Below are 72,089 nucleotides of genomic sequence, written 5' to 3'. Positions count from 1 at the left end.
CAGCGCAGGTGGGGCAGATATAACATGTGCAGAGAACGTTAGAGTTTGGGTGGGGTGTATTCAAACTGAAATCTAAATTGCAGTGTAAAAATAAAGCAGCCAGTATTTACCCTGCACAGAAACAAAATAACCCACCTAAATCTAACTCTCTCTGCACGTCATATCTGCCTTACCTGCAGTGCACATGGTTTTGCCCATTAGAGAAAGATTTTGCTGTTGCGATCAGATCTGAATTAGGCCCTAAATGCTGCAGAATGAAAAACACAGCAATATGTAGTTTCTATGATGAGGTGTGCGCATGCGCTAGTGTACAGTATTCAGCACAAGGACTTGCTGAGGTCAGACATGGGACATGAGCATTATGGGAGGACAGCTGCCATTGCATGGAGGGTCACTAGGGGACCCTAGCGCTGTCCCAGAGTCTACTGTGCAGGTTTCCGGAAAAATTACGAGGCGGCCATTTCCCAGTGATTTTCTTATTACGCATGCGTAAAATTTGGGGAAACTGGGCGCAGCGCCATTTTCATGTGATTACTGCAGCACTGCTGATGCTCATGCAAGACTCCAGAGCATAAGTATTGAACAAAAATGGGTGTAGTGTGTACAAAGTAGGCCCCCCTGGGCCCCGGGGTCCCATGTTCACTGCACACACTGCACCCATTATAAATACGCCAGTGGTACAGAGGTAAGAGGTATCAGACGTGCTGCTGACATGTAGATGCTTGCTGCTGACATGTATATGTATGTCATGAAAGAGGTACATGAGGTGACAAAATGTCGACCTCATGAGGTGACCAAACATCAACCTTCTGTAATATTGGTCATGTTTTGGAGGAAGTGAATCTGTATTAAATATCTTTTATGTGCAAAATTGATCAGTGTCCCCTAGACAAATAATAATTATTATGATTTATTTATTTGGTGCCACAAGGGTTTATATGTTCTTTGTTGCCCCTTTTTTATTTTAAGATTTATTTTAAATTGTATCATTATATTCTATGTAATGAATAGAAAATTTAAAAATATATTTTTTTTATTTTACTATCTCAGACAAGATGCATTGAAAACCCTTTGGCCTTGATCCATAAAAATGAATGATATTTATTTTTATTTAAATTTTAAATTAGCAACATTTTTGCTACATTGATCATTATTAGTCATTGTTTATGTATTTATTAATTCATTATTTTATAGAGAAATGTCACAAGGACTTGATAAAATAATTATTTAATGGTATGTAAACAATTTTCATATTTTAGTAATTTTAACAACATATTAAAGTTTGGTTAAATTCTTCATTTTATAAAAATCTCTCAAATCTAAATATATATAATGACAGTGCAAGTAATATTGATAAATTTTATTATATGTTTTTATTCACAGGCAATAGCCTCTAAATGCCTGTTTGCTAGTGCTATCGGTCTACCAAAAATCATCTTATTAAATTACATTTCTAGGCAAACATAATATTGCTGTTCAAAAAAACTGTGTTAGGTATATGTAATGTACTAGTTGTGTTCCTACATTGGCCTGCTAATTTAAAAGCTACATCCAGTCCTGTTTCTCCAGCTGCAAGTTAATTATAGCTGCTAAATTAATTACCTGCTTTTTTATATATTAATATAGTAAATTGAACTAGTGAAAATTGTACATGTTAACTTGGAATTTACCTCATATGAAGTTCAAAGGGTTATTGAATTATCACAGTGAAAAAAAGTATTAATATTTAAGTAATCTAATTGCAAAGTAATATTTAATTTTATTTATATATTTTAGAAATGGCAAAATAATTTTGATTACTATTTTTGTTTATGATGCAAGATATGTCAGAAAACATTCCACTGAACTGAAACAGAAGTTTTGCTAAAGTAAGATTAATTTAGCTTAAATATATTACTTTTATTTTCTCTTATAATCCTCTTTTGATATAAAAATACACATTTAAATAAAATTCTATAGTAAATTTTAAGAATTATAAATAATAAGCCCTACAAAGATCTCAAAATACTTATGATTGCTCAAGCAATATTAGAGTTAGTAGTTAGAAGTATTTAAAAAAGATCTATATTATTCTAAGGAGACAGGTAATAATCTCAATTAATAATAAAATGTAAATGCATTATACAGTAATTCAGATTTTGTTTGAGTGTCTTTTAAAAAAACAAACAACCATATCTTTGTAATATCATTCAATCTATTTATGTAGTTGGCACAAAAACCATTAAAAAAACTATGCTTCAATCAATCTTTGTAAAGCCGGACTTGTAAAATCCACTGAAGATAGAAGTACTGCTGAGTCAAGAGCAATTGCTTCAAGTGTTACAAGGCACAGGTATAGTTGAACATACTGTCCTAAATATATTATTAAGAGAAATTTATATAGCTCTTGTGCTGATTTAAATTACTGTTACCAAGCAATGAATTCTAATTGAATGAAAATACAACACTTTAAGAAAAAAGATCAGTATCTTGATTTTAGAAGCACCCTAAATGTGATTATAGTTATTTGTTTTTATATTTATGTATGACTATTGTGTTTAAAATCACTTTTTATGTGGAAAACAAAAAATTTAAAATCCAGATACTGATTTTTCATCTTAAAGTGTTGTATTTTCATTCAGCTAGAATTCATTGCTTGGTAACAGTAATTTAAATTAACTTAAGAGTCATATCAATTTCTCTTTGCACACACATGGGAAGCTAGAGGTCCATTGAATTGGACCTTTGAGCTGTCCTGTTTATTGTCAGTGTTCACACAGACAAGACTGGGCTAATTGCTGCTATTTAAACAATCTAGATCTATAATCATTTGTTTATTATATTCTTATTAACACCTGAAAATTCCTTTTTACTAAATATATTATTGCCATAATTGATTTTTTTCTGATTTTTAATTTATATATGTCTTATCTAACCTTTTCTATTTCAGTGAATCTCAATTTTGCAATCTTTCACAGTTTGTTTATTGTTTTTTGAATGGACAAGTGGGCTATTCAGAATGCTATATTTCTATTCTGATATTCACTATTTCTACTTTATTTTAATATAATTTAATAAAGATATGTGGAATATTACACATAACTTCTTTAAACTTGAAATTGTAACTTTCAATGATTACCGACAATATACTTACCTGTAATGGGACCTTTACTTGCATACATGTCTAGAATTTTTAAACATGCATATGAGAACTACCGTCATCCTAGATTGGATATATGGATGGAGCCTCTGTTATCTTTGCTGGCTGAGCTATTAGTCATGATCAGGCATACGCAGCATGCCTGGGCTCAAGGAGGTTTGCCTAGTCGTAGGGAGGTGCACAGAGCATTTGGCACTACCTTTGAGTGGAATACCTGCAATCATCCCCCAGATGTTGCTTTTTAAAATCACCATTGCGAATGTGTGTGGTCTCCATTAAAATACAATACTAAACTACAGCATAAGAACTAGTTTACTGGTATGTCTCATTATGCTACAATATGTTACAGTATGTCATACAGAATATTACAGTATATAGAGTACAGACGCAAATAGCACAGTATAAACAGATGCAAACAAATGTGATAAAGCCATAGTATATTCCATTGACGTTAGGAATATGTGAGAGCCCAAGTCCTGCAGACAGATCAACAAATAAAAATAGTGTATAAAGATGCAAACGAACGTGTTACAGGTATGGTCTATTGATGTTAGGGATATGTGAGCATCCAAATACCGTAGTATTAAGTATAATGTGGAGAGATAAAAGCTCCTCCCTAAGTTCCTGGATGCCAAATCACTGTGCTTAGCATCTCTGTACAGTATTTTCTATTTGAGTACTAAATAGCACGAACAGCTTGTAATGTACTCTGCTGTAAAGGCTACAGCAACAAGTGTTATCTTTCTACGTATAATGGGGAGAGATAAAAGCTCTTCCCTAAGTTCCTGGATGCCAAATCACTATACTTAGCATCTATTTACAGTATTTTCTATTTGAGTACTAAATAGCACAAACAGCTTGTAACATACTCTACTGTAAAGGCTACAGTGGCAAGTGTTATTTTTCTAAGTATAATGGTGAGAGATAAAAGCTCCTCCATAAGTTCCTGAATGCCAAAACACAGTGCTTAGCATCTCTGTACAGTATTTTCTATCTAGCCAGAAACCCCGTACCCCGTACAAGTTGGAAAGACAACTGGAGGGGACCTGACACACGGTTGCTTTCTGTTTCCCTTTGCAGTGTCACATAAACTAGTGGTTGGTCTGCCCCGAACTCCAAGAGTCTCCTCTTTTGTATGGTATCTGTCTCGTGTCTCTGGGACACCCAGAATCAGAGATATCAGGATGCAAAATGGACCCATTTTCCCATAGACTATAATGGGCCCGTTAATTCAGACTCACCATGGGTTCCAATGTTTGCTGTTAGCCTTGTGGGGGTCACAGAAACTTGGAGTTGGTATCTTCTGGTATCTATTAATCTCCTCTACCATTCCAACACAGTTCTGAACCAATTGGACCACCAGAACGAGAGATACTGTATTAAGCTTTAAGCCCATTGCTTTAACACATTCATTTGTGTCTGTATACACTATTTTTATTTATTGATTTATTGGTTTATTTTTGGGGTTTTTATTAGAGAATTAATATTTTCGACAGCATCTCTGAACTCTGCTGGTTAATGAGTTTGCTGGCTGGCCCATTTGAAGTTTTGCAGAGAGTCTGAGGGGAAGAGATAGAGAATTCCTGAGAAAGGGAGCAGCACATGCAAAATCTTGGAGGTAGGAGGAGGTGATCAGTAGGCAGGAGAGACAGCATGCATTAGCAGAGCAAATAGGATGGGCAGGAGTATAAAGGGAGATAAGGTCAAAGATGTAAATGATAGAGGAGTGGATGAAAGCTTTGTGAGTGTGAGAAGCTTGAATTGGATTCTGAATCAGAAGGGCTTGTAAGTGAGGGGAGGTGTATATAATACATTTGGTATGGAATATAAGCATGGAGAGAGGCATTTGTCAGGGATTTCAGATAGGAGACTACAGTAGTCCAGTCGGGAGATGACCAGTGAATGAATAAGGGTCTTAGTGGCATCATGGGTGAGAAATGGTATGATCCTTGAAATATTTTTAAGATGAAAAGTACAAGAGGTACTGAATGTGTGGTTTGAAGGAGAGGGTGGAGTCAAGGATAACTCCAAGACAGCACACTTGGTGGCTAGAGGAGATAGATAATGAAATTGTGGGAGGAGAGGTTGTTTGAGAGGATGGGAAGAAAATCCTCTAAGTCTTAGATGTTATGTTTAATTAAGTGTGCATGGACATCCAAGAAGAAATAGCAAAGAGACAGTTGAACACTTAAGTGAGGAGAGCAGGGGAGAGGTCAGAGGAGAAAAGTTAGATTTGAGTATCATCAGCCTAGAGATGATAATGTAAGTCAAAAGAGATAAAGTGTTCATGTAAAGAGGACATAGAGAGAAAAGGAGCTAACTACCTTGGGGACACCTACAGTTAGTGAAAATAGGGGGGAGGTGGAGCCCTGAGAGGAGAAAGAGAAAGAACGATCAGACGGGATGATGATGGGATTCCTATTATAAAAGAGAAAGATATAATATTCAAACAACACAAAGGCGGTACTTGAAGGTGAGGGTGTTCCAAAGAATAAATTGATATAAACCAGAAAATACCTACTGTAAAGGTCACAAATTTTTAAACATATAGGTTTTTTTGGGGGGAAAAATATCAGTTTCAATTAAAGAGGCCAAAAAAATCAAGCTAATTTCTAGGAAATATGTGAGGAAATATATCATGTTATGGTTGAGCAAGCAAAGACTAACAAAAAAAATGTAAATAGAAGTAGAAGATGGGAGCATTGGTGGTCATTCCGAGTTGTTCGCTCGCTAGCTGCTTTTAGCAGCATTGCAAATGCTAGGCCGCCGCCCTCTTGGAGTGTATCTTAGCTTAGCAGAATTGCGAATGAAAGATTAGCAGAACTGCAAATAAATAATTCCCTGCAGTTTCTGAGTAGCTCCAGACCTACTCCTAGATTGCGATCAGCTCGGTCCATTTAGTTGCTGGTTTGACGTCACAAACACGCCCTGTGTTCGGCCAGCTACTCCCCCGTTTCTCCAGCCACTCCTGCGTTTTTACCTGGCATGCCTGCGTTTTTTAGCACACTCCCGGAAAATGCTCAGTTACCTCCCAGAAATGCCCCTTTCCTGTCAATCACTCACCGATCTGCAGTGCGACTGAAAAGCGTCGCACGAGCACCAGCAAATCTACAAAGTTTTGTGTTAAATAACTTAGCGCATGCGCGCTGCGTACCATGCGCATGCACATTTTCCACCTAATCGCTGCGTTGCGAAAAACGGCAATGAGCGAACAACTCGGAATGATCACCATTATCATGGAATCCAATGATAATAAATCAAGCCCTACAGATTTGCCCATAACAATTTTCTAGACAGAAAACATCTACTGTATAAATAAACCAAAAAGATAGTTACAATTTGTAAATTTAACAGGTTAAATTTGACTTATTTTAAAGTCAATATTGACTAACATTGCTAACATGTTTTTAATAAATGTTTTATTTACTATTTTATCTTTGGAGTTGGCATCATTTGACAGAGAACTATCATACCTTCACTTTCCTCTTGTCCTTTTTTATTATTGACAGGTCCACATGTTACAGTTCAATGCAGCATAAGGATTAACATTGTCAAAAATATTTAAAGAGACATTTCTTGAAATATGGGAATTGTGTGAAAGTCCAAGCAATATAGCACATACATTTATAATTTGACATTTGTGGTCATACACAACTTGCATATTCACTGAATTAAAATATTTCTTATTCATACAAATTCCTCCATTTCTTGTTTGGTCCTAAAAAGCAATATGGATTCAGTCTCTATCACCCATACTATGTAGACTGTTTCAAAATATGTAGAAGCCTTTCTCTATATCCTATCTCTTGGGCCTTGTGGGTAGTCTATAAATCTCAAGGTATGCTTAAGAATGGCCTTTAAAACAACTCCTAGAACTCAACTACAGATTAGCTGAGAAAATCCTACTACTGCAAGCACTGTAGGTTGTAATGACCCCAAAGCTAAAAATGAAGTGTACTCAATAGTCCACTGCGACAAGGAACAGCTTTACAAGATTCCATTTTTATCATTGGTAAGTTAAAATTGCAACCATTGGTAAATTAAATAACCACACTATCTCTTAGTATATCAAACCATCTAGGGTTTTGCATGGATGAAAAGCATGAGGTTGTGTAATCACTCTTCCATAATATATATGTACACCCCTATGAACTCTGCTTGCTGTATGGCAATTCTAGGTATCTATACCATGTCCAGAGTCTAATATATTTTAAGACAAATGCCATGTTTCTGTTGTGAAACAAAAATAAAAATAAAAAAATTCACAACCATAAAAAAGTAATAATAATAAAATAATGAATTCTTAAAATATTTATGCAACAGCACAACAAACAACTAATCACCAGTGAGCTAATGATGTGTCCCCCAGATAAATTCAAAGGAATTTAATTTAAAGTGAGTACAAAAAATCTTCATTATTTTGAGTGAGCCACTTTAGGTAGATACTGTAGGTAGGTTGGTAGGTAGATAGATATATTTAAATAAAAAGAAGACACACACCTTTTTGGGGAGCTTAAAGTCCAATATTTTTCATTATGTACCACCTAGTGTACTTTACAGTTAATCACAGGTTTGTGAAGGTTTTGCTCAGAGCCGGCGCCACCACTAGGCAGCTTTAGGCAGCTGCCTAAGGGCGGCGGCTACTGGAGGGCGGCAGCTCACGCTGCTGATGAATGCTTCCCTGACCCTTGCTCAGCTGAGCTCCTCCTCTTCCTTAAGAGAAATATGTCGAGTGTTACCGGGGAGGCGAACTGTAACTATAGCCGGCAGCATGCTGCTTACTCTAGGTGCAAAGAGTATTACAGGTGCTACTGATGGGTTACACTCACACTGTCAGCGCTGGTGGCGGAGAACAGTTGGGCGGCCGCGGCATCCCTGCAGCGCTGACAGTGTGAGTGTAACCCATCAGTAGCGCCTCTAATACTCTTTGCACATAGAGTAAGCAGCGTGCTGCCGGCTATAGTTACAGTTCTCCTCTCCGCCTCTCCGGTATTGTTACAGTTCTTCTGCTCCTCTCCGCGCTGACATACTGTATTCCCGCCCCGCACCACAAGAACAGACTCTGCATGTGGGAGTCCTGTGGGGATGATTGCGTTGTGCTTTGTGAGGGACTGGGACTACACTGCAGAGCAGACTGCAGGCGGCTCCCCTGCTGCTGTTCACTGTCTGAGTGGATCACAGTCCCCTTCTTCTGCAGCCTGCAATGAATCTCTTCTTCACTGGGACTCCTTCTCCTGAAGCCATAAAGGTACCCTTATATTGCAGGCTCAGTACTCCATTCCTCTACTGTAGAAGAATTTGGATTTGAGGTTGTGATTTGGGATGTGTGCAGATATATATATATATATAGTATATATATATATACACGCATATATATATATATATATATATATATATATTCAGTTAATATCCAGCACTCAATTACATAGCATAAATACATGCCCCGTTGCGCTCCGCTGTATATTGCATGGCAGTGAATGTATAAAGATGCAGTTCGGCTGCACTCAGGGGTAATCTATCCTATGTCCAGACACAGTACAGCCTGTCTGGGGGTCCCCGCTAAATGTCACACATAGTGGGGGGTTTTAAATATAATTTTCAGAGCCTGGGTGTGGTTTTTTTGGGGGGGCAGGGGGGGGGAGTGCAGCAGGCACATGTTTTGCCTAGGGTGCCAAAAAACCTTGCACCGGCCCTGGTTTTGCTCTTACTGTATCTCCTATATAATAGCCCAGATCTGTGACTCCGTGACTGTGTGGGTAAAGCTGGGCATGGCTAGGAGCTCTCATTGGGTTAGCAGCAGTTCTATCACACCCAACCCACAGCTGATTGGGTGAGCAATGCCCTCCCACACAGGTTACATCCAATTTCTGCCCTTTGGCTGCTGTGTGCTCACAGAGCAGGATTAACAATGGGGCTGATGGAGCTGCAGCTCCAGGCCCACACCCCAAAATAAGCCCACTGCAACTGCAGCAACATACCCTCCAACAATTTACACATAAACATTGCACAAATGTGAAAAGGGGGCGTGGTCACGGGTACAGTGGCGTGGTCACGCCCCCTTTCCTATGCTTTCAATGCAAGTTTGGAGAGCCAAAAACCGGTACTGACCATAAAAAAGGTACTGTACCTGCCAAAAAGGTACAACTGGAGGGTATGCCACTGCATCTGCAGCAAGCCTGTATATAGGGGTAAAAATCCTTTTATTGCAGCATCCTAATTGGGGGTCATTCCAACTTGATCGCACGTAGCAACATTTTGCTGCCTGTGTGATCAACTAGACGCCACCTATGGGGGAGGGTTTTTTTCATAGCAAGGCTGCGAACCCTTGTGCAGCCGAGCTATACAAAAACATTTTGTGCAGTTTCTGAGTAGCTCTGGAGTTACTTACCCACTGCAATGTCTTCAGCCTGTCAGGTCACAGAATTTTTGTCAGACACCCGCCCTGCAAACGCCTGGACACAACTGCGTTCGCTGCACCACTCCCAGAAAACGGTCAGTTGACACCCCAGGTGGCTTCCTCCTGTCAATCTTCTTCTTTCTTCGTTCTTCTTATTGTTGCCCCGCGACGGCCATCGCTGGGCAACAAAGTGCCTGCGCATTGCGGCCACCGCGCATGTGCAGAACCGACCCGTTTGCACCTCTACAAAAAACAGCAGCGTGCAAACGAGTCAGAATGAGCCTCTATGTCTTGCTGCCAGTCCGCCTGCCCCCACTGGCATCAACAATTCCCACTCCCTAGCCGCGGTGCAGGTAGTTCAAAAGCTGCTTCGGCCACTGGCATAGATGTGTATGAAAGCGGCACAGCAGAAGGATTTCATAGCCATCCCTGCGCCACATACTCTCTGAGCCCCGGAGCCTCCTCTGCGCATGATGTCACAGAAGTGCCTCCCCGCCACAGCCACGCTCCGATCCCCTGAGGCCCTGACTCTGCAACACAGCACCTGGGCTGCTGGCCTGGAAGCCCAGAGATGGCTAATGTAATGTAGAATGGGTGATATCGCGGCAGGTAATGTCTAGACGCTGAATCAATGTAAAAGGTGACAGTGCTGTGTAGTGCAGTGGGTGTGCAGTGTCACTGACACTGCACAGCACTCTCACCCGGTACATTGATTCAGCCATTCAGTCAGTTCTGCCAGCCAGTCACTATTGTTATCGCCGGTGTCCCAACGCGCAGCATTACAGGGAAGTAGACGCACTAAATAAACTACACCTCCTAGCAGCCCTTAACGCCAAAGCATTCTGGTGCTAAGGCCTGCTGGAAGCTGTAGTTTATTGATTGCATCTTCTTCCATGTAATGTGGCACGTTGGGACAGCAGCACTAACAATAGTGACTGGCTGCTTGGCTACTGTGCGAGTCTCCGGGAGAGCCACTGCCAAAGGGAGGACAGCAGCTAAGATGCTTCCAGGAGGAGAAGCAGGAGAAGCATTTCCCACCCCTCCACCACTCGCAGTACCTCCGGGCCCCATCCGCGGCACCCCCACACACACCCCTCCACCACCCGTAGTGGCTCCGTACCCCCACCCACAGCACCCCTGCACCCACCCCTCCCCCACCTGCTGCACCACCACACCCACCCCTCCTCCACTTGCGGCACCCCCTCACCCGCGGTGGTTCCGGACCCCCACCTACAGCACCCACCCATGGCACCACTCCACCAGCCCCTCCGCCACTCGCGGCACCCCTGCAACCACCCCTCCCCTATCCGTGGCACCCCCGACCCCCTGCACCATCCGTGTCTCCCCCGCACCCACCACTTTCCCAACCACAGCCCCCTACTAGATGATTCATCAGGCCTTGCATGCGCTGTTCACACCGTTGCAAGGGGCTACGACCCCTTAACCATCGCAGGCCCTTTGTCCATGCAATAATTAACCACTCACACAATTATGATTGGAGGTACTACTCCATATAATACAAATATTGCACGCCACAAGGGAATGCAAGGGTTAAGGGGGCATAGCGCCTTACGACGGTGTGAAGAGCGCCCGTAGGGCACAATGAATCACCTAGTATTGAAGATTTGTCAAGGTTCTCACCAGGAAAAATCATGCAATATAGGAATGAAATTTCTACTAACTATATGTTTTAACCTGTTCTTTCCTGTGAAATAAAAGTTAAGGAATGTAATTACAAATATTGGCCTTAAGCTGACTAAACTGATGACTGCTTTCATTTTTTCATGCAAGTCCCCATGATCCATTGTTACAGATATATCATGTGCTCAGCTTAGTGACTTAAAAATTTAGTTCAAGCCTTTCTTTTTTCAAATGTCATTCTTTTATATGAATATATTTGTTCAGGAAGATAAAATACTAATTTTAATAAGAAGATACTGTAAGTGCTATTAATTTAGAATGAGAAGAGTCCTAAAGAGAAAAAAGTAAAAGCCCAAGAACAAGGACTTCAGAATTTCCAACAGATTACGGGACAGGAGTATATGCCAGAACTAGGGACACTGGTGGTCATTCCGACTTGTTCGCTAGCTAGCTGCTTTTAGCAGCATTGCAAATGCTAGGCCGCCGCCCTCTTAGAGTGTATCTTAGCTTAGCAGAATTGCGAACGAAAGATTAGCAGAACTGCAAATAAATAATTCCTTGCGGTTTCTGAGTAGCTCCAGACCTACTCCTAGATTGCGATCAGCTCGGTCCGTTTAGTTACTGGTTTGATGTCACAAACACGCCCTGTGTTCGACCAGCCACTCCCCTGTTTCTCCAGCCACTCCTGCGTTTTTACCTGGCACGCCTGTGTTTTTAGCACACTACCTGAAAACGCCATGTTGCCGCCCAGAAACACCCACTTCCTGTCAATCACACTACGATCACTCAAGCGTTGAAAAAAAATTGCTCAAACTTGTGTAAATCGCCAAAGTTTTCTGTTGAATAACTAAGCGCATGCGCGCTGCGTACCATGCGCATGCACATTTTCTACCTAATCGCTCTGTTGCGAAAAACGGCAACGAGTGAACAACTCGGAATGACCACCACTGTTGGGATTAGAGATGAGCGGCTTCGGTTTTACTCGGATTTACTCGAATCTCCTTATTGGCTCACGGACGTCACCTGTTTTGGTTAGCCAATAAAAAAATCCAGAAAATAAGAAATGGCGATAATTCTGGCGTAAAGAACCGAGTAAATCCGGACCCGCTCATCTCTAGTTGGGATGGTTAGAAGGACGCGCCTGACCATAAGACGCACCTAGTTTTTAGAGTTGGAAAACTGGGAAAAAAAGAGCCAGCATACACACACAGACACACACACACACACACACACACATCAGAGCCAGCATACACATAGACACACACACACACACACACTCATATTGTAGACAGTACCAGTGGTTCCCCGCGTCCAGGCTCTCAGCTAACCCTGCCCGCGGTGCACTCCTGAGGAGGGAGGAGGTGTGGGGGAGCGGGGGGAGTCACATGATGCCGGCTCTGAGATGCGGCGCGCTCTGCTGATGACGGCGCAGCAGCAGCATCCAGGACCCGCCGGTTCCCCGCGTCCAGGCTCTCGGCTAACGCTGCCTGCAGGGAAACTCCTGAGGAGAGAGGAGGTGTGGGGGAGCGGGGGGAGTCACATGATGCCGGCTCTGCTGTTGGGCTCTGAGATGCGGCGCGCTCTGATGACATTGCAGCAGCAGCAGCATCCAGGACCCGCCGCTACCCGCAAACTTCATCTGCATTGGCTCTTATTCGCTCCATAAGACGCACATACTTTTCCCCCCACGTCTTATGGTCCGAAAAATACGGTAAATGGTGCGCAGTGGGTAGTGTATAACTGAAGATATAGTGCAAGAGAAGTGACCATAAAACTTAGTTATGAGTAAATAATTGGTCTATTTAATAGAAGCCCGTATGTAGAGGATCAAGGAGGAACTGAGATGAAAGGTAAGGAAAGATAAGTACATATAGATGAGACATGTTAAAGAGGGGATATAGGTGCAAACAAGATTTAAGGGAAGTAGCAAAGGGGTTGGGAGGAAACATTATCAAGGGGTCAGGTTAAGGGAATGAGGAAGTGAGTAATATAAAGATCCTGTCCTCAGTGACAAGACAGAAACAATTTCCATAGTGTTTGTGTTTATACAGATCATCAGTATGGTTCATTGGTCATCTTGACAAAGATACCACATGGGGACTGATGTAAAATTCTGTATCAAATTAAATACTAATGGTTTGTAGTATATTAAAAAGATCAATTATTTGCTTCAAGAAAATGGTGAGTGCCCTTTTATTTTCAATGTATTGAAGTGGAATTTTGTTAAAGGCTGCATGCAAGAAGTTGTGCTAGATATAGAGTCAATATATGTATTTATGTATGTAATATTATTTATGTACTGTACTGTACTGTACTTAGTGTACTTATGTCTCTTTGAAAAATCTACTAGCTGCACCTCTTAGAAGATCCTTGTCAGTTCAGGACCTACAAAAATCAACACTGGTACTAATAGTGTAGTCCATTAACAAAAATATCAGTTTTACTGTAAATCCTCATAATATGTGTGTACTTTTGAATTTCCTGTTTATTTGCTTACCTGAAATACTCTAGATAAGATCCTCCTTCGAATCACCACCTTGGTGATCTGGAAGTTAATCAACAAGAGGAGGTCACATTTTGCCAGGTTTCTCCTTCTTACTGACTATTCTGTTATACCTTTGCACCAGAAACATCCAAAAAATGACAGCCAAATGTCAGTCATTGTGTAATGTACAAATACGTTGTCATTTTTGTAAATTGTATACTTTGGTATTCTTGCATAATAAAAAAATAAAAAAACACAACTCCATCAGTGACTGATGTTCTGTTACGTCCACCTCACCCTACTAGTGGGTGTGAACCCTCTGTAGAAGTGGAAGTTGTTTCATAAGTTTAGGCAATCAAGAATCACCCATCGTATTTTGTCATGCATATTACGTCTTCAGGAATGTGGTTTTCAGAATGATCTCCTCTTTTATATCCAACCACGTGTCTGCATAGAGCAATATATAGAAACATTGCTCTATGTAGACATGTTGGGGATGGTTAATGCTATCCCTTTTAAGGTTTGGCATTCTGTGCATTTAGAAATGCTCTTATATATACCAGTGTGTTAGCAAATGGTTATTTGAGTTACTGTAAACTCCCTGTCTGCTTGAACCATTCTAATTATTCTCCTGAATCTCATCAACAGCGTGGTTTTGATTAGAGAGCAGCTGCTCACTGGATATTTTTCATTTTGTGCACTACTTTCTCTAGGCTCTAAAGACAGTACACGGTTAGCATACCGCCCGTCAGTATCCTGTCTGTCTCAATACTGACACCAGGATCCTGACGGGTGAACTGTATCCCCACCGGAATACCGGCGAGGTAGGTGATCCCCCCTCTATGGTTATCCACAACACCCATAGAGGGAGAATAGAACGTGTGGTGAGCAAATCTTGCTACCAAGCCCACAGCATGGCGAGTGCAGGGAGCCCGCAAGGAGCTTTGTTGCGCTCACCACTCTGCCAGAATTCTAGTGCCCGGGATGCCGATGTCGGTATACTGACATTCGGAATCCCCTGCGGCGGGATCACATACTGTACCACTGTAGTATGTGAAAATCCAAGAAGACCAAGAGTTTCATAGATACTCAAATCACCCTGTCTGGCATCAAAAACAAATCTATGGCCAGAGTCACATTCTTACCCATTCTGGTGTTTAAAAAATGCAATACAGTTTGATGGGCGCAAATTAATATCCCAAATGTATGTATATATATATATATATATATGCAAATGAGCAACAATAATATGAATCTTTTGCACTTGATAAGAATATAAATATAAATGATAAATGCAGCTCGCAAATTGGGTGAGTTGGATTATCACCCCTAGTAAAGAACAATATAGCGAACAGGAATGAGAGTGCAGTAATAATTCATATGAAGAGAAACAAATAAAATAAATAAATTTAATTAGCACATATAAACACAAAACAATAAAACACATCAACTAGTGTGGTAACTATTATTTAGTGTACTCCTGTAGAGAGAACACAATGCAGTCCCTTTAAAAAGTCCAATATATGAATTCCAGCCTGACATTAAGAAAAAGGTCCACTAGCCAGAGCCCGCAGATGTTTAGGTAACTGTGTGATGCAATATTGCAGCAGTCAATATATAAGAAGCTGGTGTTATACCCTCATAAATAGAGTATTGCTCACTGCTGGTAGGGGTACCTTGGCAGGGACTCCCAGTATTGCTGAGCCGCGGTGATCTCACATGTACACCTGCTCTGTAATGAACTATGCATACAGCTAGGTGAAGTTGTAGTAAGCTGTCAGATCCTTCCAACAGCCGGAGGGGGAAGTTGGGTAGTGACAAGCAGCTGTCTGCTGCTGCGGATGTGAAGAAGCAGTGGTGCTCGGCAGAAGAGGACTGCTAAACACTGAGCCTGCAGTGTGGAGTAGCGCTGGTAGAAGCAGGCCAGACTGTATGGTGATGAATAAAAATCCTTTACGCGTTTCTCCGCTGTCTGTAAGTTAGCGGTTTCTTCAGAAGGCATAGGTAGGTTTGAATTAGACCAAGTATTTAACTGATCTTGCCACCAATCATCAGAGGTCAGTAATTAGTGGTTTCAGGAGTGTGACTGCAATCAGTATAAGTGCTATGGTTTTAAATAGCATAGTTCTTTTCAAGTACATAACAGAATAATAATAATATAAAATCACATACATACTAAGTAAATATAAGTAAAACTAATGCAATGCATACATAAACAATATAAATTAAATAATATTAGACATGGTGCAGAAATGGCACAAGCACGGCACTAAAATTTAAAATTGCATTAAAACAGCTCTAAATATTCAAAGCATCCTGCAGACAGCAGCAGAGGAGCTGTGGCTCAGATGGTAAATGCAGAGGTCCAAAGATCCATAGACCCAGGTTCAAACCCAGTGATTCACATATTGATTTATTATCAACCAACAGTATAGAAGCAATTTTAATGTTATAAAAAACCTATTGACACACTTAAAGATATATAGCTCATATGGTAAATTTAGAGACCCAGAGTACGGGAGACTTGGGTTCGGATCCAATGTCAAGCAGAATAAACAGAATTTTCCTACTGAACGTTTTTAAGGAAACTAAGCAATATCATAACTTACATAGTAGTCCCTATTAGTAACCATTGTAGTAACATTAAGACAACTTTAAAGGTAGACAATAAAAGGTAAATCATTATTATATTAAAAATGCTGACAAATAGCCAGATGAGTGATCTAGAAGGTAAAATATTATATTGTTGAATCCCGTTTGGGCACCAACATGTATAGAAAAATAGAGAAGGAACAAATGATTTATAAAGAATACAAAGAGAACATCACTGGTGCATATAAATGGAGAACAGCTGAGGCATCAACCCAGAAAGCACTTAGTGGACTCCAGAAGGGGAGATGATTAAATATTATTAAGATCTATGGATTCGTTCAATCCCATTGTAAAAGAGTACCCAGGGAATGAATCCAGAAGGCTTCCCTTCTGTACAAATAGCTATTCATAACCTCCCCCCCTGGATGTCACCTTAATGTTTTCAATGCCTAGTAGACTCAAGACATGAATATTCCCCTGATGTTTCAACTGAACATGTCGAGACAGACTATGTAGTGTAGAGCCTCTAAGTACATTCCGCCTGTGTTCAAGAAACCTAACATTCATGGTACGAATAGACCTTCCGACATACTGCATTTCACAAGTACACAAAATAAGATAAATAATAAATGTAGAATTACAATTGATATGACTAGTAATGTCGAAAGTCAGTCCCAAGGACTTAGAGCTGAACTGGGTACTTTTATTAAGTAAGAAAGTACAAGTGATACAACCCATTCGGCCACACGTAAAACAGCCTTTTACATTAGATAGATTCTCTAACAAGGAAGGGTTGGTGGTCCTTATTTGAACTCCTTTAAAATGGCTACGTACCAAAAAGCTCTGGAGATTTCTATTCTTTTTAAAGACAATTTTAGGTTCATCAGTCATACATGTAAATAGTATGTTGTCTATTTTCAAAATGACATAATTCTTTCTAATAATTTTTTTAATATCCTGAGAATATGAGTGATATTTAGAGACAAAAATTGGTTTGTAGTCACACTCTGAGGATAACTTCAAAACTTCCCGTGAGGTAGTTTTCCTCAGAAGTTCCTCTCTACCTTTTAACCAAACTTCCTCCAATGCAGATTTGAGAATATGCCCAGGATAACCCTATTCCATGAATGAGTTAGTAAGATCTTTAGCATGTAAGGTAAACTGTTTAAATTCTGAACAATTTCTCAAGAGTCTAAGACTATTGACTCTTGGGGATGTTATCCAACCAAGGCTTGTAGTGACAACCATGATAATTTAAATATTTATTGCAATCAACACCCTTTCTAAAGGTGGCGGTCAAGAGCTTACCACTCTCGATATTAAGGGCAATATCCAGGAAGGTAATATTACTACTGTGTACTGTACTGGTGAAAGTCAAACCAAAGATGTTCATGTTAAGGTATGTGAGAAATTGTGATGCTGATGTGATATCCCCATTCCAAATGAAAAACATGTCATCAATGTACCGCCCATAGAGCACCAGGTTCATCTTGAATCGGCCTCCCCAGATATACTGTTTTTCACAGCGGCCCATATATAAGTTGGCAAAACTCGAGGCGAACCTGGTGGCCATGGTGGTACCAAGTATCTGTAAATAAAAAACACCATCAAATGTGAAAAAATTGTGAGATAGTAGGAAGTGTACATCATCCAAAATGAATTTGCGTCTCATGTCAGATAAATTGTGATCCAAATCTAAATAGTGTTGAAGTGATGATATACCTGCTTTGTGTGGAATATTAGTATATAAAGACTCAATGTAACAGGTCATTAGTAAAAAATTAGGTCCCCATTTGACCTTTTTAATCAAATTCAAAAAGGGAGTAGAGTCTTTAATATATGATCTAAGTGTCATAAAATGTGTTTGAAGAAAGTGATCAACAAAAACAGAAAGGTTCGTGGTTAGGGACCCAACACCCAAAATAATAGGACAGCCTGGAGGTGAGTGGAGGGTTTTGTGAATCTTAGGTAAGTTATAGTATGTGGGGATAATGGGATATGGAATAAATAGAAATGAATATTCCTTCCTGGATATTTCCCCGTTTTCAACTGCATCTTCCAAAAGATCTTTCAATTCACTCAGATAGCTGGAAGTAGTGTTACCCTTCAAAGTAATATAAAATTTGGCATTGTTTAACTGCTGATAGGCCTCAGTAAGGTAATCACTCCTATCTTGAATTACCGTGCCCCCGTCCTTATCGGCTGCCTTTATCCAGATAGATTGATCTTTCAATAGTTTATTAAGGGCTCTATGCTCGTTTGAATGCAAATTATCATGTTTACTGTACCTTTCTTAGGCATCTATTTGGTACATAGATCTTTACTATCATTTAAAGCGTTTGAATAAAAAGCTTCAATACATCCCTTCTTATATTGTGTTGGATAAAATTCGGATTTTGATTTCAGTTTCATTAGATGTTCTTTATAAATATCATAAATCTTTTTAGCTCTCACAGGCTCAATATTACCATTTTCTTTCTCTAATTCCATAAGAATACTCAAAGCTTCATCATCACCTCTATCTGGTGTTTTAGCCTAAACAACAACTAAATGCATTGCGTTACATCCACGTGTCTGGCTGATTAGATATTTGAATTAATGAGCAGATGATTACTTGTATTTATTAATGGAGTCACTGAGTGCATATGTCCATGTGTTGGTCTGTTCACAATTGCACAACATGCCCTTATTATTCACATCCTATGATAGAACATCCACCCCACCCCACCCTCTATACCTCCATTCTCGCTCTCCAGCCACTTGCAGGCATGCTAGCATCACCAACATTAGCATGGTGCATCTGGGCATGTGCATATCAATTTAAAGTTACAATATGCAAACTGGTGTAGGCCTAACCCCTATAACTTTGAGGTGTTAGCTTTTCACAGTTTTCTCAGCATGTTAGGGCTGGGAGACCGGCGCTAGCGACCCCAGTGGTCAGTATGGTAATATCACTTAAATTATCACTTTTATAATGTGAACCACAACTTCATATGAAATAGCAGCCACTTTAATGATGCCATGTTTAATGTGTAAAATGGACAATGCTAGCCAATGCTGTATTAATGAGCCCACAAGCTTCCAGATTGTGACAGCTGGTCTATTTAATTCCCAATTACCAGAATACACAATTACGGTGTGTGACTACACTTGCCAGCCCTTTCCCATCCCAATCTCACCTAAGTGTAAATTGAGCCACACTCTATATACTGTACAAATGTATACATACTTCTGTTTTAATCATAAGCAGTAAGACATTTATCCCCCATTTTTCTAGATTCATAGATTCATTATTTTTTTTTGTACCCGGATCCAGCTTCAGTGTTGCAAATTGATATGTGACCCTGGTATATCTGAGTCTTTTAATCTATACATGAAGAGCTATGATGCAAGTTCCATTTTGCTTTATATAAAGACACTTAAGCAGATGTACCTAGCCTTGGGGAGTGATAATGTGGAGAAAGATAAACTACCAAGCAATCACCTCCTAACTGCTTGTAACATGGTGGTAAGGAGCTGATTATCTGGTACTTTCTTTCTCTCCACTTTATCACTCTCCAAGGCTGAGGACATCTGCCCATAAGTCACACATAGATGTACAAGTATTGCATATTGTCAGGGACTTCACTTTATCCCTGACTTTTCAGAAGGACCCTGAGCTCAACTATCAGTCAGAGCACAGTAATTCAGCACACTCTATTGCCACCACCTGTGATAATATTGAAAAAGGGGTCATGAATCCCAAACATCTTTATATAACAAATGCACAATACAACCCCAACATACATGCAATATGCTGTTTGCCTCCTGCTTAAGCAATTAATAACAGTCTATGCATAGTCTAGTGGTCTCACAATCTCTTATAAAAAGGTACAATGCTTGTTTAGAAAAGAACTGTTAACAAGAAATGGTTACAAATGTACATACAGGCAAGCAATCAAAATAAAAATGATAAACCTTACAGTCAACAAGCAGCTAATCTGTACCAGAAGTAATGGAAGGAAATTGCAGAGACTGCAGATTTATATAATGGTAGATGCTCAATAAGCTTAATGATATCATTCAGGTGCTCAAAAGGGAGGGGTATTTCTAAGCAAGAAAAAAAAAGGAGAGACATTGTTTCCCCCAGCACCCTGAATGATAACAGTAACCAGATATAAATCCCACATAATATTAGAATTAAGAGATCTTGGTTACACATATTTACACAAATGTGTGAATAAGCCCCAAAGCCACTTCAAGGTGTCTCTATATATTTGGGGTCCCTAGAGCTATATCTAGATGCAGGGTGTGGCACCCCAAAACACCAGCATAAGCCAGAAAGCCCAGGGCAACATACCAGTGAAGATAATTATAGTGTTAATAAATTACTGTTTAGGAAGCCAAAGCTATAAAGAAGGTGATACAAAAAATGAAATGTAATTAAAATATAGAAATAGTGTTAAAAAATGAATAAGTAAAAAGTGTTAATAGAATGTAAAGGTATGCCACACTAAAGCCATCCAGCTCAGCCAGTCCAGAGGCACCACACCCCACACCTCAATTACCCCAAGATGGGTCTATGATTAACCAGCAAGGAGCCACATGATAATGGCTCTTTACTATGATATGTCTAAGCTAAGAGCTACCTACCTTGGAGCAACCCCATAATGCTCCATGTGGCATGTCAAGACCTGCACCTCCTCCTAATGCAGGAACCTCTCTGCCTCTCACAACACACATATATAATGGTAGATGCTCAATCAGTTTAGTGATATCAATCAGGTGCTCGAAAGGGAGGGGTATTTTTAAGCAAGAAAAACAAGAGAGACATTGTTTCCCCCAGCACCCTGAATGATAACAGTAACCAGATATAAATCCCACATAATATTAGAATTAAGAGATCTTGGTTACACATATTTGCGCAAATGTGTGAATAAGCCCCCAAGCCGCTTCAAGGCGTCTCTGTATATTTGGGGTCCCTAGCGCTATATCTAGGTGCAGGGTGTGGCACCCCAAAACACCAGCATAAGCCAGAAAGCCCAGGGCAGCATACCAGTGAAAAAACTATAGTGTTAATAAATTAGTATTTAGAAAGCCAAAGCTATAAAGAAGGTGATACAAAAATGAAATGTAATTAAAATAGAGAAAAGGTGTTAAAAAATTAATAAGTGAAAAGTGTTAATAGAATGTAAAGGTATGCCACACTAAAGCCATCCAGCTCAGCCAGTCCAGAGGCACCACACCCCACACCTCCATTACCCCAATCTGGGTCTATGATTAACCAGCAAGGAGCCACATGATAATGGCTCCTTACTATAATATGTCTAAGCTAAGAGCTACCTACCTTGGAGCAACCCCATAATGCTCCATGTGGCATGTCAGGGCCTGCACCTCCTCCTAATGCAGGAACCTCTCTGCCTCTCACAACACACATATATAATGGTAGATGCTCAATCAGCTTAATTATATCATTCAGGTGCTCGAAAGGGAGGGGTATTTCTAAGCAAGAAAAAAAAGAGAGACATTGTTTCCCCCAGCACCCTGAATGATAACAGTAACCAGATATAAATCTCACATAATATTAGAATTCAGAGATCTTGGTTACACATATTTGTGCAAATATGTGAATAAGCCCCAAAGCTGCTTCAAGGCATCTCTGTATATTTGGGGTCCGTAGCGCTATATCTAGGTGCAGGGTGTGGCACCCCAAAACACCAGCATAAGCCAGAAAGCCCAGGGCAGCATACCAGTGAAAATACTATAATGTTAATAAATTAGTATTAGGAAGCCGAAGCTATAAAGAAGGTGATACAAAAATGAAATGTAATTAAAATAGAGAAAAGGTGTTAAAAAATTAAGAAGTGAAAAGTGTTAACACTATTTCTCTATTTTAATTACATTTAATTTTTGTATCACCTTCTTTATAGCTTCGGCTTCCTAAATACTACTGCCACACCCTGCACCTAGATATAGCGCTAGGGACCCCAAATATACAGAGATGCCTTGAAGCGGCTTAGTTACCTTGTGTGGGCGTTTTAATACACATGTGGTCTAATGACACCCCACTAGTTTGCTTTCCTGTAGATTGAAACAAAGACAAAGGACTGTCCTAATAAATAGCATCTTCCTTTGAATTCAATTACCTTTAAAATGGTCCCTTCCAGCAGACTGGACCATTTCGCTGGTGTTGTGATAGTCAGATCAGTGCCATAACTAGGTGTGTGTGGAGGTGGCACCGTGCAGAGCACTGCAGTGTAGGGGGTGCTGTCAATTATCTGTTTTAATTACTTTCACTTGCAGTTTCCCCCCTTTTTGAAGCCTAGCATCTCCTGACTGCTACTGTCTCGTACCCTGACCCCTTCTGTCGCTAATACCTATTCAACATTTATGAACTCAAATTGAAATTTCTTTGTTATTTAGTCACACTGTCCTTCATTACATTTCAAGATGCTGACATACCCAGGATTTGAACCCATTGCCTGTGGTATTGCAGTTAGACAATCTATTAATTCAACTATCTGCCCTTGCATAGAAAGGTAGATAATTCTAAGCTAGAGAATTCTATTTGAAGCTTACCTTGTGAAAAAATGATTATCATTGCAGCTGAGCAGATCTATGTAATATGTGGCTGTAAGGAATTGGATGTGTGGCCACTGGTGTATCTATAATGGGTGCATAGTGTGTGGTGCACGTGGGCCCGTGGGTCCAGGGGGCCCCACACACCTCACACCCTGCACCCATTTTCTTATACTCACCTGTCAGTCTATCCGGTGCTAGCTGCACGGCAGCAAAAATTACTCAGAGAATGGCCACTAAGGATATTTTCCGGTGACTTGCACATGTGCAATAGAACTGTTCCCAGGAACGCAGTGCAGGCACCAGGTTCCTGGAGACCTGCGCATGCGCAGTAGATTCTAGCACAATGCCAGAGTCTACTGGACCACCGGAGAGGAGGGGGCCCAATCAAATTCTGCACACATGGCCTCTCCTCTCTTAAAACGCCTCTGTATGTGGCTGCACACTACAGTACATAGTCCTGCTCAATTGTAATGATGATTATTTATTTTACAAAGTACCAGTAGCTTCATATAGTGTTCATAGTTTTTATACAGGAACAAATAGCTCAACGAGTAGGGTGTTTGATTAGAATTCAACAGGTTATAGATTTATCTGGGTATGGCAGTATATTGAGGGGCAGATTTATTAAGCTCGGTGAAGTGATAAATTGGAAGGTGATAAAGCTCCTAACTGTCATTTTTCAAACCCAGCCTGTGACATGGCAGTTAGGATCTGATTGGCTGGTCCTTTATCACCTTCCACTTTATCACTTCACCGAGCTTAATAAATCTGCCCCTCAATGTGTTATTTATCAAAGTGTATTGTACAGTAACTGAATAACAATGAGCTCTCAAGTGCATGAATGTGGTATAAAGAGGATTTGTGTCCAAATTCATCTTCTTGCAGTGGTCTATAAATGTGTGTGTGTGTGTGTGTGTGTGTGTGTGTGTGTGTGTGTGTGTGTGTGTGTATATATATATATATATTTATATATATACATACATACATACATACATACATATAAGAAATGTGAGAAGGGGCATCAGCATGGGCTTTCTCTGGGATCAATCTTGTCATGCCCCTTGCCCATGAGGCATGCACCTTGTGTGCCTAATGACCACACAGGCTCACCTCAGCACTTTCTAAGTGTATTAACATGCTAATGACAACCTTCTATGGATAATAAAAACTTCCCATTTATCTGTCATCTCTGACTGTTAATTAATATGTATGATGACATATCTACAACTAGGTCCAATCATGGGTTCATTTGCTCAGGGAGTATCAAAACCTATACAGCTTGCAATTCCATTTTATTCCCTCCCATAATACAATTTCTCACACATTTTCTCATAGAGCTTCTTTTTTTATCATTCTGTTCACTGCACATATATCAGGGCATCCACTGACAGTGTATATATTAATCATGTGTGCAATCACAAGTCAGTTTGCTGGAGAGAGCAAAGGCTGGGAAGAAAAGTAATTTGTCATTTTGTCTTATTAAACTCAAAAGGTCACAAAAGGTGCCTAATACTACAATTGTTTCACCTGTGATAAGAGAGGTCGTTCATATGTCTGCTCAATACGCAGTCATACAATCATTCTTAATTTGTTTTTTGTTAATTTTTGATATATTGCAATGTGAATATTAACTGTCAAGATGTGAGATGCAATATACTTTAATATAATTAGCCATCCACAGCAGACTATGACACATTGCTGCGTACATTGAATGGCACAATGCAGACTGGTGTCAAATGATAAAGCAAGACATTTTATATTTGCTTATTTCTGAATAATCTAAACTTACTTCAGCCGTTGGATTCAGTATGGGATTCCTGCAAGCGGGATCCCGGCAGTTAGGAGACCGAAGCCAGTATCCTTGCCGCCGGAATCCCGTCAGCAAGTACAGTGAGTCCCCTCGCAGGCTCTCGCCATGCTTCTCACTTTTCTATTCCCCCTTGGGTGGTTGTGTGGGCCACCACCAGAGGAGAATACCGGGCCTCTGTCAGGATGCTGCCCGTTGGCATTTACACATCTGTCGGGATTCCAGTGACTGGATCCTGAACGCCGGGATCCCGACAGGCGGTATGAATACCTTCTTGTTACATGTCAACTCTTATGTACTTGTAAACCTTCTCTGTGCCTGTGAGTCCATCATGAAAGAAAAAAATGATCATATAAAACTGCTTTACTTTGTTTATATAGTTCAAATAAAGTAATGTTATGTTTTCAAAACAAGTACTTAAAGATGCCCTACAAACAAAGCAGATACCAAGAAACATAAATATACAGAAAAGACCCTTCATGGCACTCTCATGATAGGAGGTCCTTGTAGGAATGATACAAAAATGAAAATAGAGATGATTATTATTATTATTATTATTATTATTATTATTATCCTTTATTTATATGGCACCAAAAGGGTTCTGCAGCGCCCAATTACAGAGTACATAAACAAATAATCAAAACAGGAAAGCAGCAACTTACAGTTGATGACAATATAGGACAAGTACAGGGTACATAAACATAGCTACATCAACAGATGACATAAGTACAGTATCAGGTGGCAGAAAACTGTGGGATTTGGTGAAGTTGAAGATTATTAAAGTAAGAAAAGGATATGCACATGAGGGAAAAGGGCCCTACTCGTGAGAGCTTACATTCTAAAGGGGAGGGGTAGAAAGACGCAGTGACGTGCGGTGAGGTCAGGGGCTGGGGAGGCACTCCAACTTACCCCCCCCCCCAAAAAAAAAATGCAGTTTCCCCCCCACCGCTAAAACCAGCACCAGGCAGAACCAGCTGGGGGGGGTTATGCCATAGCACGGGAAACACTCAGTGTGGGGTCCCCCTGCCATGCCATTATACACCCCCCAGCCAGTCAGCCCAGTGTTGGCATTCCTCGGAAAGTGGGTCCCCCAAAAAATGAAAATGGGGTCCCCCTCCCGAGCAATAACCAGCACTGGGCTGATAGCCCAGTGCTATGCCCCGCACCCCTGGTGGCGGTGGGTGCGGGGTTCATTGTATGCTCTGTTCTTTACAGGTGGCCTACAGGTCCCAGCAAGCCTGCCCCAGCATGCTGGCACTTGGAGAACCACAAGTGCCAGCATGCCCGGACATAAATGGCCTGCTGGCACCTGCAGTCCACCTGTAAAGAATAGTAATATTGTTCTTTACAGGTGACCTACAGGTCCCAGCAAGCCTGCCTCAGCATGCTGGCACTTGGAGAACCACAAGTGCCAGCATGCCCGGACATAAAGGGCCCGCTGGCACCCATAGTCCACCTGTAAAGAAAATATTTAAAAAAAAACACAACACATACTTTAAAAAAAAACTTTATTAAACAGGGTCTTCACCTGGGGGCGGCGGCCTTTAAGCTCTTTTGCGTGGCCGCCGCCTTTCCCAGGGCTTCTGGCGTCTTCACCTGGGGGGGCGCCACCTCCCCAGGGCTTCTGGCGTCTTCCTCCGGCGTCTTCACCTGGGAAGCGGCGGCCTGTAAGCTCTTTTGCATGGCCGCCGCCTTCCCAGGACTTCCAGCATCTTCACCTGGTGGGCGGCGGCTGCTAAGCTCTTTTGCATAGCCGCCGCCCATCCAGGACTTCCGGCGTCTTCGGTCTTCAGGAGCTCTTCTCAGCTCCTCCTCCGCCGTCGGACTGACAGCCGCTGCCTCGCGCTGACTTATATAAGTCAGCGGAGGGGGTGGGGCGATGACGCGGAGAGCCATGATTGGCTCGTGGCGGCCATCTTGAATTTCAAAAATGACGCTGAGGCGCCATTTTTGAAATGGGTACCGCTTCCGCTGCCAAACTCTGCTGAACTGTAGGTAATGCCGCGTCCCGCCGCCGCTACCGTCGTCCGCATCACCGCCGCCAGCACATCCGCCGCCCGGCCCGCCGCATCCCGCACCTCCACCGCCCGCACCTCCGCCGCCACCGAGGCCCACACAGTGATTGACAGCGGATCCAGTGACGGATCCGCTGGCCAATCACTGTGGCCTCACTGACAGGGGACGTGCTTTCATAGGTTGAAAGCACGTCCCTGTAGGAAAGCGGCACCACTAATGGTGCCGCTTTCCCATACAATTTCAATGGGCTTTTCCTGCCCATTGTTAGGCCCCACCCGCACCCGCCCCCCGCTCCCATATCTTTTATCAATCGGTACGGGAGGCACCACGATCGGTGCCTCCCAAACTGATTTAATCATGAGTAAAATAGTAAAGAAGATACTTATGTGTCATAAGTATCTTCTTTGTATTATTTTACTCATTAATGACAGGGGAGGCACTGCCTCCCCTGCCTCCCCTGACTGCACGTCCCTGGAAAGACGGGTGACACAGGGGTGTGGAACAGAGGGTTAGGATGAGATTTGGCTGGGTTTGGTGAAGATGTGGTAAGAGATAAGAACAAACTGTCATTAAAAGTTACTTCATGCAGCATGCATCAATAAGGAGCACTCCATTGTGAATACATATTGTAACTCAGTGTAACTTAACTTTCCCATCCACCTGACCAAGCCAATCTGGCGGACCATTATGCAATAGATAACATCCATCCTAATGTATCAATGCCTACTTCCCTTTAGATTGTAAGCTTACGAGTAGGACCTTCCTACCTCTATGTCTATCTGTTATTACCCAGTTTTATTTTATCACTGTTGTATCCAACTCTAAAGCGCAACTGAATCTGCTGTACTAAATAAGAAATTGTTATTAAAAATAATAATAATAATAATAATAATAATAATGTACCTATTTGGTTCGGGTAAAAAAAAAAAATAATTTAAAAGAAATCCTCAGTAGAACTGTTTCTTGAAAAGCCATAAATAATGTCACATTCACAAGCCTGGTGGTGACCTGGGAAGGGGGTGAAAGGTGGAGTGAGTTTAAAAGGTCCTGTAATTCTTTGACAAATTGCAAAGTCTATTGGGAGTAAACATGAAATGTAATACTTGCCCATACTTTCTGCCTAGCAAATAGAATAACATCAAAACGTCAGTTCATTTTCTTTTCTTATTTGTATTTCAAGTAAATTATTTTGTATAATATTATCATTTTGTTATCGTATTTTTATACATTAAGCATTGTGGCTATTCTGCTATATTAAATTTCATATCGCAATGTTTGGCATTCCTAATGAATTCATGTGCTAGTTAAGCTTGTTTATTTATAAACACTACATAACTGAAATAGAGGGGATGATTTGATGAATGATAACTCTCTTGAATCAAACCTTGGTGATGGCAGAATTTCAGAATAATTAGTGTGCATGTCAGGTGAAAAGGAGATTTTAATCTTTGCTAAACTCTAGCTTTGCTCAAGAGAGACAAGGCAATAGCAGATCATCAAAATAATCATTTTGCACAGTATTCGGAGGAATAGGACATAGTTAAGTTGCATAAAAATTAGGTAGATAAAAATACATTTACAGAGGAGAAGGTCCTAACATAACTCTGTTATGTAAAGTGGAGAAATCAATATGGCCAAATGGGATAAAACCAAGGATACTAAAAGTACTTAAAGGGGTTCTGGTAACACCATTAAACGAGATTTATGGTAAGAACTAACCATTGTTAAATCTCTTTCTGCGAGGTACAATGGGTTCCACAGGGAATAACATCGGGGGTGTAGAGTAGGATCTTGATCCGAGGCACCAACAGGCTAAAAGCTTTGACTGTTCCCAGAATGCATAGTGCCGCCTCCTCTATAACCCCACCTCCGTGCACAGGAGCTCAGTTTTGTTAACCAGTCCAATGCAGTAGCAGGTAAAAGAGAGGACAACCGTTAGTAGCCACATATACCACATTCTCACGACAGGAGAAGGTATCAGTGGCTAATGCCATACAATCCCAAAGAAGCTAAGTGCGTCAGGGTGGGCGCCCTGTGGAACCCAGTGTACCTCGCAGAAAGAGATTTAACAACGGTAAGTTCTTACCATAAATCTCATTTTCTGCTGCGGGGTACACAGGGTTCCACAGGGAATAACATCGGGGATGTCCTAAAGCAGTTGCTCATGGGAGGGGACGCACAGTAGCGGGCACAAGAACCCGGTGTCCAAACACTCCCAGAAAATGGTCAGTTGACACCCAAAAATGGCCTATTTCTGTCAATCACCTTGCGATCAGCTGTGTAAATAGATTCTTCGTTAAATCCATTGCGCAGCATCAATCCTCTTTGTACCCGTACGACGTGCCTGTGCATTGCGGTGCATACACATGCGCAGATTTGCCGAGATTTAACCTGATCGCAGCGCTGCAAAAAGTTGCTAGCGAGCGATCAACTCGGAATGACCCCCATGGTTTTGCCCAACTGCTAACAAATTTGCTGCTACAATCAGGTCTGACTTTTACCCCCAATGTGCCGAAACCTGCAGTGGGATCTGTGCAGTGCATCTTTGTGTGTAAATGTAAAGACAGCGTTAAAAATCAGAAAATAAATTGTGTGGATTCCTTCCCCAAAAGTATAAATTGCACCAAGCCAAAGAGTCAGTCCTGGTCCTAAAAACACAGGGAACAAAAATGTGTGGGGGTCATCCCGTATTTAAAGAACCAGCACAACTAGCAGGGGGGTAATGGACACTTTTGATGGGTGATCCCGGCCAAAGCATTATGCCCCCAAACTAGTCAGCCCAGGCTGGGGATTTATTGAGAAGTAAGGCTCTACACCCCCCCACCACCTCTGGAATACACCCCAAGCCTGGGCTAAAACACCACTGGGAAAATGTTGTGGAGTTGATTGCAGTAAATCTCAGATATAAAAGTAAGATGTCTGTTACAGCGGGTACCAATAAGCCTGTCCAGCTTGCTAGCACTTGGAGAACCACAAGTTACAACAATCCTGGCCTATTTTTTAGTCTTTTAATACTCACTCACACCGACATTCACACTCACTGTACATACTCACCTTCTCCCTGGTTCTGGTCGGTCCCCTTGTACAGTAGGCATCCCAGGTGCAAGTAGTAAATGCAGACTGGAAGCATTGTGTGTATTTATCAATGCAGCAAAAAAAAAAAAAAAAAAATATATATAAAATGGTAGGTACCTTGAGTACAAAAAATAAAAATTAAATAATAAACACACTAGTAACAATATAATAATAGATGGAAACTTAAAAGCAGCCACACAACTATCACTGCTCTGTCAGCAGGAAAACACATGAGAACACTAATGTGTATTGTAACAGTGAAAACACATGTGGCAACAATGTAGATGAATAACTAGATAATGAAAACAAGCTTAGTAAAATTTCAACATAGAGTAGCTTGTGAAAGCCTCCACATGTACAGTATAAACAATGTAAATGGCTAGTTATGAAGAGAAGCCTTCATAAGCACAATACACGGTCGAGTCACATTATTATGACCAGCACCTACATTTAACGTCAGCAGAGCGTAGCCCATGAAGTACGTCATGTGTCATGCACTGGATTGGTGGGTATATAAGGTGTGAGATAGGCCGTCTGCACACATATCAGTCATTGCTGTCATGGGTAAAAGGGGCAATTTATCAGAGTTCCAGAAAGGGATGATTATTGGCTTTCAGGCCAGGGGTGACAGTATTTCTGAAACAGCGCAGTTTGTGAACTGTTCACCTGCTGCTGTGGTGAAGGTGTTTTGTGACTGGACAAATTGCACCATTGCAAATAACCGACATGGAAAATGTGGAGCCCCACTTACCATTGATGAGAAAAGTGAACGTCTGCTATGGAGGTGCATGAGGGCCAACCAGGGTGAGACTGGCCCACAGTGGTACCAGGAAAACCACTGGTAGGCCCCACTGCCCACTCTTTCCTCTAGGGATCAGGTCCCAGACTGTGCACTTGTATTATACATGGTAGATATGTTGCATTACACTGCACTAGACTATTGTGTATTTCAAACCTCTATGGAGGCTGGCCACACCCCCTTTGTAGGCTGGCCACACCCTTAAGTATGAGCCCCTATCACTGCATTCCCCGGTGGGCCCTTCATGCCCCAGTCCGACACTGGGGCCAACCGACACGGTACAGGGGAGTAAAGCCCCATATACACTAGAAGTGAAAGTGAAAGATCTCGCTCAAAAGGGCCGATCTGAGTGAGATCTTTCACAATCTCATATAGTGTGTACACTCAATGTCATTAACAATGCACATCGTTAACAACCCCCTCCCTCGTCTGAACATGTACAGATGAGGGATGTCCTCGTTAACAACAGCAATGCTGCAGATGCAGCATGGCCATCATTCCCCCACCCCTGCCATCACTCCCTTCCCCGCCAGCATCGGCAAGTCGACACCATGCCAGCATTGGCATTTGAATATTGGCGTCGGCAGGGATCGGCTAGTGTGTACTGGCCTTTAGTCACTGTCAGAATGAACCTGGGGTCTATCAGGCGTATGTCTAAAACAACAATTCAGCACGTCCAGCTGCCAATCCATGCCGCACATGGTAGTTACTTACTTTAGCCAGCCAGCCTTTGCCAATATTGGTGAACAGAATTGACTGGAAATGAATGATAGTGAGGTTAAAAATCTGTAGGAACAAAAACAGACCCAAAATTACATGATTTTAGCTGTTTTTCTAGAAAATAAAATTAAAAGTCCAAATCCAAAACTAAAACACATGAGGGTGGTTTTGGAAAAACCGAAAAACAAAAACAAAATACTGAGGGTGGAAAAAAAACACTTGGGTCCACGCACATATCTAGAACATATAGCTTTTCTCCCAAAAGTGACAGAACCAACTTACTGTATGTTCAGTCACTTCTCTCCCTGTAAGCCAATTATCGACTGCTACCATGGGAACAGACAACTGATTGGCTAAGAGTGGTCTGTCAATGAGTTGATCATTGTATGGCTAAGAGACAGGCCACTTTCAGCCAATCAGCACCTGTTCCCATGTCAGAGGCTGCTGTTTGACTTACAGGGATAGAGCTTGAGGTTCTCCATGTGCCAGCAAGTGGGTTCAATCCTAGTTGCCTGTCAGGTATCGTGGTTTTTAAACATGCTTAAAAACCAGGAGACCTGACTGCCAACCAGCTGAATGATATTTTAGTGTGTATGCTGCTGACACCAAAGCTGGGGACTGATCTCTGGTCCCAACAGCCCAGCACACCATCAGCATGGTGGTGGTGTGGGATCCATGAGATGTGGATTCGTGGTGGTTGAAGTGGTGGTTGCATCAGATGACAGTGGATGACAAAGCAGTGTAGGGCATATTGGTGGGAGGCAGCCAAGTGCATATTGGCAGGACCAAAGCTCTGTTCGGCAGCAGGCAGCATGCACAATGGCAGCATTACCCTTTTCAAAAATGGCACCAGTTTTTAAGAACAAGAAGGCTGCTGAGAGCCATGTCATCACCCCACCCACTTATGGCAGCTATTAGCCAGTGCAAGACAGCGTATGTCAGTCTGATAGCGGTGGAGGAGTGAAGAGGTGCTACTGAAGATAGAAGAGCTTAAAGACCGCCGCCCTCCAGATAAAGACATCATGTAATCCTGGATGAGCAGTGACCATGTAAAGAGCTTAAAGGCTGCTGCACTCCAGGTGAAAACACTGTGGAGGTCCTGGGGGTAGGACAACAGACATGCAAAAGAGCTAAAAGGCTGCCACCTCGGACCCCCACCCCACCTAGGTGAAGATCAGAGACGCTGCTGTTGCCGCACGCCCAGGGGAGGCTGTGAATTTCCAGGTAAAGATCAAAGAAGACAACAAAAGCCCTGGGGAGGTGGTGGCAATGCTAAAAAGCATAAAGGTTACCACACCCTAGGTAAAGGTGCTGGCTACTAAACTATTATAACATTAGGTGTTGTGTCTTATTTATTTTAATATTTTCTTTGCAGGAGGAATATAACTACCAGCGGTGCCTTTATGTCAGGGCACGCTGTCACTTATGGTTTTTTAAGTGCCAACATGCTGGGTCTGGCCTGCTTGGATCTGTAGGCTGCATGTAAAGAACAATACTACTGTATCATGAACTCTGCAACCACCCCCACCAGCAGTGTGGGACATAACCCTAGGCTGAAAGCTTGATTGGGAGGGGGGACCCCACTTTATTATTTTGGGACTCTTTCCAAGGAATTCCAGCACTGGGTTGACCAGTTTTGGGGCTAGTTAATGTGATGGAAGGGGGGCCCACACTGAGTGTCCCCCTGCTAGGGCATTATCCCCCTGGCTGCTTAAGCCTGGTGCTGTTTTTTTAAATATCGGGGGCCCCACACTGTTTTTCCCCCTAATTTCCATTATCAAATCAGACTGAGTGGTCCGGGCTGAAAAATTGGACAAGTGTATAGCGAGGACTGGATGTCTGATCTGTGGACATATTTACTAATATTCAATTTTGGAGTTTCAAGGTATTTAGAATTCGATTTCCATTTGATTTTTATTCAATTTGGATTGAAGAGATTTGCTAAAGACTAAATCAAATGTCAAATCGATTTTAAAACCAAATTCAACTCACATCCCAATAGAAATAAAATTTCTGAAAAACAACAAAGTTTTCCCATAGCCCAGCATAAAATCTCCTATTTACTAAAATTTAATTTGCAAATAGATTTGAAATAAGACTCAAAATCGAACCTCTAATTCCCAAATGTTTAAAATGATGTTAGACATTTGATTTTGGCTTCTAAACACTATTCTAATGGTGGAAAATTGCTAGTCATGACTTTTTAAGATCCAAAAAGCATATAGGGCAGTGAGGAAGTAATAATAATGGATGTCCAAGGTTATGGTATGTTGTGTACCTGCACAATGCAAATCACCACCTGACTAAGACAACCCTGGAGGATCAATCAAAGCACCATTACCAGCTTCATGACTTGAATAGTGCATATATTTATACTTATAGACATCATACTTATTCCATGAATGTGCAATAGATAGTACGAGTTCACAATATTGGGCAATTTGAATGGATGATATAATGATTTGTAAAATCATGAGTGTTGCAACTGGCTATCCTTGTTCATTCCATGATGCCTACATCCTCAGCAATTCATCCCTGTCTGCAAAATTCTTGTGGGACAAATGCCAGAGGGATGGTTGGTGTGTACAATAGCAGGATGTGCTATTAAAGCAGCTAATAGTAATTGTTACTATACTGTTCTAATTTGTTCCCCTTCAACCAAAAAAAAAGGTTATTTAGGCTATGGCTGTTGCTCCTGGCTTCTGACTCCATTGTCAAATCCAAAACTCCTGCTGAGCATAAGTATAAGGAGGCACATATAGTCACCCAATCCATGACAGAATGCACCTTTGGTTTATTTTTTTATTTAAATATTTGGAAGGCATATTATTAGATCATTTGGCAAAAGTGTTCGATATTGTGCTCTGCTGCTGTCTATTGCATAATTGCGCATTCAATAAACCATTCCCATCAAATTATGCAATAACCAGGGAGCAGGCAGAGGTTTTTGAAAAACAACTGACTATGTGAGCGCAGAAAGTGGAAGGCAGGCTGGAAGGCAGATTAGGGCTAAACGTATTCCAAATACTTAAGATGTAAGTATTTAAAAAAAACATCAGTTTCTTTTTCATGTATAAAACAGTGTAAAGAGATAGCTTTACTTAGATTCAACTCTAAGTCCCTTCTAATCATAAATCAACATCAAATTCAATTTGAAAATTGAATGCAAAATCGATTTTTAGTAAATGAGTGATTTTTTAAGGATTTTAGAATCTAAAAAATAATCGATTCCAATCAATTTTGAAGATTCATAAAGAGGATTCCAAAATCGAATTTTAGTAAATATACTCCCTGGACTCTGATCTGCCAAATGTGTACTCAGCTTTACAGTGCATGTTTTCCAGGTCACCTGTAGATTTTTAAAATGTGACAGTTGGTGATGCCGGGTGACCTTGAAAATATGAACTGTTAGTGCTCTTTTAGGACCAATTTTGGGAACCACTGACACATTTGTCATTTACAATATAACTGTATGATTAGATTACCATTAAGACTATCTCTACTATTCATACATTGCTTATGTAGGGGATGTTTGTGGCACCTGCACATTGAGGGTCATTCTGAGTTGATCGCTCGCTAGCAGTTTTTAGCAGCCGTGCAAACGCATAGTCGCAGCCCACAGGGGAGTGTATTTTTGCTTTGCAGGAGTGCGAACGCCTGTGCAGCAGAGCGCCTGCAAACACATTTTGTACAAAACAAGATCAGCCCTGTAGTTACTTATCCTGTGCGATGATTGCTGCGACGAGTGACACAGTAATGACATCAGATACCCGCACAGCAAACGCCAGACCATGCCTGCATTTTTCCAAGCACTCCCAGAAAACGGTCAGTTGACACCCAGAAACTCCCACTTCCTGTGAATCACGTTCGGATGTGCGATTGGAATCATCGCTAGAACCAGTGCAAAACCACAAAGGACTTCATACCCATTTGACGCGCGTGCGCATTGCGGTGCATACGCATGTGCAGATTAGCCATTTTTTTCACTGATCGCTACACAGTGAACAACGGCAGCTAGCGATCAACTCGGAATGCCCTCACCTTTAGGGGACAGTGACTAAATAAACTATTCTGACTCACTCTTGCTTGCTCTCTGAGTGTATCAGTTGAACAAATATATATTGCTTTTCAGGTGGTATAGAACACCTGTTCTTCTGCATAAATTTCATTGGAGTGTTTCAGTGGGTGTGTATCCTCTAAAGAAATTCTAGGGCTACATGTGCAGACTGACCCTGGTTTCTGGCTACTCTTATATTCTAGTATTTAAATTTCTACTTTCTACCTATAAGAAATCAATGCTTAAACACCTGATTAATGCATCAAAAGACCAGATCCCAAATTACTGATGCTCCAGCTTATCCACTTCCATGGGAACTTGTTGCCATAGACATAATTTAAAGAGTCTTCTTCATTTTCCTACCATTATGGGAAGTTAGGTCCATGGTCCGTGACTCATAGGGGTAGATGTACTAAATCTTCTAAAACTGAAAAGTGGAGGTGTTGCCCATATCAACAATCAGATTCTAGATATACTTTTGTAGAATGCAATAGAGATATGATAGCTAAAATTTGATTGGTTGCTATGGGAAACATTTCTAGTGGTCTTAATTTGGTTTACTTTATTTCTCTTTATTTATTTTTTCAGTACACTGTAGAACTCACATTCCAGTGAACATTACTTAGCTCAACATGGTTTCCACCCCTGGGGGGTGGCGAGATAAAATAATCAAAAAGTGACCAGTTTGAGTAATCAAATGGAACTTTTCACGTTGCGCCCATTAGTTTGGTCGGGTTTAGCTGCTTTACGTGGCTAAACCCGACCTTACTAGGCATGACAAAGGCGATAAAAAGAATCAAATGAATATGCCCCCCGCGCGCTCCAATCTCCCATCATATTAGACGCAAGATTGTCAGTATTTAATAATTAAATATCGCTTATTGAATCCATTCTGTGCAAATAAATTAATGGTGAAAATATCACATTTTTTTTAATCTGGTGTTCTCCTTTTCAAAAATACAGAATAAACTCTAGGATAAAGACATTACTTCAAAGTCTACTATTTTTTTTTAAAGTTTTATATTTCGATCAGATCGGAACAATCTGCTGTAACCCTCGTAAGAGAGCTGCACATTTGTTGATAATTATCTCAGAGGTAATGTGATAGCATATGAAATAACTATTATTGATAGTTGATTTTTATTCCTGATGTAAAATAGCTCTGCCTACTCTGCTAGACAGAGGTTAATAACCACTCAGCATTAACACAGATAAGAGCACCAGTGTCCTAGTCAGATACTCACAATGAACAGGGCCGTAACTAGGGGGGGCTAAGGGGGCATGCGCCCCAGGTGCAGGATTTGAGGGGGTGCCAAGGAGTTACAGAGAAACGGGTGTTTTTTGTGTGTGTGTTTTTTTTTACTGGTAGTGCTGTGCTGCTCCAGTGAGACAGCAGACAGCTCCCAGGGCAATGTATCTGACCCACCTGTCTGCCCGTGATGTAATGTAGCATATAGGGTATATAGTGCAGTGCATAGGGGCATGTAGTGTAGTGATGTAGTTCAGCGTGTAGGGGATGTAGTATAGTGATGTAGTGCAGTGGATAGGGGAATGTAGTGCAGTGATGAAGTGTTATGATATAGTGCATTGTATGGGGACACACAGAGGAGCATGTAGTTAAACACGCTGGTGGGGCATGTAACGCATAGGGCATTTGAGGCACATAGGGGAATATTATCCAGTAGTAACCCCTTTTTTCAAAACTTTTGATAATCTGATTATTTTAGTGTGATAGGGTTTGTTTGTTTGTCTGTTTTTTTTTGTTTTGTGGGGGGTAGGGGTTTGAGTGGGGGGTGGGAGGGGGTGTCAAATTACTGCCTTGCCCCGGGTGACGAAAATCCTAGTTTCGGCACTGCAATGAACACTGAAAATCATGGGGTCGAGGGATGACTAGAATGCAGTCATACTCATCTTATCTTCCAGCAGGAGAAGCAGTGTGCAGGATTTAATACAAAAGTTGCGGAGATAGAAATATTATGCTAAGAGAACACTATCAGCTTACTGTATATCTAATAATCCTGGATACCTAATAAGCCTGGAGCTAAAAGATGTTGTGTTTTAGTTTTGAATAGAGGCCCAGACATTGTATAAAGGACAAAATCATCTATATATAATAAAAAATTACTAGCAATTAATTTAACAGCAGCAGTTCCAGCTTTCACATAAAGAAAAAACAGTTGCACTACAGCGTCAAACAATGTAGTGTAGTAAGATATACACTATATATGTGCAGTCCAATATTTCTGTCAAAATTCTTAAGGCAAAATTATCCCTTCCATGACAGAAAAGTGTAAATTCTTTGCAATTTAGTAATCCAAGATCTGGAGTACAAGCACAGGACCTGGGGGGTAATTCAGACCTGATCGCTAGGCTGCATTTTCTCACAGCCTGCGATCAGGTCCGAACTGCGCATGCGTATGCACCGCAATGTGCAGGCGTGCCGGACTGCAGCAACGGGGATCGATGCATAGCGATAGGATGGTGCGAAAAAAAGCTATCGCGCGGGTAGTCTCAAGGTGACTTACAGGAAGAGGACGTTTGTGGGTGGCAACTGACCATTTTCAGGGAGTGTCTGGAAAAACGCAGGCGTGTCCAAGCATTGGGAGAGAGGGATCCTGACATCAATTCCGGTCCTGGACAGGCTGAAGTGATCGCAGCGGCTAAGTAAGTCCTGGGCTGCGCAGAGACTGCACAAAATCAGTTTGGGCAGCTCTGCTACACATGCGTTCCAACACTTGCACAGCTAAAATACACTCCCCCACTGGGCGGTGACTATCTGATCACAGGGATGCAAAAATCGCTGCGCAGCGATCAGGTCTGAATTACCCCCTGATTCAGCTTCAGTTGCAGTTTTGCTAAATTATACAATTATACAAATGTTCGCCAGCGATGTGATCACAATTATAGGTCAGCCATGTTTTTTTCAATTGCAACAGCCTTTTTTGGCGTCATGCGGCTGCCCCGAAAAATGGCCCAGACTTGCCTGCATTCCCGATGCCCTGCAATGCTGCGACGCCACCCCCGACCACCCCACTAATGCCTCTGCCAGATCGGGCACTGCACGTGTGCACTAGTCATAAAATCATCAGTATGTGATCCATACTGAATAAGGCCTACATTCCGATTTAAGACTTAAGAAATGTTAGTATACTTTTATCTATCAGGAGAACAATAAATGCTAATCTAGTTTCAAAGTGAGGAAGGAATTTACTTAGACATACTCTAACAGTTCAGTTAAACTTTCACTTTTAGAAATTTAATTTCATCTTGCAAAATAGCAATAACAGAAATGAGAAATAAACTATGTTGGAATGACAATTAGTAAGTGCAAAAGCTACTATAGAATAGCCATTGTCGTGATTAGACATTTTAGTGCTGTGTGCAAGGAACAGCATCGGCGCCCTCCCACCCCCACTAAATATAAAACAGGGCCAATGTGCGCCATAGGCGAGCATCAAAAATATAGGGGCATGGCTTCATGGGGAAGGGACATGGCCACATAGCTCCCTTTTACACAGTACGGCAGGCAGAGTTCCCTTTTACACAATACGGCATGTAGAGTCCCCCTTTTACACAGTACGGCAGGTAGAGTCCCATTTTAGACATTAGGCAGGTAGAGCCCCCTTTTACACATTTATTTATTAGCAGTTTCTTATATAGTGCAGCATATTCCGTTGCGCTTTACATTAGGCAGGTAAAGTAATCTTTTACACATTAGGCAGGTAGAGTCCCTTTTAATACATTAGACAGGTAGAGTCCCCTTTTACACATTAGGCAGGTCGAGTCCTCTTTTACACATTAGGCAGGTAGAGTCCCTTTTTACACATTAGACAGGCAGAGTCCCCTTTTACACATTAGGCAGGTCGAGTCCTCTTTTATTCATTAGGCAGGTAGAGTCCCCTTTTACACATTAGGCAGGTAGAGTCCCCTTTTACACATTAGGCAGGTAGAGTCCCTTTTAATACATTAGACAGGTAGAGTCCCCTTTTACACATTAGGCAGGTTGAGTCCTCTTTTACACATTAGGCAGGTAGAGTCCCTTTTTACACATTAGACAGGTAGAGTCCCCTTTTACACATTAGGCAGGTCGAGTCCTCTTTTATTCATTAGGCAGGTAGAGTCCCCTTTTACACATTAGGCAGGTAGAGTCCCCTTTTACACATTAGGCAGGTAGAGACCCCTTTTACACATTAGGCAGGTAGAGTCCCCTTTAACACATTAGGCAGGTAAAGTCCCCCTTATACACATTACAGCAGCAGAGTCCCTTTTTAAACATTAGGCAACAGAGCTCTACACATTAGGCAGGGAGTGTGAGATATAGATAGATACATAGATAGATAGATAGATAGATAGATAGATAGATAGATAGATAGATAGAGTGTATCACAGCAACAGAGCTCTACACATTAGGCAGGGAGTGTGAGAGATAGAGAGAATAGAGAGAGAGAGTGAGAGAATGTGAGTGTGTGTATTACAGCAACAGAGCTCTACACATTAGGCAGGGAGTGTGAGATATAGATAGATACATAGATTGATAGATAGATAGATAGATAGATAGATAGATAGATAGATAGATAGATAGAGTGTATTACAGCAACAGAGCTGTACACATTAGGCAGGGAGTGTGAGAAAGATAGAGAGTGAGAGAGCATTAGGCAGGGAGTGTGAGAGAGTGTGTGTGTTTTTATTTATTTTTTACAGTCACCTCTGTGGCCAATCACAGGCAGAGCGGTGGTGGGTCTCAGGCAGAGCGGCGGTGGGTCTCACAGGCAGAGCAGCGGCGGCTCATTTAATGGAACTGCCACCTGCAGTAGCACTTCCACTCCCTCTCCATTACCGGCGGCGGGTCTTGGCTGTATAACAACCAATGGCGCCTGGCCTCTGCAACACCGCTCCCCCTCCATTACAGAGGCGGCGGCGGGAGACAGGCGCCAACACCCAGCAGAACTTACACCTCACTTACACCTGACTAAAATGGCCGTACGTGTGGGGGGGGGGGGGTGCTGTAGTACCCAGTTAAAATGCAGTATTCATATGAATTCCAGTTATAGTGTTATTATAGTGTTAGCGTGTTTTGTGACAATTGAAAATCAGATGCAATGTTTAATAGTTATAAGTATTAGTGTAGAGGTATAGCTACACTTTCTTTCTTCAGTAAATATTCAGTCACTAAAGAAATAAGTAAATATTATTCTTATATCAATTTTCCTCACTATGCTTTTTCTTCTGCCCGATCCCGGATCTCTCAATCGTAAGCACCTCCCTGTTAGCCTGTGCTTTATAGTAGCAGTCACATGACCACCGGGGCTGATGGTGTAAAATGAGCAAGTACCTGCTGTGTATGTATATATCTATATATATAAAATGCGAAAGCCCTCACTCACTCACTCACTCACAGAATGACTGACTCATCACTAATTCTTTTACTTCCCGATATGTTAGGAAGCTGAAATTTAACATAGGTAGTAAATAGGAAAACTATGTAATTAGAATTTTAATGAAAAGGGGTTTGACATAATGACATCATTACCAATGTGTGGCTTGCGTTGTGTGAACAATAATGCCCAAACAAGTCGGATCAAAAGTTTGATTGCACCTCCAGTGTGTACAATTTAATAAACTACAAAAATAGTCCTGTCACTTTTTACCTCGGGTAACGCCAAGACCCATGGATTAATATTTACTTACATTAAGACGTCTCAAATTTACACCTCTATAGATTTCCCAAATTTTTAACACTCATTTATATTTACAATTGTGAAAATCAGAAACTATATACACACACACAGGTGAAACTCAGAAAATTACAATATCGTGCAAAAGTTCATTTATTGCAGTAATTCAACTTAAAAGGTGAAACTAATATATATAGACTCATTACATGCAAAGTAAGATATTTCAAGCCTTTATTTGTTATAATTTTGATGACTGTGGTTTACAGTTTAAGAAATCCCCAAATCCAAAATCTCAGAAAATTAGAATATTACATAAAATCTATAAAAAAAATTAAATACAGAAATGTCAGCCCTCTAAAAAGAATAATCATGCATATGTACTCAGTACTTTGGGCCCCTTTTTGCATGAATTACTGCCTCAATGCGGCGTGGCATGGAATCTATCAGCCTGTGGCACTGCTGAGGTGTTATGGAAGACCAGGGTGCTTCAATAGCGGCCTTCAGCTCTTCTGCATTGTTCAGTCTCATGTCTCTCATCTTTCTCTTGGAAATACTCCATAGATTCTCTATGGGGTTCAGGTCAGGCGAGTTTGCTGGCCAGTACTTTTGGCAGTGTGGGCAGGTGCTAAGTCCTGCTGGAAAATGAAGTCAGCATCTCTATAAACCTTGTCTGCTTAAGGAAGCATGAAGTGCTCTAAAATGTCCTGGTAGATGTCTACGTTGTCTCTGGACTTAATAAAGCACAGTGGACCAACACCAGCAGATGACATGGCTCCCCAAATCAACAGAGACTGTGGAAACTTCAACTGGACTTTAAGCATCTTGGATTGTGTGCCTCTCTATTATTCCTCTATACTCTGGGACCTTGGTTTCCAAATAAGATACCTTGGTTAGAACAGGTAAGACGCTTCTGATGTTATTTGTTGTTCAGGAGTGGCTTGACAAGAGGAATACGACATTTGAAGCCAATGTCCAGGATCCATCTGTGTGTGGTTACTCTTGATGCACTAACTACAGCCTCAGTCCACTCCTTGTGAAGCTCCCCCACACTTTTGAATAACCTTTTCCTGACAATCCTCTCCAGGCTGCGGTCATCCCTGCTGCTTGTGCACCTTTTTCTTCCACACTTTTCCCTTCTACTTAACTTTCTATTAAAGTGCTATGATACAGCACTTTGAAAACATCCAACTTCTTTTGCAATTTCCTTTTGAGGTTTTCCCTCCTTGTGGAGGGTGTCAATGATGGTTTTCTACACAACTGTCAGGTCAGCAGCCTTCGAGAAAAAAAGAAAGAAGTATCTTTTTTTGGCGCACTCTTACAAAACAAATAGTATTATGATGTGTTAGATGATAAATGTTAAAACATAACTTTTACTTCATTGTTAAAATAAATTCTCCTAATGACATATAGGGTACAATAAACTGACATACAGGGTACAATAAAAACTAGCAAGGTGGTTAGAGCAGGGAATAATTGTAGAGCAATTAGTTGCCTCAAATGGGATAATAGTCAGCGGAAAGGTCTAGATAGAGCCTTTAACCTTCCAAAGCCCACACGGGATATCCCAAAATGATAATGGTTTTTATCGTAAAACCCACCAACAGTGCGATTGTAGGAGTCTACACCTTGTTATTTCATAAAATGTTGGTTTATACTAAGTAACCTGAAAATTACTCATAACCAGTGCGGAATCAATTCCACTTTTTCGTACAGGTCAGCAGTCTTCCCCATGATAGTGAATTGTACTGAACCAGACTTAGACACCATTTAAAGGCTCAGGAGACTTTTGCAGGTGATTTGGATTGATTAGCTGATTAGGGTGTGACACTTTGAGCCTACAATATTGAACCTTTTCACAATATTCTAATTTTCCGAGATTTTGGATTTGTATTCCACAATCATCAAAATGATAACAAATAAAGGCTTGAAATATCTCACTTTAAATGTAATGAGTCTATATGATATATTAATTTCACCTTTTAAGTTGAATTACTGGAATAAATGAACTTTTGCGTGATATTCTAAGCTAATTTTCTGAGTTTCACCTGTATGTATGTATATATAGATAGATAGATAGATAGATAGATAGATAGATAGATAGATAGATAGATAGATAGGAAAATGGTGGCACTCGCAGGGCTTGTTACCAGTAATAAATGACACCGGTCAGAAGTCAGGGTTCCTGACTTCTGACCGCTGTGTCATTTATTACTGGTAACAAGCCCTGCGAGTGCCACCATTTTCCTATCTGTATTCGGTTGTGAGACCAGTTTGGGAGGCACCGAGGCATTGCAAAGTGTGAGGAGAGAGTGCCGGCTATTTCTGCCTATATATATATATATATATATATATATGTATATATATATAGATAGATAGATAGATAGATAGATAGATAGATAGATAGATATAGATAGATATAGATAGATATAGATATATAGTTTTCCCATACCTGTGGCCAGGTGCTATTAGGAAAAAAATTGAGGCAGCACTTCACGGTCTTGTTTAAAAATACTTGTAATGAAATGTCATATCATAGAAAACATGCTCCAAGAAGGGTTACATAACAACAATGTTTCAAGGCTTTGGTGCCTTTTCATCAGGTTGAGTAACGATAATGATAAAAAAAACAAAAAAACTGTGAACCATGGTTTGTTGTTTGTGTTTTGTTCTCTATGGTAATTCAACCTGATGAAAAGGTACCATAGCCTTGAAACATTGTTGTTACGTAACGATCTTTAAAATGTTGCCGTATAGTGTATACTCAGGATAGCAGCTTCACTGTCAGTCGTGCAGTATAGCTGATCATACAGGTAATTATTCTGACACCTACATCAAAATTCAGTCACATGTTCACATAAGGGCATCTTTAAAACTTCCCATCCATCTGACTCTTCTATCTCAGAGGAATTAAACTTACATTAGGGTTCTTGCAGGTGTTCACATAAAGGTTTCTTTTAGACCACTCTGCTCCTCCCCATGTATTTCCCATGTTTCGAAGTGAAGTGATTGCAAGTGTTTTTAGATCTCCTTGTATCACACTTCCTCACATGATTGTGATATGTAGGTTTCTCAGGTTTTCTAGAAAGAGGTCCATGAAAGATGACGACTTGTCTAATTTTCAGATCTGAATTTGGTGGAAAGAACCAAGTCAAAACCAAGCCACTCATCTCTACTTTATATCCATTTGGTTAAGGAGGTTGAATTTTAAAGAATTACATGACCATAGTGATGTGGTACCCCCATTGGTGGTTAGACTAGAATATATACTTCACTCACCCTGTGGGTGAAGGTCTCCACTTAATTTCTCCCTTTCAATGTTCTCAGGCTCTGGTCTACCATTCTATCATGATCAGAATATTATTATTATTATTATTATTATTATTATTATTACATCCACACATTTCCCTTATTTTTTCCTTCCCTTACCTGTTTTAAAGATATGCTTAAACAACAGAAGAAAACAATCTGATGTTCCACAAGTGATATGACTGTAAGCTTGTATTTTAATGTTTGAATAAATTGATATATCTGAAACCATGTCAGTGTACTTACAGCAATGTGCCCTTATCATTTTAAACTCAGGCTATTTAAAAATATTATATATCTATTTAAATACAGACACAATTGTGTATGTCTTCTGAGTCACATGGATTTTACTAAACACAGTAAGGTAAATGCATCTGAAAGATTAAAGCGTGTAATAATAAGCATATCATGATGGCATTGAGAAGATTGTCATCATTATCATCATTAATCACATAAATCCTCTTCTTTCTTCAGGCTTTTCATTTATATAATGAATAAAGAAAAAACACTTATACGCTGAATACCTGCTCTTTGCAGAGCCTCTGTCATTTGTGACAAGGCTGCGCATAACATTGAGGACCTTTGGCTTGGAGAGAGTAAGTGCCATCTAAAGCTGTCCAGATGTTGGGGTGTCAAATAAGTCATGGTGCACCACAATGAAAGCCTTCACTAAATCTCACAGCTGTACACAGTATGTTCCTTATCATATCCTTCTACACATAATAAAAAAAACTGTTTGATGGCTTTGCATCTCGTAATGGTTAAGTTAACACTAAATTAATGCTAAACAATATTTAGTAAGTCTAAAAGCATGAAAATCTTGGGTGCCTTACTGAAGAACTACAAGATCAGCAGTCTTCTCAACTAAAAAGCAGCAGCAGTATATTGCAGGCAGAGAGATAATCCGCTGACTGGGTCAATTCTGAAACTGGAATAAGCCAAAGGTCTGCACGTGTCACCATCTGATCGTGCGAGTACTCTTAAAATCAAAACCAATCTGAGGAATTACACAAAAGTGCAAAAGGTTTTTTGTAATATGATAGTTTCTCATGTGTCCACTTTAAGGCTATAGTTCTGTAAAAAGTATGATCTGTGAATAATTCCTAATCCACTCACTGTCATTCCCAAACCCCTTTCCATATTATAACTGACTGACATTGTATTGTTAGAAAATAATCCTGTACTAATAGAATCTCTATTGCAATAATGTCTGCACTACTTTAATGGATACTTGTATGAGGATTTTCCTTGACAATTGATCAGTGAGATGAGTTTAGACATCATCAGGTTAATACAGTTCAGAACAATAATCATTGAGGATTTGAGATCTATGTTAGGATAGCTCTAATAATCTGTCCTGTTGGATTATTAAACTTTTTGCAGCTACCAGAGAAGGGTGGAGGGATAGAAACATCTGCAGATAAATCCTACTTATCAATACGCAATTATAAATTCCGCCTCACTAACTCTTTATTTTACTTATCACAAGTTATCTTACTAGTTTCCTTAGGTCACTCAGCATATTATTTACACAGAGCATACATACTGTAGGGGGTGATTCAGACCTGATCGCTGCTGTGCATTTTCGCACAGCGGGCGATAAGGTCATAACTGCACATGCGTATGCATCGCAATGTGCATGCGCATCGGACAACAACAATGGGCATCGCCGGTCAGCGACAGGATGGTATAAAATTTCCGATTGCACGGGCGTTTGCAAAGTGATTGACAGGAAGAGTCCGTTTGTGGGTGGTAACTGACCATTTACTGAGAGTCTGGAAAAACGTAGGCATTCCCAAGCATTTTCAGGGAGGGTGTCTGAGGTCAGCTCCGGCCCCAATCAGCCTATTCTCATCGCACTGTAGGAGTTAGTCCTTGGCTGTACAGAGACTGTACAAAGTGGATTTTTGCAGTTCGGCGTACACATACACTTGTACAGCGAATTTACACTCCCCCCTGGGGGTGGTGACTATCTGAACTCGGGACAACAAAGTTAGCAGCCCACCGATCAGGTCTGAATCACCCCCATAGACAACGTGCCTACTCTTCCAGAATATCAATAGGGTTAGTCAATTTTAGGGTACTGTACCCAAGAGCAGCAGAAGAATGAAAATTAGGTCACCAACCTAAACACACATAATGAAATTGAAAACAGAACAGTCTTACATGCGCTATGAGTAGACAGAAATGTCCAAATTTCAAGCAGATTGAATGTCTTTCAGTATTCCACATGATTTCACATGGGTGGGAAAAGAAGGAAAAAAAAAAAAACAATAGTGTAATATCGTCAAATGGTGGAGCACCCGGTGTGCTGGTTCTGTCTATCAAGAAGTGTAACTGTCCACACCAGAAGATTTGGAAACCCGGATTCCTTCTCTCGGAGCACATAACTCATGATGGATCAAAAAAAGTTATGCTCACATGTATGCTCGCTTTTTTTAAAGGGATGCTGTGCCCATAAAGGTATTTTAATCATGTCTCTCAACGTAGGATGTCACATCCATATGAACACAGAACAGTCAGAATAAAAGCATACATTTATTAAAGATAAAAATGAGGTCTCAAGCACATGGTAATCCAAAACAATTACACGGAATACATACACCAGATGTAACCCGGGTATATAGGTATAGGTATAGTCCCCCGTGCCTGTAAAAGACTGTGTCGTACCTCAAAACCAGACACTATTATCAGATACTGTTCAGTTTTCAATTACTCTCCCGGAATGTCCAGAGGACTCACAAATGTTGGTGAGTTTCCCCAGCACCCCAGAGTAGCCTATTTCATCAGTGAGCTAGACAGGACATGGGCAATATAATACAATCTGTGGTGACTCAGACCATTATTGCCTTGCCCTGTTACAAGAAATGCAGCAAAAAGTAAGTATGATACACAGATATATATAACATAGAAACAGAGACTCAAAGTGCATTAATCAACTACTAGCAGTTGTTAGGAGACTTTGGTGAATGAATATTCTGAAATCTTCCAACGTCATTTCTCTCATTCATTATTGAGAATAAAGTTATTGTCCAACTTTCTAGCAACCAATACTAAGCAAAGCACCTTTGCTCATTAAAATCATATTCAAAAGGACTCAAAACTCTATTGGCTACAAAGTACTCCTTGGATGACCTAAGGATAAAAAACACCTCTAACTGAGCAGGAGTAGAGTATGTAATGGTGTGCTACTCTCTAGATGGATCTGTTGGTATAGGGAGTGCTCCACGGCTCATCTCCATGTTGCTTCACACCTGAAGCATACTCCCTTACCAAGATGGCCATCGTAACATAGTCTGCACATATACTGTGACATCACTGTTTGCTGTGTTTGAGCACCACGGTGGAGCACACAAGTGTGTACTACTCAGTTCTGCAGGGACCTTGTAATGCCTGTGTGCCCTGTGATCCTGCCTGCATACATACCAGGTTGGTCCTCTGTATGCTCAGCATCACCTTCGTTGTCTGTGAGTATGGGTGTAAAATCACTGAGCACTACAATAGACAGTAACACTAGTTTCTGGTTAAATCTATCACTCTGGCACCTCTACCAGCCATAATCTGCTGTTGTCTACTAATAACATCTTATGTACACATATCAACAGGATAGTGAGCTATTTTAAAAGATTTATTCTACATTAGTTTTAGTCGAGCTAAATAATTATTAACTTAAAATGCCAAGAGAATAAGAGTAGATAATCTAGAATAAAATGAACTGTATTTAACAGTAGTTCAATACTGAAAAATAGGTACTGTATACTGTACTACCAAGTATTCCAAAGACAACATTTATCTGTGTTACTTATTTAAAGCCTGCGGCAACAATGTAAGATCCCTGCACAACACTGACAACAGCAAGTGGGACTTACTGTACTGCACAGTTATCTGTACTGAATTACTTTCCATCACATTTAAGAACACTTCTGCATTCCTTCTGTCAATCAACCTTTCTTCTTTATACCATCCTCATCATACTCTGACCATTATAATTAATCAAGTGCTGTCTATTGTTGTTACTGATTGAAATTTTAAAAATAAATATTTAGTGACCATGGAGTATTTTCTAAATGATTACATTATGTGATTATTTTATCATTTATTATAAATGAATTATAATTAACTAAAAGAGGAACAAAAAGATTATTTCAGAAAAAGATCATATAACTTTTAATTTCAGCATTTTTTGCATTTGCTAAAATTTAAACATTGTAAACATTCTATATTAAAAAAAAGTAAATTATTATAATTTTGTTGTGGCTTGTGAGAATTGTTAGACATTTAAGGACTAAATAAAAAATGTGTTTTCTAAAACTCCAATATGTCAGGTAATAATGCAAAGAGATGATTAATTGCAATTTACTCCATCTCAGTTCAGTAGCAATTAAGCTTTACATTTACAGTACATTGTAGATATAACTGCAAGCATGCAGGGATAATTATAGGTTTCAGGGGCAACCAATCTTCTTTTGCTTCATTGAAATGTAAAAGAATACATGTAAAAGGAAAATATAGGATTTTTTAATTAAGATTTATTGTATCATTTCACATTAAACACAGTAATTGGATCTAAAAGTATACCTGTGTCATAAAGACGGTATCCTAGCAGGATCCCGACTGTCAAAATACCGACCACCCTTATGTTGTATATTAAAAAGGACATGCACACGTTTATAAACCAAGCACTTCAGCAACAGGGACTGCCACTTTTGAGGCTGAAGTGCTTAGTTTGATTGGGCCCCACAAAGCAAACTACAAATGGTCTTAAGGCAGCTAACAGTGTTGTCAATCATCTCAGTTGGAAGATATAATTCTACTAAACTGAATCCTCACCCTTATCAGTGTTAATATCATCATCACACCACAATATTAGATTATCCCCACTGGAATCCATCATTAACAAATCTGTACTTTGATGTACTTGACGGAAAAGGTCTTCCTTGTGGAATATGTAGTTCATTTTTAGCTACAGCATTTATACCTTTTTAGGAAATAGCCTCCTTCCACAAGGTTCCCAGATATGCTAAACACTCTTTCTGAGTACACACTGGAAGGTAGACAGTTTAAGAAAAGCAAAGCTACTTTGTGCAAAGGGTTCCAAATTTTGCCCTCCCAGTAGTCAAAGGCACTGTCTGACAAGCTAATTTGTACATTGTCATTAAAATAATCCTACACCATTCTATTGATGGTTACTGTATCAGATTAAGGGGTCTTTTCATATAGCAGTGAAAACAGTGGAGAAGTGATCCTGAGGAGAAATTGCCCATGGCAACCAATCAGCGGATCCGTACAATTGTATAGTATATAAATTCTAAATGTTACTTCAATGCTGATTGGTTGCCATGAGCAACTTCTTCACTGGCTCACTTCTCCACACTTTTCACTGCTTTATGAATAGACCCATAAGTCATGGTAGAGGTGTCAAAAAATGTGGAATTCTTTTTAGGCTTGACCAGATGTCATAATGTTGTTTCACTGTGGTGCACCTCATCGCCAGTGAGTCTCTAGGAAAATGTAAATGTTTTACCTTGCAACAGCTACAGCACTAGTACTGGGTTGCTGCTCCTGCTCTTTTATTGACTGATCCATATTGACTCACAGTGCTTAGTAATGGTGGCACCTAATGAACATTATTATTATTATTATTATTATACAACACAATGCCTGAATCTGAACTACACACACATTTTATTTTTATCTCTTTACACACTGCAAATCACTGCCCTTATAGTACTGGTGGCACACTGCCACATAATGAATGTTATTATTTTACAACACAATGTCCGAATCTGAAAAACACACACATATTATTAGTTTTTACCCACTGCTGTGTCTCACTAAACTTAAAGCATTGGTGGGCCACTGGCAATGAATATTGGTTTTTGACAGTTTTATTTTAGTTTTTAACATGACATCTGCACTCAACAACACTGTACCTCAGAGTACTGCACCACACAGCCCTCTAGAGTCTGACATAGCCACAGCAGTAGTGCCACAGTAGTGCTTGCACCCAACAGCCCTTCACTGGCAGTCATTAGTGCTGCACCCCACAGCCCTTCACAATCTGATACAGCCACAGCAGTAGTGCCACAGTAGTGCTAGCACCCCACAGCCCTTCACTGACACAGACCTTAGTGCTGCAGCCCAAAACCCTTCACAGTCTGCCACAGCAGTGATTAGTTGCATCCCACATCCCTTCACTGACACTGAATAGTGCTGCAGTCCACAGCAGACCCCATCTCTCTGGCATCCTGTGTGAAATGGTACCTGAATCACAGTGGAGGGACTTTTATAGAATTAAAAACACATGAGATCTGATGCCAGGAAGAGGATGTTTTGCCTCATTTTGGAATACGAGTTTGGCAGGAAATACTTGGATATGCCAAATTCAGGTGAGTTTTGTTTTCAGAAAACTGAACCCATACATCACCATACAGCTTAAAAGGCAAAGACAAATAAAGTCCAAAGCATAAATTAGCTGTTACCTACAGTACTAAGGAAAAGTAGATACAAATGAGAGAGAGCTAAAAGAGAAGTGCAGAGTTGCTTACAGATCTTTATTGCTCAAGGTAGGAACAACAAATGATTGATTCGGCTTGTACCAGAAACATAGTTGATGGAATATTTTTAGACACTTCCATACTCACAGAGAATTGCCCGGACCAGGACGCATTTCTGATTGCATGCCACCACAACACCACGTTGTCCCATGAACGCCACTGCTTGTAAATCAGGCAGAGGAGGTAACATCACTGCAATGCAATCAGATCTCCCGGGCATCTCCCAGGTTGTGAATGCACAGAACGGGCTCTGTGCATGAGCACTGGCCCAAAAATTGGTCAGATGCAATTGCATTGCATTAGCAACTGCTACTGAATAAGGCCCTATATACAACACCTAACCATTGCATAAGTAAATTATGTAGCATGAATACAGATTGGGCTGCAGCACAGTCCAATATTCAGATAAGGGAGCTATATCAAGTGCCAGTGATGTTTGGCAGCATTTGGGGTGGCAGTTGGTGTGGTTCCCCTATTTGAACATTGAACTGCATTGCAGCCCCACCTCTCGAGCCGGAACTGCTAAGGACTTAACACTTTGACTAGGTTTTTTCTTGTTTGATGCTTCACTTGATTTGTATTTTTATTTTCTTGAATCTAGCATTTGAGTTTTTGAGTATTAAAGGGTAGATGGTGCTTCACACCATTGTCCCCATCACAGGAGATGGCCTGCCTGTTCTGGATCCTTTTCTATTTCATGTATGACAATCAGCTAATGGCTAGGAAGGTGTGTGAGCTAGTATTGAGGCATGCGGTGGACAACTGGGAGGACTTCTCCATCATGTCCCATGACAGCAAAGGGGATAGCTATACCAGCTCCATTGACTACCTCCTTAACACGTACCACCCCTTTACTTATGGGGGTTTACGCAAACTGGTGGCAGCTGAGCAACTGTTCATGTTCATCTTTGAGGTTTACAACAATGGTGACCTCTATGAGAGTTTTGGTGCTGAACGTTCCCCATGAAAAGGCTACAGAAGCAGTAAATATCGAAGGTCTACACAGGTGAAACCGTGGACATCAGCTAGTATAAACAATACAATAGTTTATAACCTGAGTGAGTCTGGCTTCCCTAAGATTTTATGAAATGTAACTGTACCTGAAACATTCCTTTGCCACTCAGGAATTAAGAGAAAGCCTACTCTTCACCCTATGGAAAAAGTCTAATACCAAATAAGTTCTCTATTGCTTATTGTAAAGTCTTTCAAGGATAAATTGATCACCTTTCTTTCTCCAAGCATTTAGTGAGGACTCGAAACAGTAATATATTTTTAAATAATGGAGGCCAGCATTATACATTATACAAAAAAAGGAAGGACCCCCTCCAAGTGGCCCTGCTATCTCCCTCTAAAATTTGCCTTGTGGTATTTAGATAAAGTTATACACTATATATATATATATATATATATATATATATATATTGTATTATGGTTATAATGTCAATACTGTAGTTATTCCTAAGAGAACTCCCAAGGTACCATTACATTTTTCGACATGCCCCCTAAAACAACTATCAACACTGGTGAACACCATGTACCCAGCCAACAGGAGGAACACTGACAATTTTTCACCAACTACTGGCAAAAGTCTGACCTCTGCTAATGGTTGGTGCTGTTGTGCCGGAAATGCCTGACAACTCAAGGAGAACTCCAGAAACAACTAATAGGGGTCAACTATAGAAAAGGTCCAAGATGCAGAGCCATATTAACCCATGGCTGGACCCTAGGCTTTCAGGGATTTTGGGCCCTTTCAAGCATTTTAATCGTTCACCCCATTACAACTGACATTTGGGATGCAAAGCTTATGCCATCATTTACACTTTCAGTATTCACATGGACACCAATACCCAATTGAAATAAAGTCTTCTGACCTTGTTTTCCCTTTTCTTTTCTCTTTTACTGATAGGCTACTGGTCCGCTGTCTCCTTCTTCCCTCCATTGTCTCAAAACAGACCGCAGCTGACTACGAGCGTGCCTTGCTATGGAGTTCAAGTGTGCCTTTAACCATTGGAGCCCTAAGACACAGTTAACAGTGCCTCAACAAAACAAATTGTTGGGGTCCCTAGGCTTCGGCCTAGTCAGCCTTATGGAGTGTATGGCCCTGCCAGGATGTTCATATATTACTGTGATTTTACTATGCCTTTAATCTACGCAAATTTCTTCTGACTGGTTGGATCCAACCAAACCAGCCAGAAATTATTATCTAAGCATTGAATAGTTCAGGAAAGAAAAGGCCCATGGAAAAAAACATGATGTACAGTATTTTATATATATATATATATAGGTGCAACACCAAATTTAGGCTATAATTATCTCTCTTCCTAAGATATTTCCATGTAAAAAAAGTAGGCTATAACAATAAGTAATTATATGACCCAAAGAGGGCGCTATTATCATGCAGCATTAGGGACTGCCAAAAGAGAGACTACTTGATCCGGTCTGATGGCTTAATCATATCTTTGCAAATATATGCAACTAAGATCTCTGAATCTCTATTATAATATAGAGTTCAAACCTTATTACTGATAATATTTACTTTGCTGTGGGAAAATGTTTCTCTTTTTTCTCCTTGTTTAGAATAACCCCTCCCTTTCATGCACCTGAGAAGTAGTATTAAATTGCTTGAGCAGCTACCATTTTATATTGATATTACTTATCAACCATCTCCTCCCAGGCCACTTTTTTGCATTCTGGATTCCCCTCCAGGATCCAGCCAAGAACTTTGAAGACTTGGCAGAACTTTTTATTATTGTGACCAGTTATTTATTGCACACATATTCTGCAGAGCTTTACAGAGAATATTTTTCCCATTCACATCAGTCTCTGTCCCAAGCATAGTAAATAATGGTTTGCAAGACTGCATCCCACCAGTGATGCCCATTGGTTTTAGTCTGACAGTAAACCTGACCATTAGAAGTGTATCCCTTGTACTCAGGCCTCTAGAGCTTCTGTGTAAGCTTTCTGGTAGACAGACAGGGTATATACTTTTTCCAGGACATAAATGAGAAATGTTCTTGATTTACAATAAATATGTGCATTTCTAAAATAAGGCTTGAAACAAAGACATGCCTGGGGTCATAGAGAAAGAAAATGGGTCTAAAATTCTCAGAATGATCATTCATTGTCTCAGCGAAGGAGACTCAAATTAAGTAATTAAGTCCTTGTCCAGGGCACATAGTATACCTAGGAAGAGATGTATCAAATAGATGAAGTGGCCCATAGCAACCCATCCGCTTGTAACTGTGTTTTCATATACTGTGCTAGAATAAATTACATAATCTCTGATTGGTTGCTATGTTTAACTTCTCCACTTTACCTCTCTGAAAGGTTGTAGACAACTGTACCTTAAGGTGGGTACACACTAGGTGATTTGCTCGGTGAACGACATCGCCTAGTATTTCCCCTCCTGGGCCAGGCCACCCAACGGCGGGCATACACACTGTGCGATATCACTAATGATATTGCACAGTGATGTCATGCCGCGGCTGGCCGGAAAATGCAGCTTTGGACGATGAGTCCAAATTGAGCTGCCTGCACGGCCAAGACCGAGGGTCATTAACGACTTGGGGGGGCACGCATTGCTCGGCAGCGGCAGCATACACACTGGGCGATATAGTAAACTATATCGCTGAGGAGGGGGAAAATGAGCAGTGTGTACCCACCTTTAGAGTTTTGCATAAATCCACCTGTAATGTAGGTGTTGCATGTTGGAGATTATTCTGATGCACTGGAGTCCCTTTTACCTACAGTACTTCTTTTAAGGAATGACATTGAATAAAATTACTACAGCAGTGACAGTTATCTGCCACGTGGATCCAATTATTGGAGATCCAAGCCTCAGCCACATTGAAGGCACACACAAGACCTTAGACCACAATCCAGTAGACTACGATCTGAGTGGGACTAACCTTCCTAGACTCGAGAAATATTATCACATTTCTTAGCAGCATTTGACACCCTGGTTCTGCCACCTCTCTTCCCTTAATCTTATCTCCCTTGTTCATCCCTCTTTTGCTATTTTAAGAACTTTTTCTGTCACCTTAAGAGCATTGATTGCTTGAAAATTAACACCCCCCAAAAAGGAGGAATAGTTTCCTGGACTTTGAAACTACTTAAATACATAAATAAAAGAAGTGCTTGTTGTCATAATTAATTAATTGAATACACATAAGGTACTTTATTTTTTACAATAACACACGGCCCGTGTACTAAGATTAAAATACATTAAAAATAAAATAATAAAATTATTTATGGCTCAAATCAGATAATAATCACTGCAGTTTTCAATTAGTTAATTCTCCATGCATGTAATAATTAAACTGAAATTGATGGCACCTTTGTTAGTAACCTATACAGTATGTTTATGTTCCCTTATTGTATTTTTTCCTTCCACATTTTCTAGATTAAGACTATCTATATAAATTACTGATTTTGTAATTTTTTTTAAAAGTGAAGGTCAATTTCATGTATCTATATTTTTGTTACTCCCATACATGGGAGTAAAAAGAAGAGTGCTCATAAATGTATAGTATTTCTACAGGAATAACAATTCTTCACCCAAATATAATATTGTTGACAGAAATAAGGCGGTTGCTTGGATGTAATCTGTAAATGGAACTTCCGTTATTTATAACTGTAATATTTTCAGGCTGTATAGAATTGCAATAAAGCAATAATGCTTCTCAACAGAGCTGAAAAGATCAGAGGAAAGTTCAGCACAGCAAGTTGTAGCTCTTGCCCTTTTAGTTGAATTCCAGAGGGGCTACGTAGAATTAAGGACAGAAACCAGCCGAGCTCCATGGACACGGTGACCTTGCACCTCTCCTCACTGGTAAGCAAAATGAACAATTTCTGCTGGATTTGAGATAGGTCACACATTTTACAGTAGCTGTTTTTACAGACGACTGCTTTATTTAATTGTTTCTGGCAGACCTTCAAAAACAATGTTCATTAAACTAAATGTGACAAACACACAGGAGACATGAGACAATGTAATTCTGCAGCTCTCTCTGTTTTTTATGCTGTTGCTCCATAAAGTGCACAGGCGTCCTACTGGATTGTGATGACAGCAGATGGAAAAGTAGGTTCTTAGTGCCACTTAATATTGTAACCACTCTGTAACATTATGCAAAATGCTAATTTGTCTTTGATTAAATAGTGACGATGGTGATTGTATTGGATAAATACATTGGCCTTTTATTTTTGTATTTGTCTGACAGAGCTCGTCATTCTGTTTCTGAAAAATAAATGATGGAATGTTATTTTTTTTAATACTATTTTTTGCCTTAGTTATTGTAATATTATAGTCAATATTTTCTATTTACCAATGAGGATCATGTAATAAAAATTGACACCACAAGATACTTAAATTAAAATATTTGTAAGTGCAAATTTCTAGGAGTATATGATTAGGTTGGCATGAGCCACAAGTCCCCAATACCTCTGACCTCTGCAAAATTACCTGATTTTTACATATACACTGAGGAGTCAGAGCACCTGCTTATACAGTACTTTCCTTTTACATCAACCAATCACACTGTACCATAAACATAGACAGAAGCAGAGGGAGCTTCCATTTACCCAGATAGGGACATTTAACAAAGAAATTCTTAAGTTTCCAGCAGTGGCTCCTACCTTTTTTTGGGCAAGGGGGCTGCTGCTTCTCATGCCGGAGAGGAAAAGGAAAGTGCCAGCCCCGGAAAGCTGTGTCCTGGCGCCTGCAAAATGGATCTGGCAGGCGCCAGGACCTATGCATGCGCACTAGTGGCTGCTTCAGTGTGCAAACCCCTCGTTTATATGGACTGCATTGACTGCAACCCATAGAAGCTGATTGGGCTGTCGATCAGCCAGGGAGTGGCTTCCTAGAGGAAGCCAGCTCTCTGCTAATTGCAGCATGATCTGGCAGTCCCGGAGGGAGGAAACACCTCCCAATGGGACTGCCTGTCCTGAAGGTGACTGGCATGTAGGACTTTCAATAGGAAGTCACTGCCAGTCACAGTGAAGCCACTGAGCCAGTGAAGTCAAACATCTGCACCTGGCTCAGCTGAGGGCAATAATAAAGTAGAAACTACCTGTTACGGTCTGCCGGTAACCACTGGGTGTTTGGCAACTGGGACGTCAGATGTAGACGGCATTCCTGGTTGCTAGACAACCAGGAGCAGGCATTTTCCAGATGACAACCAGGACATATTGGAGGTGCAGCAATGCAGCTGCACGCCCTTAGTGATTAGTGTCTCTCTCTGTCCTGTTGATGATTGGTTCAGCTACCTTTTATATTCTCTGCTTGCCACTCCCTCAGTGCTGGTTATAGATTGTACTACTGTGTAAATTGCTGGTCCATTTCTCTGGTGTTCACATACTCTGCTCCACCTGTGGAAACTTTTCTGCACCTCAGTCTTGTTCTGGTGCCTGACCATCTCCTGTTACTCTCATTGTTGCCCATGTCCAGCTTGTGATATTCCAGCTGCATAGTTACTCACTCCACCTCACCACGTGACCTCTGCTTCAGGCTGGGAACCAGTACCAACCCAGACCTATCCCCTCGTTCTCCAGTTAGTCTGTGGATTTGTCAGTTAAGGTCTCCAGTCAATTGTGTAAGCCCATACAGCTGAGGTATAAGACCTGGCTGCAACCTACTGTAAGTACCGGTGTACATATAGAGTACTAAAGGAACATATAGAGTACTAAAGGAACAGCAGGGGGCTGTTATAGGCTTCAAGACCCTCTATCAGGGCTCTTGGTGTCCTACACACATTGTACTGGATTTCCTCTAACTAAAACACTACATGGCTGCTTCCTGCTAATATTATTGTAGTGATTCGGAAGGAATTAAGAGTCTGATCTCTAATTACTACTGTTAAGTTTAAAGTAAAATGATACATCTATCTAAAAGACATAAGAACATTGGTTACAAATAACTTACATTGCATCATAGTATTCATTGTGAATATTCTTAACAAAGAACAGGTGGGCATGGCTGTGATTTGAGCCTTAAGTGATATAGTTTTATATAAAAAGCATAAAAGAGAAAGAATTCCAAGGTGCACACAATCCTTATGCAGTCACCTGTAAATTACTGTAGGACCACCGAATCCTACTGAAAGAAATAAAAAAGTTAAAAAAAACAGAATTGTGGTGCTCAGTTAAGTTTCAAAAATGATATTCACTTGTCAGTCATAAAGAATATTCTCAAATTTCTAGTACTCTTATCTGCAATGGTTTAACAGCTACCAGTCATGGATACTGTTCCAAGATGAGATGTATAGTATGTAATGCAAATCACCATGCACTAAATAATGTGTCAAAAGATACACATCATAGCATAGTTTGTAGACAATAGGTGCTGCTTTACCCGTGCACGCAGCCAAACAATAGGTGTGAATCCCATATAATAACTTAATACTCCAAGTAGAACCAGTGATCGAAGAAAGCATACAATGTGAACAAATCTGTAACAACTCTTGAAAATCAGCACATACCAGTTTATTTTCCCCTAGACTCAAAAGTAATGAGTTTAACTCAAAGGGGTCTACACAATGCAGAAAGACTCTGTAGGGTCAGCTCTACATCGCCGAGCAGCAGGTCTACACAGTGCAGGTAGGCTATGTAAGGAAAGCCCTGCATCTCTGAGCAGCAGGTTTGCACAGTGCAGGGAGACTCTGTAAGGGCAGCCCTGCATCTCCAAGCAGCAGGTCTGCACAGTGCAGGTAGACTCTGTAGGGGCAGCCCTGCATCTCCGAGCCGTAGGTCTACACAGTGCAGGGAGACTCTGTAAGGGCAGCCCTGCATCTCCAAGCAATAGGTCTACACAGTGCAGGGAGACTCTGTAGGGTTAGCCCTGCATCTCCAGGCAACAGGTCTACACAGTACAGGGAGACTCTGTAGGGTTAGCCTTGCATATCCAAGCAGCAGATCTGTATAGTGCAGGTAGACTCTGTAGGGGAAGCCCTAATCTCCAAGTAGCATGTCTACACAGTACAGGTAGACTCTGTAGGGGCAGCCCTACATCTCCAAGCAGCAGGTTTACACAGTGCAGGAAGACTCTGTAGGGTCAGCATTGCATCTCAAAGCAGCAGGTCTACACAGTGCAGGTAGACTCTGTAGGGTTAGCCCTGCATCTCCAAGCAGCAGGTCTATACAGTGCAGGTAGACTCTGTAGGGTTAGCCCTGCATCTCCAAGCACCATGTCTACACAGTGCAGGACTCTGTAGGGAAAGCCCTGCATCTCTGAGCAGCAAGTCTACACAATGCAGGTAGATTCTGTAGGGGCAGCCCTGCATCTCTGAACAGCGAGTCTACACAATGCAAGTAGACTCTGTAGATGCAGCCCTGCATCTCCGAGACTGCTGGGTATGCCTCTACAGAGTGACACAACAGGCCCCTACTCATGGCTACGGACCCTTTTTGGTCACAAGGTCCCAATATCAGAATCTCAGATGGATGTATGCATACACAACACACTAGACCCAAAAAAGCTACAGGATGCTAGGAAATGATTCCTTCTCCATTTATGATGCAGTGGGGCATCTCCACAGACGTTAAGGGATGGAAGAAAGTGTGAAGGAAGGAGAGATGGAGAACGGAGGTATTAAAAAGAAGACACCTACACCTGTTTACCTCCTCCCTGCTTTCCTCTTGGATCCGCCATTGATTATGGTGCCTAAACCATAAAACAAAAAAAAGAAACCTCATGCAAATGTATTTTTTATATTTATATAGAAATTAAAGTTGTATTTTAATATAATCATTTTGATTTTCAAGAGCCAACAAAAAATACTCTACTTATTCTTCCTTTTGCCATAACACTCTCAAAAAGATCAATTGAAAAGGAAAGTGTGAGTCCGAACAAGTCAAAAATAGATAATAGATTAACAGAAAACCAAAATTGACAACGTGATGGGACAAAAACCTAATGTTGTCCATTTGGTGGTGTACCCAGAGTCAGTAGGTACAATTGGATTCAAAGGGAAGAAGAAGACTCTTTTCTGGGTACACTCTTAAAAACAAGAAATAAGTTCTATATGGTAGGTATTAAAACTCTCTTAAAAAGGTCAGCAATGTGATAGCCAAAAGTCATGAAACCTGCACAAGTCATAGAGCTAATTATTATAGTATAAAATAAATATTTATTATACACTATTCTATATAGACAATTAAAATACATACATTAGGATTGTTTTGCCTTGTAAATGATTGCTGCTTTAAAAATACGACCATGTTCAGCCGACACCCTGCACCTCCTGCAAACTCAGACCCTATTACATGTATCATACATACAAAGGTGTCCTTTTTCGCTGATTACACTGAGCTTTTAGGATTATTAAAACATGTTACAAAAAGTATAAACAAAATGGAAAATTGTTTTATAAAATGGCATATCAATTTAATGTGTATAAGTGTATATATGTATGGTTGTGCCCTTGTGGAATTAAAATAAATAAATAAAAAGGCACATTATTCCTCAGGCAAAAAGAGGGTTACTCAAAACTTTTACTTTGTCCAAGTTTTTAGAGAGTCTTTACTCTTAGGCCGATATTCTATTAGGTGCGGTGAGTTACCGCACGGTAATAACGGACTTTTTATCACAGTTACACTATCGGGCTATCCTATTACAGCCTGTTTTTACCATGCGGTAACTCACTTGTTATTGTCCGATAACACATGGAATCCATGATAGCATCTCGTCCCATGTGTGTGGGTCCGATAACGGATCCACAGGGGCAGAATCCACGACAAGTGCCGGGCTACAGGGCTAATAGTATAGCCCTGCCGGAATCCTTTAGCTGCGGTAACTCACGGCAGCTAATAGGATATTGGCCTTAATCCAGTATTAGTTGAGCATGTATAACTTGTTACTAAAATGTAGAGATGAACGAAACTATGTAAAAATTTCCTGCAAAGTTTTAGCAATACAGATCCAAACTTTATTTCTCCTTTTCATGGCAAACCAGTTCACACTGTATATACAGTATGTAAATTTGCACTTTGCTGATTTTATTGCATAATTTCTGATTGGGAGTATTCAAAACAGGCATTGCTTACCCTCTTCTTTTGTAGCTATTTTAGTGTGCATGAATACTGAATACACCGTGACAGTGACTGGTTTTAGAACAGTGAAATTAAAAGAGAGGTGTTACTGTTAATACTTTATGTACTGTAGCAATTTTGGTATATTAGTGAATTACATCCCAACTTGAGAGGGTCAAGATATAATGGAATTTTAGAATCATTTTAAGTTATTCTGTACATTTTGCAGTTACTGTATTAATACCTTAGGGGGATTTTTGTTCATTTTGAGTTAAATTAAGTTGATTGCAATTACTAATACATTTCATATTCATGTACAGTATGCCACTGCATTATTTTGCTGGTTTAATAATCATTTAATCATTTAAGGGTTTCATATTAAGAATTTAGTTAGATAAAACTAATACACTCTTGCATTCACATGACAAATATTAGTTTATAAGTATATTAGCTTTAGTTTAGAATGTATTGTATCTAAATTCCCAGGAAATGTCACATCCTTCCTAACTACTGTATGTAAGCTCAGAATAACAGAATGTTGTCTGTTTTATTTGTGCACAGTATATTCCGCTGCAGTTACAGCATCTGCTTCTTGTGTTGCTTGTTAATGCGTAATACGCATTCAGGCATGCAGGTACATATGAAAGAACAGAGAAATGTCAACACTGAGATGAGCTAGCAACAGAAACAGATGGCTCATTCGGTTAAACATGGTGTCTTGTCAACTTTGGTGGAACAAATGGTACTTATGCAATTCCCTTTTCCTAGATAAAATTTAGTCTTTGAAATACTAACAAGGAAATTATTACATCTATTTTCATTTCATTGGCTTTAGATAAAACTATTTACTTATGCTCCAACACCTACATTTTCCTCCATAGAATATGCGTGATACATTATATAGTACATTACCACATTATCACAGAATTTTAAACACTGATGGCTTCGTATATGATTTATATTATTGTGTTCCAGGACACAACATTTACAATGTCTTTTGGGTCTCTGCAATAGATTTGGTATAGCAACAATTCAATATTTGCACTGGTATTGCATGCTTATTGAAAACACTGTTACGGTTGCAGGATACAGGTTGTTTTTTTATGTTAGTTTGACAGATCCCGTTATAATTCCAAATTCTCATTCATGTGTTCTTTTACTCCAACACTCCTAGGATTCCTACAGTCTATGAGGGTATCAGACCTCATCGCTGCTGTGCGTTTCTGCACAGCGGATGATCAGGTCCAAACTGCGCATGCGTATGCACCACAATGCGCAGGAGTGTCACACGGATACAAAGTGGATCGCCGCTCAGCGATGGGTTTGTGCAATGGATCTCTTCGCACAGGCGATCGCAAGGAGATTGACAGGAAGAAGGCATTTGTGGGTGTCAACTGACCATTTTCAGGGATTGTCTGGAAAAATGCAGGCGTGTCCATGTGTTTGCAGGGAGGATTCCTGACGTCAGTTCCGGTCCCAGACATGCTGATGTGATAGCAGCGGCTGAGTATGTCTTGGGCTGAGCAGATGAGCAGAGACTGCACAAAATCTGTTTGTACAGTTCCACTACACATGCGTTTGCACACTTGCACAGCTAAAATACACTCCCCCTGTAGGTGGTGACTATCTGATCATAGAAGTGCAAAAATCGCTTGCTAGCGATCAGGTCTGAGTTAGGCCCAATATCATGTGATACATATCATAAAGGCCTTAGGAAAATATTGACCAGGGCAGACTAGATAGTAGGACTTTATATGCTCACAGTGTTCAGTGTCTGCATCATATTTAATTGCATAGCACAAAATACAAACAACAATGAGCTTTTCACATGGTCACGTTTTGCACGCTACATCCCTGCACCATTTGCTGGTAGCATACACTGGTGAAAAGTACTGTATGGTTCTTTGTGGTAAAGTCCTGCAGGAAATGTCATTCTAAACCAGGTTGGCAGAGAATCACTATAATCAGCATGTAGTCTTGTATTATTAACAGTTAATTTTAAAGCACACACATAGGGCCTTATTCAGGAACAGTTGCAGTGTCAATTATTGAGATTCTGCGCATGCTATCTTGCACACAGTGAGGCTGCAGACATCAGGTGATTGATAGTTTGCAGTCATTTGGGGGAGGGTAGGGGGCAGTGATGGGCTCTGTTTCACAAAACAGAGGTGTGCCGCCTCCATTTTGTTAGAGTGCCAAGGTCAGTGTCTTCCGGGGAAGGCAGTCTGTGTAACCTGAGGGTTACCCAGCTGGCGATTGTCACAGAGTGATCCAATGCTGCATCTTCAGACACAGCAGTGGATCTCACATGCATGCAGGAGGCATCAACATATAGGGGTAAATTTACTAAGGTGGGAGTTATTTAGAACTGGTGATGTTGCCCATAGCAACCAATCAGATTCTATCTATTATCTTCTCAAAGCAGCTAGATAAATGTTAAGTAGAATCTGATTGGTTGCTATGGGTAACATCACCAGTTCTAAAAAACTCCCACCTTAGTAAATTTACCCCATGGTATGTGGCTAGTAATCCGCTTGTCAGGATCCCGGCTATCACAATACCGACACCAGGATCCCGACGGGGACACCATACCACAGCCGGTATACCGGTGAGGTAGGTGATTCCCCCTCTATAAGTGTTCACGACACCCATAGAGGGAGAATAGAACCTGTGGTGAGTGTAGCTTGCCACTGAACCCGCAGCGTGGCGAGCGCAGCAAGTGTAGCTCACTACCGAGTCCGGAGCCGTTGCACTCACCCCCTGCCAGCATTCTACTGCTTTCTACATCGGCATTCTACTGCTTGGGATGCCGATGTCGGTGTACTGACCTTTGGCATCCCATGCGGTGGTAAATCATACCGAATCCTTACATATACCAGATGACTACTGCTGCATTAGTATATGTCAGCAACGCTGCTGTGTGACAGGAAGCAGCAGCGATACTTTGTCTGCACCTGAATCTGGCCCGTTGTCCGTAGCACTTTGCAGAAAATATTTCTTTCATTCACATCAGTCACTTTCCAGTGGATCTTAACTGTTACCAGCATGCATTCCACAGATGGAACACAAACACCGGAAGTGCCCCAAAGTGCTATTGGCACAATTGTTGCACAATTAATGGGTTATATAATGTTACTGAGAATATTTGGATTTGACAGTTAAAAAATGGGCCAGCTATTTGTGTCCTGAATAATTCATAATTTATATTTTTTACCTGACCATTCTGCACTTATTTACTGTAGAAAAGGAGACACAAAGGGGTTGACCGAAAGTAACCTCACCGCTGACCACAAAGTTCCCACCATTGGTTACAATGGAGCGCATAGGCGCTACATTGTAACACTGCCGTGTGCCGCCTGTCATACAGTACAGGAGCACACAGCCAATCAGGAGGGTGCCACAATGTGGCGCTCCCTGATTGGCTGATGGAACCCTCTTAGACATAAGTCAGAGGGGGTTTCTGGCATTCGGGGAAAGGGGTCCCATGTGAAAACATGGGGCCCCTTTCAGTGCGAGGTCGGGTATCCGTTTTTTTATTTTGACAAGTACCTGGATTACAAATGGATTACAAGAAGAGCCTTCTACACTGGATTTGGTGAGTATAATTTTTTCAACAGGTACACCATGGATTCTACATGGAGAAGAGGACCGACCCTCGTGTGAACATAAGGTAAGTATGTGTATATGGAGGTGTGGATGTATGCATTAAAGTTATACTTTCAAGGTGTGTGTCTTATGTTTTTATTGGGGTATTTTTTTAGTAGTAGTACTACAGGTACCAGCGGGCCCGGTTTTCCTCCGCATGCTGGTACTTGTGGTTCTCCAAGTACCAGCTTGCGGGGGAGGCTTGCTGGGACTTGTAGTACTGCTACTAAAAACAATATTCATTTTTTTACAAAATGGCTATCAGCCTCCCATCCGCAGCCCTTGGATGGGGGGGACAGCCTCGGGCTTCACCCCTGGTCCTTGGGTGGCTGGAGGGGGGGGACCCCTTGATTGAAGGGGTCCCCACTCCTCCAGGGTACCCCAGCCAGGGGTGACTAGTTGGTTATGTAATGCCAGGGCCGCCGGGACCTATATAAAAGTGTCCCCCGGCTGTGGCATTATGTATCTGGCTAGTGGAGCCCGGTGCTGGTTTCAGAAATACGGGGGACCCCTACGCTTTTTGTCCCCCGTATTTTTGGAACCAGGACCAGGCGCAGAGCCCGGTGCTGGTTGTTTAAATATGGGGGAACCTCTATCATTTTTTTCCCCATATTTTTACAACCAGGACCGGCTCAAAGAGCCCGAGGCTGGTTTGGCTTAGGAGGGGGGACCCCACGCAATTTTTTTTTTATTTTAACACTGATTTTTTTATTTTAAAAGGTGCACAATGAAGCCCAGCACGGATCTCTCAGATCCGGCCGAGATTCATTGTATTAAAGTCGGCAGTGTTTTACAAGTCACTCACGTAAAACACTGCCAAAAAAACCGAATGACATCGACATCGGTAAAACCGAAAATGCAGAATACGGCAGTTTAGTAAATTAGTCGTACTAAATTCAAAAAGTTGCAAATTTACACTTTCGATGTCATTCGTGATTGAACTTTGACCTCAAACGGGAAATTACGATTTTTAGTAAATATACCCCAAAGTATCCTCTCCTATCTAGATTAGAGGAAAAATAATTATGTGCCTACATTAACAGAATTAACAGATGCAAGAGTGGATTTGAGTGGATTTTTCAGTATTTGGAATTACCGGATATACTGAATTCAAAGATCTTATTTTAAACATTATGTGTTTTTTGCACAACATTCTTCTCTAATCATACCATTTTACCACAAAATAATAAAAGTTATATTTTAAATAACTACACTAATCAAAGAGTGTGCCACAAAGGAGAAAATGCAGGTGCACACTCTAAACACTAGGAGAACTAGCAATCAGAACAATTATAATCAACTCTGCAATTTAACATGGGGTAAAATTGAGGTTCTTAGCATAATTTTTGGCCCAAAAATATGGGCCCACCTACCATGAACAGGTGACTTCATCAGGTGGGTCTCTAACATTCCAAAAGTTCAGATCATGGGACTCCCCCCAGGAAATTACAACTCAATTGCCCTATGGCAACATACTAGTGGGAAGTAGCAGTTTAAGTGTTAAAAGGTGTTACCTTAATAAGAAGCAGCAGCTTAAGTGCTAAAAGTGTTACATAGGTTAGAAGTAGTAATTAGGGTGTTAACAAAAGTTACATTAGTAAAACTCAGTTTAGGTACTAAAAACTTTTAGATTAAGTGTTACAAGAATGGTGCCCTGAAGCAGACTTGACAAACACCAACCCAGGGGTCCCACGCTCCAAACCCAGGGGGAGGGGTGGGGGGGGCAGAGGTGCTGGGTGCTGGACTGCACTGAGGATCTTCTGTTTGGAAGGGAAGGGGTGTTCAGTATCTTCTTAGTAATAAGGTTCATGGCCCTCAACTATTCAGTTCGCTTCCCACCAGCTATTGGTGGATCATTATCATTGTATTTTAACTGATTGATTATGACTTTTTTCTCCCATGGTAATGGTATTACACTAAGAGGAGGTGCTCAATATATTTTGTTTGAGGTATATGGTTGGTCAAATGATAAAGAGGACCTGTCTAAAAGTAGCTACTTACATGCGGCTACACAAGAAAGTATATGTGAGTAGTTCCAGTACACAATAAAAGTTTCCTTTTTGTTTCTGAAGAGTCAGGTGGGAAACATATATATGGACTTTATATTTGGGCATTAATGACTAATGTGAATTATTTTATGATATGTATAATCCCCATTTCTGCAATAGTTATTCAGTATCTATCAAGAACAAGAATGCTTTAACATGCATATGTGTTTGGAAACTACACTTCCCAGTATGCCTGATTAGCAGACAATGGGCAATAACGCCAGAGCTCTCTAGAAGTCAGAAGTTTCCATGAAAGAATGAGGGTGAGGAGTTTAAGATTACAGCCAAGTATGAAAAGGTGTGCATTTCTGGGACTGTGGCTTGTCAAGGGATAGCCTACAGGAGATGAGAGGCAGCATGCCCACAGAGGACCAGAGGACCTCTGATGAAACCGCCCCTTTGAGAGGCGGAGAAACATGTCAGGTGACTGAACTTTGATTGTGGAACGCAGGTGGAACGCAGCCGGAAGCCCCGAACCCGGAAGCCGCTGACCGCGGCCAAACACAGCATGTCCTACAGCTCTGGGCTTGCTGCCCCTACCGCTCTCCCTGGCAAACAAGCGGCATACGTCGGCGCAGGCCACCACCAACGAGGCAGAAGCCCCCAATCCTTGGGGTACTGTCGTCGAGCGGCCTGTTTTCAAATCAGCCAGTAGAGTAAGTGAGATCCACTCACGGATGTAATACAGACGTGGACAGTATCTGTTTGCAATCACTACATGCTATATATCACTGGACTTACACATGATCAGCCCGGACTTGGTGAAGTATAACAGGCTATATTAAGCAATGAACTGCTTCTATTAATTCGTTATTGAGCTCAATGTGCCTAAATTACTAACGATCATTAACAGCCGGCTTATGCATACTAACCACATTATCCAATAGGCTATTTCCATGACTGCCAGCAAGCTCTGAGCTCTTGGACAATTGTTTTTTAAATGTTTTATTAATTTGTTTATTTGTTTTTATACTGTGATATATATAGGATCTAGGTTGTACAGTAATTACCTGGGAATATTATAATTAAAATTTGAAATTACAAAACCAGCAGCTGTTGAAAATATATCTTTTTGGAGCGCCCACATTATTTTTTATTTTTTTGGTTGTATCCTAGCTTTGGTGGATGTCCAGATCCCCAATTGTGGGCAGCTAGAAAAGCGGAGCAACATTAAAAATATTAACTGCTCTATTTAACCATCTATTTTATTAAGTAGCGCCCACGTTTTCTTCTGAAAAACGCAGGAGTGGCTGGAGAAACGGAGGAGTGGCTGGCCAGATGCTGGGCGTGTTTGTGACGTCAAACCAGGAACTAAACAGACTGAGGTGATCGCAGTCTAGGAGTAGGTCTGGAGCTACTCAGAAACTGCAAAGAAATACTTAATAGCAGAATTGCTAATCTTTCGTTAGATATTCTGCTATGCTAAGATACACTCCCAGAAGGAGGCGGCTTTGTGTTTGCATTTCTGCTAAAAGTAGCTAGCGAGCGAACAACTCGGAATGAGGGCCCATGTAAGGTCGCCACTCACCACATAGTACACATAAAATAGAGTATGCAGCTTTTAGTTGTGAACTGTCTTTAAGCACTGAATGGCCTTGTAGACTCCCTGTACTGGCCTCAAGCCTCCATTAAAAATCTGCGCAAATTCAATCGTGGAATTAGTCTTTTAAACAGTTGCTGTTTTCAAGTGAGGGCTGCAATCATGGAAACATAAAAGAGGTTCCAAAATAAGGCCACGCTATCTAATTGTTTCTGCCTAAAGTATGTGTAGAGCGGATAATAAGTACTTAAGCCACTGGCAAAATAGACAAATCAAAGGGAATATTCTGACAACTCTCTACCCCACAAACACATTAAAGATCAGTGCACTGAATATTGAACAGGTCCATTTTATTAGCCCAATTTTATTCTACACTAACATTTAACATGGAGAAGAGTTTGTCTAATGGAGCAAGGTTCTGTGTTACTGGATTACACTGCTTGTGGTGCAGTATGATCATAATTAATATAGGCAAATTAACATACAGTATGTGAACAAAGCAATTCAAGTGCTTGCTTGTGTTAGAATGTACACAAATACATGCTTCACATTTGCCTTCACAACTAACCATGTTTAGACATTCCTTTAGTGGGATACCTGGTTCTGTAATCACATACTGTATATTTGCTGGAATTGCACCGGGTGATTTATCATAACTAATTTTCTGCTTATTTTATTGGGTCTGGCTGCATAATGACATTTTCAAACGGCAATGTATCAATTACTAAGGATAAAACTGATTATATGCATAGGGGGAGGTTTATCAAAGCTTAAAGAGAGATAAAGTACCAGCCTATCAGTTCCTGTCATTTTCCAAACACAGGCCCAGCTTTATCAAGCATTGGAGAGTGATAAATTGCACGGTGATAATGGCCCTCATTCCGAGTTGTTCGCTCGCAAGGCGATTTTAGCAGAGTTACACACGCTAAGCCGCCGCCTACTGGGAGTGAATCTTAGCTTCTTAAAATTGCGAACGATGTATTCGCAATATTGCGATTACAAACTACTTAGCAGTTTCTGAGTAGCTTCAACCTTACTCGGCATCTGCGATCAGTTCAGTGCTTGTCGTTCCTGGTTTGACGTCACAAACACACCCAGCGTTCGGCCAGACACTCCTCCGTTTCTCCAGCCACTCCCGCGTTTTTTCCGGAAACGGTAGCGTTTTTATCCACACGCCCATAAAACGCTGTGTTTCCGCCCAGTAACACCCATTTCCTGTCAATCACACTACGATCGCCGGAGCGAAGAAAAAGCTGTGAGTAAAAATACTATCTTCATAGCAAAATTACTTGGCGCAGTCGCAGTGCGAACATTGCGCATGCGTACTAAGCAGAAAAACGCTGCGATGCGAAGAAAAATACAGAGCGAACGACTCGGAATGAGGGCCAATGTGCCAGCCAATCAGCTCCTATGTGCCATGTTACAGGCTGTGTTTGAAAAATGGCAGTTAGGAGCTGATTGGCTGGCCTTTATCACCATGCAATTTATCACTCTCCAAGGCTTGATAAATCTGGGCCACAGGGCTAGATGTGTCATCACTTGGTGAGTGATAAAATGAAAAGAGAAAAAAATGCCAGCCAATCAGCTCCTAACTGCCATGTTACAGGCTGTGTTTGAAAAATGACAGTTAGGAGCTGACTGGCCTGTACTTTTTCTCTTTCCATTATCACGTTCCAAGCAAAGACGTATCTAACCCACAGCCTGTAAAATGACAGAAGCTGTTTTTTTTGTACTTTATCTCTCTCCTCTTTACCTCTCTCCAAGCGGGTTACAGTCGTTAGGTCAACACAACTTAGGTCGACACTCATTAGGTCAACCACTGAAGGTCGACAATGCCATTAGGTCGACATGCATGAGGTCGACATAGCCATTAGGTTGACATGTACTAGATCGACATGAGTTTTTAACAATTTTTTTTTATTTTTTCATACTTAACGATCCATGTGGACTATGATTGGAACCGTAATCTGTGCCGAGCGAAGCGGTAACAGAGTGAGGCACCTTGCCCGAAGCATGGCGGAGAAAACGACACCAAAAATAGTCAAAAACCTTATGTCGACCTTTTGACCTGTCGACCTAGTACATGTCGACCTAATGCCCATGTCGACCTAATGGCAATGTCAACCTTTCCGTGGTCGACCTAATGAGTGTCGACCTAAGTTGGGTTGACCCAATGACCCATACCCCTCCAATCTTAGATAAATCTTCCCCATAGTTTGGGCAACAGGGTAAGGCTGACAAAAATGTGACAGTTTCAAAAAGTATTTTGCAATAAAGTTGATCTTGGTCAGTTAGCGTAACGTTAATGATGGAACCTAGCTGGGAAATGGTAACAATTTGCGTTGTCTAATATTAAATCTATATTCTAAATTTTATTTTGTCAACTTGCATGGCAGTGTTCCCAAGATCATAGGTAAATCAGCAAAATCAATTAAGCCTGCTTTCATTGGGGGCACTGGAAAACTGACAGGACACTACCGAGGAAAAAAACAATTGTATAATAAATGTCTTTCAATTATGGAAACCTAGTGTTGTGGCTTACACGATGGGCAGAGGAGCCATCATTTAGGGCAATATGACAAGTGTGAAATTGGAGCATTAGCGCAGTTAACATGCATAGTTAACTTTCAGATAAAGTAGGTTCTTTGTGGTCTGTATATAGACTGTTGGTTCTTGCTTAATGGGTTCTGTAACCTTTCCGCTCAGTGTATCATAAAACAATCTCTTGCACAATTGGTAGTAGATGGAAAGCCAATACAAAGTTCCACTTCTCAGTCACTGTTATTAGTGCTGAGGTGCAGAACTCTGATAATAGGTTAAATTCTCTATAAAATTTGTATTATTATTTTATCCACAATGCTGGAAAATACAGCATTACATTGTACATACCTTTTATTCTTCTAAAGAAGATGACTTATGAAAAATACAAATAGCTCTGCGGGGGCAAACACAGGATTTATAAAGGGGTTTCCATGTATATGATTTTGTAGCAGCTTAACATTTAGGTGACAATTTATTTATTATTATAATTTTTTGTACTCAGTAATTATAATTTCTTATTGCTATTTGTAGCACTAAGACATTATCTAGGGCCCAGATGTATTATTGAACACATGCAGGGACTGGTCATCTTATAGGCACCTAATCTATGGATCCCTCTCCTGGAGATGGACTAAAGGCCAGTACTCACGGCCCGATGCTGGAGAGATGTGTGCTGAGCGAACCGCTCAGCACACATCTCTCCCGGCGCTCAGCACAGCGCGATCTCTGCTGAGCGTGCGGGGGGAGACGGGGGGGCGCTCACTTCACCCAGCGGGTGAAGTGAGCTACCTGCTAGATTGGCCTGCATGCAGGCCAATCTAGCAGCAGCGATAGCGATGCGCGGGGCTGCGCATCGCTATCGCTGTTAGGGCTACACACGGAGCGATCTTGCTGAAAATCTAAGCAATCTAGTCAGATTGCTTAGATTATCGCTCTGTGTGTACCCCCCTTAAGCCTGAAAAGTGATAAATATCACTGTGATAAAGCACCAGCCAATCGGCTCCTAACTGCCATGTCACAGGCTGTGTTTGAAAAATGACAGTTAGGAGCCGATTGGCTGGTGCTTTATCACAGTGATATTTATCACTTTTCAGGCTTAGTACATCTGGCCTCGGGTATTTTTTTGCAAAGTGTAGACTATAGGCTACAATGGCTAATGCCATCTTCAGGTGGAGGGACGTGCGGTGAGCTAAAATGGCTCAGCACCAGAGCCAGATTTACACACAATGGGGTAAATTTACTAAGATTCGTGTTTTCCCGTTTGAGGTCAAAGTTCAATCACGAATGACATCGAAAGTGTAAATATGCAACTTTTTGAATTGATTACGACTAATTTACTAAGCTGCCGTATTCTGCATTTTCGGGTTTTCCGATGTCATTCGTTTTTTTAGGCAGTGTTTTACGTGAGTGACTTGTAAAACACTGCCGACTTTAATACAATGAATCTCGGCCGGATCTGAGA

Source organism: Pseudophryne corroboree, chromosome 1 (assembly GCF_028390025.1).
Source record: "Pseudophryne corroboree isolate aPseCor3 chromosome 1, aPseCor3.hap2, whole genome shotgun sequence".
Classification (NCBI taxonomy): Eukaryota; Metazoa; Chordata; class Amphibia; order Anura; family Myobatrachidae; genus Pseudophryne; species Pseudophryne corroboree.
The sequence above is the reverse complement of the archived record's forward strand: the minus strand, read 5'-3'. Positions refer to the sequence as shown.